The sequence below is a fragment of the Lepidochelys kempii genome, chromosome 1, assembly GCF_965140265.1.
Source record: "Lepidochelys kempii isolate rLepKem1 chromosome 1, rLepKem1.hap2, whole genome shotgun sequence".
NCBI classification, from domain to species: domain Eukaryota; kingdom Metazoa; phylum Chordata; order Testudines; family Cheloniidae; genus Lepidochelys; species Lepidochelys kempii.
Window position 1 is genome coordinate 122252126 of NC_133256.1, and position 72089 is coordinate 122324214.

Genomic DNA, 72089 nt, shown 5'->3' on the forward strand with positions numbered 1-72089 from the left:
GCCAGAGACTGGGGCTATTAGAGGGGGGCAGGGCCATAAGGATCAGGGATGCCTTGACACAGCAATTTGAAGCTGAAAACCACTAATATTTGTTGCTATGCTCAGGAGAGCAGTGTTTGTAATGCTAGGAGGTGATTGGTGCAGACGATGCAATATGAAGGTTTAACATAATTGTCTGTTGCTTTGCAGGGCTCTGTTTGCTTTCAATTAATAGAATAAAGACTGCTTTCAAAGCAACACAATTCTTTTATTAAAAGAACAACCACTGGAGGAGAGAGTCAAACAAAAAAGACCCATCAGCAGTGAGGGCGATGAGGGAAGGGAAGGTCTCAGGAGGAGGTGGGATCCCAGGACGGCTAAAGATTTGTGTATGTCCAGGATCATATCCAACCTTCTCCTTTGGAGTACAATACAGTGAGTACTGTACTTCAGCAGGGCCAAACTGCAGAGGGATGGGTGTTGAGCGTAGTGGGAGTCTGCAGTGCTGGACCATGATGGGGGAGGAGTGGAATGCCGTGGGTATAGACTGGAGCCAGGATGTTGATAACAGTGTGTTGGTGGTGTCTAGGGGAAGCATGGAAAAGAGTTTTGTGACAGTGGCTGCAGGGGAGGGTGGGCATGGAGCTGCTCGGTTTGCAGAGCTAGTATCACCTGTAGCATGTCTGCTTGGCGCTCCATAATGTTTAAGAGCCACTACGTGGCTTCATGCTGGCACGCCATGTTCTCCTTTCGATCCCTCTTCTTGCTGTCCCTCCACTCTTTCAATTCCTGCTTCTTGGCCGCGGAGTGCATCATAATATCACACAGAAAGTCCTCCTTAGTTCTTCTTGACCACTTGCTAATTCTGAGCAGCCATTCACCCACCAATAACAAAGAGGGAGGCTGGGCTCCCAAGGTCATCCCTGTGAAGTTTAAACACAACATTTTACAGAAGCAGCATTGTTTACAACACACAGAACACCGATTCAGTGATTTAAAACACCGCCAGTACTCAGTAAGCCAGTACTGTCACTAACTGGCTGACCCCAGGCAAGCACACGAGCCACAAGACCCCCAAAATGGTGAGTAGCCGCGGGGCAGGGTAAATCACTCTTCCTGGACCCTGCTGTACACCGGGCACCTGGCTCTTGGGGAAAGCCAGCACTATTGTGGGGACCTGATAATCATTCCTGTCCTCACACTTTCCACAGGAGGTGATCATTATGGAAGATATCTCGCTGCTGAGGGTGAGAAGGGAATCAAGGGAGGGTCTTCTCCAAGACTGTGGCTTCTGCCCTGGCCCCTATGTGGTTCGCCTGTGTGCAGCAATGGTCTCTCCCCGCCCACCCAGTGATAGCACAGTGGCACGGGCAAGAAACAAAGCAGCTCTGCCAAAGAACCTGCGGCAGCTGATTGCCCAGTATCTCCACGAGAATTTCCTGGAGATCTCTGAGGCAGATTCCCATGAAGTGAGGGAGTCAATCAACAGCCTGTTCCGCTGCTCAGACTAGGCGTGCGGTGGGAGACAAGCCGGCTTTCTGCAACCCTCCTGCCCCCAACAACTCGCTTCAGCAATTCCCAAAACCAGATCTACTTACCAGGGGCTTCCTCTCCTGTTTGTGCTTCGCCAAGATCTGACAGCTGTGACTAGATAGCATCCTCCAGGGTAGAAAAGAGCTCATGGCTGCATGCATTTCTGACCTCCGAGTCATCCTCTGCCTCTGGGTCTCCCTCCCCCTCCACATCCTCATTTAAGATTTCCTCCTCCTGGCTTAGTCCACTCTCGACTGGCACACAAGCCAACGAAGTATCCACAGTGGTCTTCTCAGTGGAGGTGGGGTCACTGCCGAGTATTGCATCCAGCTCTTTGTAGATCCAGCAGTTCATGGGCGCAACACCAGAGTGGCGGTTTGCCTCCCACACCTTGAGGTAGGCGTTCCGCAGCTCCTTCACTTTGACCCTGCACTGCAGTGCGTCCCGGTCATGGCCCCTTTCTGTCATGCATCATGATATCTGTCCATAGGTATCATAGTTCCTACGGCTGGAGCACAACTGAGACTGGACAGCCTCCTCTCCCCAAATGCTGATGAGGTCCAGCAGCTCAGCATTGCTCCGAGCGGGGGGGATTGTCTGGTGCGTGGAGCAGGCATGGCCACCTGGAAAGATGCGCTGAGACCACTGCATGCGTCACCGAGCAAACGGGAAGGGGACTTTCAAAATTCCAAAGGAACGTATGGGGTGGGGATGATGGTTGGTCACCTAAGGGCAGGGCAATATTGTTCAAACTGATGACCAGAGAGGCGAGAACAGGCATTGTGGGACACCTCCTGGAGGCCAATTACAGCATTGTAATCAACCACGGTGTCTACACTGGCACAGCAGCGCTGTAGCCCCGGAGCAGAAAGCTCTATGCCTCACATTGGGGTGGTTTTTTTTTTTTTTTACAGCACTGCAACAGTGCAGTTTCTGCACACTAAGTGGCTTGGCAGTGTGTACACCTTGGGAATTACAGGGGGGGGGGGGAATGTGTTGATGAGGAGCACAAGGCTCAGGACTTAGGGGCAGGGATTGTGCCACCTTCTAGGTTTGGAAAGTGATTAGAACACTATTATTGAAATAATAAATTGTGCCAGAACAAATAATCATAATAAAAAATTCTGGTTAGAACCTCAATATGGGGTCATTTAGGAGTTACATTCCTGGCCCAACATGCAGGCTCTTTCCTCACTAATGCAACTTCGCTCTTGCTTCATACCAAATATATATAGCCTAAATAATATAGTGGCATTGTCCAGGGAAGCTCTCTCTCCACTGATGCATCTGTTTCCATCTCTAAGGACTTGTCTACACTACAGAAATTTGAGGTGCTACCCGCTGTGCTGTCAAATTATTCATACACTTAAAGTTAAGTACATACAGTAGAACCCCGTTTATCCGAGCCTCCATTATTCAGCTCTCCGTATTAACCGAACCACCAGTGCACGCACAGGAATGTGAGAAACTGACGCTTCAGACCCAGGCAACGGGCTGTCAACCCGTTCTCCTGATTATCCAGATTTTTGATTAGGTGATCTGGCCCTGGTCCCAATTAGATTGGATAAACAGGGTTCCACTGCACTTAAGGGCTTTGCTGGATCAGGAGCTAAAATAACATGAAATCCCATTCTATTTTTCTGTATTGTGTATAAATTCTAACAATATGTCTTTACATTTCTAGTCCAAGAAGAAAATGACCCCCCCGAACGGACTCAGGCTGGATATACCTCTTTGGGGACTGCAAACTGGTAGTCACTATTGAAAGGCAGGACAAGAATCTTGAAAAACTCATGGAAAGGCACAAAGGGGCACTTGCCTTAAATCGCTGGACATTCCCCTTGCATAGAGGAATACCATGATTTGTGGGGGAGAAAAGGGTGTGGTTAAAGCATGCTATGCACCAGGGCTCTGGGCAATTGCAAGCAGATCCTACTGGCACCAAGACCAGAAATGTAAAAAAAGGGCACCTTATCCCTTCCCTACACACATGTAAAGCTAGACTAGAATCAAGGATCTGGGCTAGTATCTTTAAAGAATCATACTTTTAAAAAAAACATTTAATATGCATTGCCTCTAGGTGGTGCTAATATGTGTCTTTTTGAACTATCACTGGTTTCAGAATTCAGAGTAACAGCCGTGTTAGTCTGTATTCGCAAAAAGAAAAGGAGTACTTGTGGCACCTTAGAGACTAACCAATTTATTTGAGCATGAGCTTTCGTGAGCTACAGCTCACTTCATCGGATGCATACCGTGGAAACTGCAGCAGACTTTATATACACACAGAGAATATGAAACAATACCTCCTCCCACCCCACTGTCCTGCTGGTAATAGCTTATCTAAAGTGATCATCAAGTTGGGCCATTTCCAGCACAAATCCAAGTTTTCTCACCCTCCACCCCCCACACACAAATTCACTCTCCTGCTGGTGATAGCCCATCCAAAGTGACAACTCTCTACACAATGTGCATGATAATCAAGTTGGGCCATTTCCTGCACAAATCCAGGTTCTCTCACCCCCTCACCCCCGTCCCAAAAACCACACACACAAACTCACTATCCTGCTGGTAATAGCTCATCCAAGTGACCACTCTCCCTACAATGTGCATGATAATCAAGGTGGGCCATTTAGCAGCCATGTTAGTCTGTATCAGTAACAAGAACAGGAGGACTTGTGGCACCTTAGAGACTAAACAAATTTATTAGCGCATAAGCTTTCATGAGCTACAGCTCACTTCATCGGATGCACTATCAATGATTCTTAGGAAGGTATAAAAGTAAGTTCTGTATTCAATGTATGTTGGGAACCACTGATATTAAATATTTTATTTTTCTAAAAATCCAATATACCCACACAAATACACTCTCCTGTTCATTTTAAAATGCTCTGATAATTAACCTTCTTGACAATCCTTTTTTCCTATTTTGAGTGTTTATAATGAAGCTCAAAACTCAACTAGTGAACTAAGTTATGCAATATTGTAACATGAAGAGAAAGTACTCTCTTTGTTAATAAGCCTATTTTGACTGATTTTTATCCACCATTGATCAGATGCTTTAATTGACCCATACACAATATCCACATATTTTCCCTCAGAAGTTACAATTAATTCAGAACCCATCAGGAGTATACACAATTTTTAAATTGTTCCTTCCAATGCATACTGTTATGCACTGGACTATGTAAAGCATAATCTGAGATTTTATCTGCTTCTACAAAAACAACAAGGAGTTCGGTGGTACCTTAAAGACTTAACGGATTTATTTGGGCATAAGCTTTTGTGAGTAAAAAACCCACTTCTTCAGATGCATGGAATGAAAATTACAGATACAGGCATTAATATACTGGCATATGAAGAGAAGGGAGTTACCTTACAAGTGGAGAACCAGTGTTGACAAGGCTAATTCAGTCAGGGCAGATGTGGTCCACTCCCAATAACTGATGAGGTGTCAATACCAAGAGAGGGAAAATTGCTTTTGTAGCAAGCCAGCCACTCCCCGTCCCTATTCAAGCCCAAATTAATGGTGTTAAATTTGCAAATGAAGTGTAGCTCTGCAGTTTCTCTTTGAAGTCTGTTTTTTTGTTGAAGGATGGCTACTTTTAAATGTTATTATACAGGCTAACACGGCTAGCCCTCTGATATCTGCTTCCAGTCATCCTCCTGGTCTGATGAGCCAGCAATTTTTAACATCTCTAGTTCCTAAGGCACCATGCTACTAACCTCTTTTGCTGAGAACTGACCATTTATTCATATTCTAGACCAAGATTTTTCTGAGTTTTTTTCCCCAACCAGATTTCCACTCTTCTAAATTTTCTTAAATATCTCTTCTGTGAAAGACTATAAAAAGCCTTTGGAAAGTCAGAGTAAATCATCTATATCAACCAATTCTCCTTATTCTCAAATATTTCATTAATGAGGTCAAAGATGTCTAACAGTTTAAAGAGACATATCTCCTTTCAGAAACCATGCTCTTTTGTCATTATATTATAGGCATATCTATATACTTCTAAACTGTTTTTCTGGTGCTGAAATAAGATTTACAGGTCCACAATCTGTCAGGGACTGCCTCAGAAGAGAACTTTTTTCCTAAGAAGCTACCAATATGGAAGTCTTTATAAGGCAGTTGCTGAGGTAAAGACGACTTGGATCTTGTTTTTCTTGAGGGCTTTTGCACAATCTCTACACAGACTTACAGGAAAAGAGAAGCACTGGAAAGTTTGTTTTATTGTGAACCTCAGCTATTGAGAATGATTGGCGTGAACAAGATAGGGAAATAAAAAATTAGATCCAGAAAAGAAAGAAAATCAACTGTTTTTATTGCTGCTAACACCACACTGATGTTACTTCATTTTGAATTTCTTTTATAGGTCACAACCAATTATTCTCTCATTTCAGGTTTATTATGGATCTTGGACATCCTGGCTTCATTTACACTGAAATGCAGATATATTTTTATTTATGATCTACTACCGCAACTCTCTGGTCCACCTGAATCTGACTTGGATGTAAGATCTAGATAATAGCTGTTTTTTCTGGATATTAAAATACTGGAAATGTAACCGGGGGGGATTACAGGCATTTTTGAAAATTCTATACATTAGCCTCTATTTTTCTCTACTTTTCTATCATTTTCACAAGTTGACCACCATTTCCCTAATCTCTTGAATTACTTCTTCAATGTCTTACTTCCTATTTCCACTTCTCGCTCCTTTTACTTTGGTCAGTGTCCCACAGGGTTCCATCTTGGGGCCCTCCTGTCTTTCTACATCTTATCCCTGAGTGGCCTCATCCACTTTTCTGTCTTCAGTTATCTCTGTGCTGACCTCTTCCCCTCTGTTCAATCGAGGGTGACGAGATGTCCCGATTTTATAGGGACCGTCCCGATATTTGGGACTTTTTCTTATATAGGTGCCTATTCCCCCCGCCCCCTGTCCCAATTTTTCACACTTTCTATCTGGTCACCCTAGTTCAATCTCACATTACTTAAGCTCAAGCTTAAACCCTTGTCTATCCAAAATCTGTCTGCCACCCCAGTCACAGCAGTCCTCCTTTACAAGACCCTTTACTGCTGCACGTCTCCTTAAACATCAGTTTCCAATACTTTGTCCTCATTTTCCAGGCCCCAGATAGTCCTACTTGTGCATCCATCTTATTTCGGGGTGCCTGTCATTCTATTTTGATCCTATACTCAGCCAGTTCCCTCCCTATAATTCCTTTCCCTCCCAATGCTCAGAATGACCTCTCTGGACCTATAAACCTCCTTCTCCTCCTCAAGTTACATTTTCTCAGTCATTTACACCATGAGCCTTTTACTGTAAAGTATATGTAGTTTATAAAATTAACTGTTCTTCTGGAGGTTATCTTTTTAGAGTGGAAACTTTTCAGGAGGCAGATGTCTTTTTTCATATTTTTAAAACATTGACCAAGGAACTATTAAAACAATAGCCTTGGACTACTCCTGAGAGGATTAACTGATCTGTAATAGCGAGTTCAGGAAATCTGAAATCCTTCCATCTAGTGGCATTTCCTGGAACAGACAAGAGTTTCAAATCAGACGTCACCTTTTGAAAGTTTGGAGTGTTCTGCAAAGAGTCTCTTTTTGAAACTTTCCCTTCTCTAAACCAGACCTTTTATCAGATGGGATGTGTCATAATAATTAGGCCTATGCATTTATCCCACTTGTGAGATTAACAGTGGGAAACTAGATAGAAGTTTACAAAGTGTTTCAATAACTTATTAAAACAATAATTGTTGGTGGGAAAAGGTGCAAGAGAGACTAATTTAAATAAGATGACTACTGATGTAACTCAAGAACTGCATTAAGCTCATGCCTGGTAAACAAGAGAAGTGCAAGACTGGAAATCAATGAACCAAAACTGGTGTGTCACTAACTACTTATTCGTGGACAAAATAATGAGGGAATGAGCTCATTATTGGAGTTTTTATAAAGAAGACAACTTTTGGTGCAAAAATTAAAAGAAGCTGTCTGCCAGCAACTGCTGCAGTAACCTTCATGGCTGCCTGCCACCCACCCCCTCTTATGACCCCAGGATCCACTGTGACACCAATGGGACTTCATCAGCTGGATGGAAAAAGGTGTCCTGAACAGATTGGTCCAAAAAAAGGGACCTACCTGACATCACCATCTCCACTGGCTCTGGCTGAAAGCCAACAACCTGGGATGTGAGTCTGTCACATCTCCCTCCCTTTGTGTATCTTTTTCCTATCCCTCTCCTTTTGCCTTCTGTCTAGTAACAGTCTGGCTTAGCTGGCCAAGACTATATATTTTGCAACAGTGCCATGAGCCTGTAAGTAAAGAGGTAGTTAATAGCAAGGTTCTAAACACACCAATGCTGGTACAAATTTGCCAGGTCTCAGAGTGGCTGATAAAATGGTGCATTGTGCCTTTGTTTCTCCAGAAGTGAGGCTGCACGTCAGAGTCAACAGCAGAGATAGAAGCAGCACTTTCTATCTTTACTGATTTTTTTCCTCTCGCCTCTTATACATGTTTGTCTTCTTGGAAACAGGACTGAACTTTAACAGCAGTAATCACCAGTGCTCCAGCCCATCTCAACTAACTTATTTGGGAAAAAGAGAAAGAACAGTTAACACCCTCTTTAATACTAAGAGACCATCGGACAGTAGGGTTTCATTCTAAAAACTCTATAGCAAAGGGAAAGGGGAAAAGAGTTATGGTTATAATGAAAGCCTTACTTAACTTGCATTTCAAATGCTTTAACTTTTTTCCTTCTTTTCTGTATCTTTAATAACAGATTACAGAGAGTTTTAATAGCGTTTGGGCCCTGGTACTACGCTGAGGTCTCTGTATACCAAACCTGAACCTTTTTTAAAACGTTAGTGTTGGACAATAAAAGGGTTATGTAAATAGCTGACTCTGGGCCCATATATTCCAACTACATTAATACAACAGAAGCCAGCCTGAGCCAAATCTCTTTTCATTATCAGAGACAGAGCACGAATGCACATACGCATGCACAGTTTCTCTTCCCCTTAAAAAATAATCAGCTCTAGTTTTTCCATGACTAGAGCTGTCCAATCTGAAATCCTATTTGAAGGGGGAATGGAGGAACCCAACATAACAAAAGGCCCTCATCGTGAAAGGGGAAAGGGCCACAGAGACAATGAATCAACTAAAGCAGGGGGTAACAAATGATGGCAGTGGGGGTTACAAGTGTAAATCAAGGGAACCAGATAGGGACACTAAGCAGAAAACCCAGCACAACACCCACTGCTCTGCGAAGGAGTCGAGATTTTGGAGGGGTTAAGGTCCCACAAAGCAGCCACTCTCCACCATGTAGTCCTAGGCTGCTCCCACAGATTTTCCAAGTGAAGTTATTGCTGACAGTAGCTGCTGTGGAGGGGACTCACAAGAAGTTAATGCTGCATCAAATGTGGCAGGTATTTTGGTTTTGTTCAGCCACTTAGCTAAATGTAACACCTAAAGCAGGTTGAGAGAAAAGAAAGTTAATATTTGGGTGGAGCTAGGAGTAACCAATGTATATAAAAAACCACCAACAATCTTATCAGTCACGTTTTTAAAGTTCAGAAAACAAAGTATACAACTACTTGTTATATGGCCAAACAGCATATGAATATACCAGAACCAGTGCAAGCAACTCCTGGACCTCAGCGCCCAAGTACAGCATGCTAAGGCTACTGTTGTTAAACTGGACAAGCAGCAAGTATTTATGGATATATCAAATACAGGTACACTACAGAGCATGGTATATCATGATGGGAAGAGACCAAGGTGGAATGAAGGTACAAATTACCTTTGATGACACCCCGCCCTTCAAAGGAGGTCCCTCCAGAAGTCTGAGTGATAGCAGTAAAAGAGAAGCTGTGCTAATATGGTATAGGTTTTGCTTAGATAACATCCTATAATAAGCTACAGACTGACATGGAACATACTAGAAGGCACCAGCAGTTTCCCTGTCTATGACACACCAGTGCTGCCAGCTTTCTCATGATTTGGTGCTGCTCTTAAAGGCCCTGCTCCTGGAGTCATGTGATTACACTAAAATCTCAACTTTTATTTAAAAAAAAAAATACTGAGTTTCTAGTCCCCGTGGTTGCAGAGGGAAGCTCGGAAATATGAAGCCTAAAGGCTTAGGGTTGGCAGACTTGACCTGAGCTCAGACAGCCAAAAAACTTTTAAAACTTACAAATTCATGACTGTATTTCAGCAGAAGTACAGATGCAAAAGTAGCATTTCAATCAATCTACAGGCTCTTTTTATTATTTATTTAAAACAGGTGACAGGACAAGGCTGCTATTCCCAGGATTAGAGACTGTTTCTTTGCAGGTGGTAAGAAGGAATTGAGTGGGTTGAATATACTCCATCTTTTCTGCCCCTGAGAGGGGGGTAGCACAAGGATATGCAGGGCATGTGTGTGACCCCAAAGAACACTGCTGGTTAAAAGATTCTGATTTGTTGAGCAAGAGGCACATGCACACCAGGAGTGAGATCCACATTTACAGACGCTTGAAGAACTACCAATATCGGAGGCTGGGTTGCAAGAGACCAGGAAGCTGGAGAAGGGACAGATCACCTGTGGAAAGGCCTGGAAGAACAAGGGAAGGGTAAGGAGCTGAGAACAAGTATTCTTGTACTCCTCATTCTCACAGTTATAGTATATTCTACATATGTGCTTTTGATCCTAGTTAAAAATGGCAAGTATTTAACATTTATTGCAAAATTAACGGAAACTATTTTAAAGACTTAATCAGCAAATATTCTATTTTACAAAATAGTGAACAATTCCTTCTTCACAAGAAGAAACATTTCATGTATTTTCAAATCAGCTACTTTTACAAGACAGCATGAATCTGATGTTATAGCATACTAACACGCAGGAAAAAAATACAACCACAACCAATACTCATTAAATATTGTACATAACCATTTACAGTTTCAAACAGTCAATGAAAGGAAATTATATCAACTGCCATTTATCTACCTATACATGTATTTCAGTATAAAATGCTAATTTTGAATAAATAATGTTGCAGATGAATGCTGCAGGAGTTCAGTTCTTGAGCAGTTCAATGCACTTTGGTCTTTTGTTAACTTTGTTCCATGCCAGCCATGAGTGACAAAGCTAAAGACTCCACTGTGAATCAAAACAGATAAAAAAATTAAAACATTTTAAACATTCTTGTTTATATCACTCTGCCAAGGTTTACTGAAATTGTCAGTTTTATAGCTTATGAGGCAGATATCTTTTATTATTCAAATGACAAATAACACCTGAGGATTTAAGTCCCTACATCAGGCATTTTCAATGTTATCAATTTCATTATCTGAAATAATGAGGGGTCAATTGAGGAGAGTTAATTTCCTTTCAGATGTTGGTGTGGAACCTTATCCTTAGCAAAAGGTGCAAAACTGAACAAATGTATCTTTATCCTTTATAATGTATCCTTTAAACGTATCCTTTATCCTGTACTGTAAATAAACAGTATTAAAACATCTACACTGACAATAAACCCCACCAGCCAAAAGATCCAACAACACAGGACAAAATTCTGCTTTAATTTACATCAGTGCAAATACAGAGTAAATTCACTTGAAACAGTGGACATAATCTAAGTTCTGCTCTGCTCTCATATTTATGCTCTTGAAATTACAAAAAGTGCCCATGGTTGTATTCTCTGTCACTGTTAGAAGCCAGTATAATTTAAAATAAAGAAATTGGTGTTATTCTTGAACCACTACCCACATCATCGCATGTTTATTCATCCAAAGAAGCACCTGTTACTTAGGAAAATATTTTATTGCTAACTTTAGAAATATTTAGTGGGTGCAACATTTACACTAAAAAAGTCTGAGAGTTGTAGTTAAAGGTCTGTGACACTGCTGCACAGAGACGATGTTCTCGCTATCAGTTGAAGGGTTTAAGAATAGTGAGGTTCTACCAATGTTTGTGACATGTTAAAATTGTCAGGGACAATATAAAATGGAACTTTTGACTCCTAACGTATGTAACCATTAAAATGTAAATTACTCAGGCAGGCACTGCCTTCATTTGCCTGTTAAGCACCATACAAGATGATAATGATACATAAAACATAACAAACCACCACTAAAAACTATTGAATTGTTAAAATAGAGCATGGCATCTTATGGCATCCATTTTAGGCTGTCCATTACGATGTCATAAAACAATAAAATAGGTATCAGTTCTGCTTGGCCTATACCAGGCAATACAAAATCTGAATCTAGTACAACAATATGCAATCTATGTTTAACAGTGATTAGCTCTGACTGCAAATCATCTTTTGGTCATTAATTCAACATCAGCCATCTTAAGAGATGTGTAGTCAAATAACTGATCACCAAATACTTTATTTTAAGTGGCATGTGAATTCCTTTGGCAAAGTTAGGATTTATGATATATGCCAATCATCATTTGCATGTCCCTCCTTAGGGCATTAGGCAAAATGAAGGAAGTTTTGCTGTTCATAAACAAAGTGAGGCACAAATGCTCTAAAAATTTTGTTAAATTGTTGTATTAAAAGGGAATAGAAAATGCTTTGCCAATCTCTATGTTCTTGCACACAATAAAATTCAATTTAAAACATACTAAACATTAAAACAGCCTCACTCCTACAAACCCAGAAAAGCCTACTTTCTGAAAGAAGCTTATAAATTAGAAGTGTCAATAAAGGAAAAGCCTATTTTAAAATTGTTCTGTATACTCACAATGAGGAAAAGAGCCTCTACAGACTGCTTTGTTTAGAACTGTTACGAGAAACATGTGACAATTTTTAAAATCTGATTCCATCTTCTCTATGGATTCCATCCTAAGAAAGAAGTGCAGTTTAATTTAAACAAATATAAAACGGATAAATAACTACATAGATAGTCCTATATAAAATGACATATCCTTTCTTTCTAATAATGAATAAAAATAAGGTGGAGATCATCTTTCAGTTGTGTGTGTACAAAGTGCCTAGCACAACAGAGCTCCAATCCTTGACTGGGCTTTCCAGGCATTATCACAACACAAATAATTAATAATGAGCTAACTCTACCCTCTGGTATGCATCTAACAACTCTGAGGAAGAACTACTGATCCTGTGTGGAGTAAATCTACTGTTCTTGTCTAGGAAACCTCTCTTATGTGATGAGCTCTCGAGCTCCACATTGCTTCAAAGCCTAGAGCTAGGGAGCTACCTGATGACTTGCTCCTCTTTTTCCCCTGACATGGGGGATGGGTTCCACAGGCAAAATCAGAAACACTTGCCCAGGAGAGGGATGCCTAGAGCAGGATAACTGACTCAGATAAACAGCAGGACCTAAAACAAACAAACAGTCTTGAAAGTTAGGGGGTGGATTGTGATTTCAATAGGAACAGTTAGGCCAGCACTGAGCACTCCTGAAAATCCTGCCTTAGAGAAATTTCTCATCTTGTGCCTAAGAATACGCAGGAGGTATAAAGGGAAAAAAAAAACAATAGAATACAATAATTTTAGATTATCCTCATATAACGCAAGTACCCTGCTTAGAAGTTTATCAGACTTAATATTTTTGAAACAATGTGAGTCCTGAACTTTCTGGGTGAAACCCTGGCTCCACTGAACTCAAAGGCAAAACTTGCACTGACTTTAACAGAACGAGGATTTCACCTTCTGAGACCTAAGACAAGGTTACTATCACTAGCAGTCTACATCAAAAAGGAAGATTTACCGAGGAGGAAATAACAAAGGAAGTTTAACTTTTCCTTTTTATCAGACCAGAATGAGTCCTTATTGGTTATGCCCACAGTTCTCATAAACCAAGCAAATGAATGTTAGTTTCCAGTGCCTGTGAGTTTAAGCTAAGTCTCAGAAGAAAGATGCAAGTACGAGCATGACCATTGAGCCTTTCATTTTATTAGTTTATAAAAACACATGATGAGAAAAAAAAAGTACTTCCATTTGTTGTACACTATAGTCTTACAATTTTTTTTTTTTTAATTTTTTTTTACTGGCCACCTTTTTCACTGAGAAACACATTCTGATTATACAACCAACAGGTGCCTGCAGCTGATAAGCTTCAGCTCCATTGAATTTTATCCTTGTTAACAAAAGGTCACATTAGTCTCCCATTAAACATGCAAAGCAAAAAGATATATACATCAAATACAACACTGGAGCTGTGAAATGATCACATTATAAAACATTATGACATATTACTTACCTCCAAGCTCCCAAACCAGCCTGCCAACGATCTGCAAACATCAGCACTAAATTTAGCACTTTCATTATAGCTTCTTTCACAAAACTAACCTAAGATAATAATGGGGAAAAAATACAAGTAGTCTAATCAGGAATTTATTTTTAAATTCAATAAGAACTTTGGCAGGCCATGAGATGACAACACTCCATGATGTTTAAATTAAGATTTCAATTAAAACAACCTTGAGGATACACTCTAATTTCCCAGCTACAATATGTTCTTTGTTTAGTGGATTAACTGTTCAATTAATTCTGAGGTTGACTATTTTGACAATACTGAATGTACCTAGTATTTGGGACAAAGTACTACAGCGCAATTCCATGTACCAAGTGTATCACCTCTGAAGTGCCAAAGTTTCGAACAAATGTTGACATTTAAAACATCTCACAAATTGCAGATGATGCAATATTTGTTGTCCCTATTTATATTTTGTATAAATCAGTGCATCACCCTAGTTGCTTTCCCAGCACTGTAGGAACTTTTAATTCAGATTAACGTAGATGATACAATCTGGCATATTTTATCACTTCATTTAAACCTGAAATTACTATTCAAAATACACTACTGATATTAGCTAAAGCTACTGCAAACAGGTACAGCATATGTTGCCTCTACAACAGCAGTTTTCAACCTTTTTTTCATTTGTTGACCCCTAAAAAATTTCAAATGGAGGTGTGGACCCCTTTGGAAATCTTAGACATAGTCTGCAGACCCCTATGGGTCTGCAGGCCACAAGTTGAAAATCACTGCTCTAAAATACAACAATTCAACAATGTGGCAAAACTCTATAATGGGTGGCACCTTCCTTTACCCCCCACTTCAAGCTACCCCAGTAGAAATAATCTTGAATATATTTTTAGACACATCTCAAACAGCTTGTTTGAATCCCCTAAAATTTGGGCAAAACAAAAAACCAAAAAAACCCCAATAAATGGTTACTCACCCTGTGTAGTAACTGTGGGTCTTTGAGATGTGTCTCCCTATGGGTGCTCCACTCAAGGTGTACTTACATCCTCTGCGCCTATGACTGGAGATTTCTCATAGCAGCGTCTGTTCAGCCTGCGCATGCGTGTTGCTCCCTGCCGTTATATATCAGCACACAGGTAAACCGCCCTTAGTTTCTTTTCTGCTGTGTAGCAGAGAACTCCAAAGCAGAGGAGAAGGACAGCAGATAGTGGAGAACCCATAGGGACCCACATCTTGAAGAATTACAGTTACTGCACAGGTTGAGTGACCATGTCGTCTTCTAGTACTGTCCCTCTGGGTGCTCCACTCTAGGTGACTACTGAGCAGTTCCCTTTAAGGAGGAAGGGTCTTCAGAGCAGAGGCCAGTATTCAAGGAAGTACAGCTGAGCCACATACAGCATCAGAAGCCAAGTCATGAGTTATTGCATGAGTTACTTAGCAAAGGTACGTACAGAGGTTGAAGTCACAGCTCAACTTATTTCACTGATGGGAACATTTTTGCAAAAGGCTGTAGAAGTGGAAACTGATCTTGTAGAGCGAGTTCGTATGCCCGCGTGTGCTTGGAGATTACAAGATTGGTAGCAACAGTTAACGCAATCAGATATTCACTTGGGAAGCCTTCGTTAAGAGACTGCAGACCCTTTTGATGTATCTGATCGAGACAAATAATTTGGGAGTCTTTCTAAACAGTTTAGTCCTGTCAAGATAGAAGGTCGGGGCTCTCCTGACGTCACGTGTGTGTAACAACATGTCCTCTTTGTCTAGCTGAGGATTAAGGTGGAAGATCGGGAGATGAATGGGTTAGTTAATATGGAACTCGGAAGATACTTTTGGTAAAAACTTGGGGTGTGGTCATAATGTGAACTTGTCTTTGAAAAAGTAACGTGAAAGGAGGGTATGCCAGAAGGGCCCCTATATTCCTAACTCTTCGTGCTGATGTGATGGCTACCAGAAATGACGTTTTCAATCGATAAATGGAGGAGTGAGCAGGTAGTCATTGGTTCAAACAGAGAATCCTGTAAGACATTTAAGAACCAGGTTGAGGTCCCAAACCAGAATAGACTGACTGGTGGAAATAGACTTCCGAGACCCCTCAGGATCCTCATCGTCACTGGCTGGGCAAATACAGAAAAACATTCTACTGAAGAATGGAAAGAAATGGTTACTTATGACAACTGTGGTTCTTTGAGATATGAGAGAGACATGTATTCTACTTAGGTGTGTACACACACAGCACACCAGAGCCAGAGAATTTTGCCTAGCAGTACTCACAGAGGGGTGGCAATAGCACCTAATGACCAGCCCCTCCCTCTGGCAACATGAAGCAGAGTCTCCCTGACCCCCCACCCCCTCAGTTCCTTTACACAGAATACCCAGAGACTAGACTCCGATACAGGGGATGGAGGGTGGGTCATGGAATACAAATCTGCATCTCATCTCAAAGAACCACAGTTGAAGAAGAAGAAGAAATGGTTACTCCCTGTAAGTAAATGCAGCCATGTATTCCACTTAGGTGACTCACAAGCAGTACCCACCCCATGAGGTGGGGCTCAGAGTCTACCTAAACAAGGATTGCAGGACCGCCTACCAAAACTTGCATCCGCTCTAGAAGATGCGGTAAAGGCATAATGGTTCATAAATATATGTATGGATGTCCATGTAGCAGCCCTGCAAATCTTCAATTTTGAGATGTCACTGAGGAACACTACTGACATTTTTCAGAGTAACAGCCGTGTTAGTCTGTATTCGCAAAAAGAAAAGGAGGACTTGTGGCACCTTAGAGACTAACCAATTTATTAGAGCATAAGCTTTCGTGAGCTACAGCTCACTTCTTCAGATTGCTTGCACTCACAGAATGACCTTGCACCTGATGAGGAGGCACAGACTAGGCGATTTCATATGCAGTCTCGATACAGGATGCTATCCATTTAGAAATCATCTGTGAAGAGACTACTTTCCCCTTCACATGATTTGCATGTGACAAACGGGCGAGGCAAAGCACAAAACAGTTTAGTCCTGTCCAGACAGAAGGCTAGACATCCCCCGACATCTAATGGCTGGAGATGCTGCTCCTCCGGAGATGAACGCAACTTAGGAAAGAACACAGACAAATATACCACCTGGTTCAAACAGAACTGAGAAACCACTTTAGTCAAAAATTCGGTGTATGGTTGTAAATTCACTTTGCCCTTAGAGAATTGTATATAAAGGAGACTCTGCCATTAGAGCATGCAACTCTCATTCTCTTCTTGCACATGTTATCTGCTACGAGGAATGCAGTTCTCTGACACAAAAGTGGAAAGGTACAAGATGCCAGTGGCTTGAATGGAGACCCCATTAAAACTGCTAGGACCGCAGTAAGGTCCCAAAGAGGAACGAGCTCTTGGACCAGAGGACAGAGATGAAGAAGCCCTTTTAAGAATTTTGCTACCACAGTAATGGAGAAGACTGATCTTCCCTTCATGGGGGATGAAATGCCGATGTCACTGCCAGATGCACTCTCAATGAGCTAAGTGCAATTCCCAACAACTGAAGGTGCGGCAAGTACTCCAAGATGTCCTGGATGGAAGCCAGTGTTGATTGAATTCCGTGGGCCAACCACCACACCAAAAATCGCTTCCATTTTGCTGAAGAGGCCATTCTGTTAGAGGGTTTTCTACTGTTGACTAGGACCTGTGGAACAGCTGCTGAACACTGCTCTTCCTCCTCATTTAGCCAAGCAGCAGCCATGCCATGAGATGCAGGGAACTGAGTGTGGGATGCAAGGTGTGCTCGTGATGCTCTGCAACTAGGCTGGGTTGAAGAGGAAAGAGGTATGAAAGGCTGAATTGACAATGTGAGAAGGCTGGAGAACCAGCATTGCCTTGGCCACACTGCAGCAATGAGAATAACCTGTGGGATGATCAGGATCAGGAGGAAAGTGTACAGGAAAGCAGACTACCAGCTGAGATGGAAACCATTGGATAGGGATCCCGGACTGAGGCTCCCTCTAGAGCAGAACAGATAGACATTTCCTGTTTCCTCATGGCAAACAGGTCAATTGTGGAACGCCCCAAACTCCAAAAATGACCCAGAGGACAATTTGCTTTCAAAGACCACTCATGGTTCAGGGAAAAATTCCTGTTGAGAATAGTCTGTGAGATGATTCTAGATTCTGGGCACATGATTGGCTATCAGAGTGATACTCTCCTCAGTGCAGAACTGCCACAACCTGATGGCCTTTTGTTCTCCTCCTTGCCTGTTCACATAATACACTGTGGTGATATTGTTGGTAAATATGTGACTATATTGGACCATATATCTAATATGGTCCAAAAAAGCGGGATATACATTGTAGATGGTCCAAAACTCCAGCACTTCGATATGCAGTGAGGACTGCAGCTCTGATCACAGACCTTGAACTTTCAGCAACTCCAGATGGGCTCCCCAGCCCATCTTGGAGGCATCAGAGACAGACCTGGATGGATGAAGGGAGTGCCCTCACAAACGTTCTCCAGGAGCATCCACCCCAGCAAGGAGTCCTGGACCAGTGGAGGGAGATGGACCAATCTCTTCAAGGAGTGAAGAGTCAGATTGTAAACTGTCCTGAGCCACATCTGATGGAGGCAAAGACACAACCTTGCAAACTGGACCACCTGCATGCCAGCAGACATGTAGCCCAAGAGCCTGAGATACATTCAACACATTGGGGAAAGCTGAGATTGCAGACTAAAGAAAAGGTGGTGAATGACTGAAAATGGTCAATCAGCAGAAATGCTCTCAAACTCGGAGAGTCTATTAGGGCCCCAATGAAGTCTATTTTTTGAGTGGGAACCAAAATTCACATACTAATTTTCCCCTACTGTTACTCACACCTTCTTGTCAACTGTTTGAAATGGGCCACTCTCATTACCACTACAAAAGTGATTTTTCCTCCCTTGGTATTCAATACTGTTAACTGAACTGTCTTGTTAAACTGACCCCCCATTTGGTAAGGCAACTCCCATCTTTTAATGTACTACGTATATACACCTGCTACTGTATTTTCCACTCCATGCATCTGATGAAGTGGGTTCTAGCCCACAAAAGCTTATGCCCAAATGAATTTGTTAGTCTCTAAGATGCCACAAGGACTCCTCATTCTTTTTGCTGATACAGACTAACACAGCTACCACTCTGAAACCTGACTTTTCAGTGTTTAGAATGAAACCCAGACGGTTGAGCAGGCACAATGTAATGTTGACGTCCTCTCTAGACTTGCCTCTCAGTATAGCCAGTCTTCCAGATATAGGAAGATGTGGATTCCTTTCTTCCTGAGGTATGCTGTAACCATGACCATGCATTTGGTAAAAACCCAAGGGGCAGAAGAGAGGCTGAAGGGCAACACCATATACTGAAGATGGAGCTCTGCTATGACGTATCAAAGGAACTTTCTGTGGCCCAATAGGTGTCCTGAAGGTCCAGGGCAGCAAACGAGTCATTCTGAGACAACGTAGGGAGGATAGTTGATAGAGTGACCATTTGGAACCTCTTGTATCGGATATATTTGTTAAGGCCTCAGAGGTCGAGAATGGGTCTTACCCTCTCTTGGATTTGGGAACAGAAGCCGTGACCTCGGTGTTCCAGCAAAACCTCCTCCACCACTCCCAAAGCCAGTAGAGAGTGAACCTGCTCAAGGAGCAGTATCTGGTGAGAGGGGTTCCTGAAGAGGGATGGGGAGGGATGGACAGGAACTTCAAGTCAAAGTTTCAGAAGCTATCATAAGCCTGCATCCCAAGAAAGGGGAAAAAATTTCATAGGCAGGAGTTGTAGACCAAGCTGAATGAGCACGCATCTCAGAGAGGTGATTAAGAAAAAGCAGAAAGCATACAAGGAGTGGAAGATGGGAGGGATCAGCAAGGAAAGCTACCTTATTGAGGTCAGAACATGTAGAGATAAAGTGAGAAAGGCTAAAAGTCATGTAGAGTTGAACCTTGCAAAGGGAATTAAAACCAACAGTAAAAGGTTCTATAGCCATATAAATAAGAAGAAAACAAAGAAAGAGGTGGGACCACTAAACACTGAGGATGGAGTGGAGGTTAAGGATAACCTAGGCATGGCCCAATATCTAAACAAATACTTTGCCTCAGTCTTTAATGAGGCTAAAGAGGATCTTAGGGATAATGGTAGCATGACAAATGGGAATGAGGATGTGGAGGTAGATATTACCATATCTGAGGTAGAAGCCAAACTCGAACAGCTTAATGGGACTAAATCGGGGGGCCCAGATAATCTTCATCTGAGAATATTAAAGGAACTGGCACATGAAATTGCAAGCCCATTAGCAAGAATTTTTAATGAATCTGCAAACTCAGAGGTTCTACTGTATGACTGGAGAATTGCTAAATAGTTCCTATTTTTAAGAAAGGGAAAAAAAGTGATCTGGGTAACTACAGGCCTGTTAGTTTGACACCTGTAGTATGCAAGGTCTTGGAAAAAATTTTGAAGGAAAAAGTAGTTAAGGACATTGAGGTCAATGGTAATACAAAATACAACATGGTTTTACAAAAGGTAGATCATGCCAAACCAACCTGATCTCCTTCTTTGAGAAAGTAACAGATATTTTAGACAAAGGAAACGCAGTGGATCTAATTTACCTCAATTTTAGTAAGGCATTTGATATGGTGCCACAAGGGGAATTATTAGTTAAATTGGAAAAGATGGGAATCAATATGAAAACTGAAAGGTGGATAAGGAACTGGTTAACAGGGAGACTACAGTGGATGACCTTGTAAACTGGAGTAATAGGATGAAATGTAATAGTGAGAAGTGTAAGGTCATGCATTTAGGGATTAATAACAAGAATTTTAGTTACAAGCTGGGGATGTATCAATTGGAAGTAACAGAGGAGGAGAAGGACCTTGGAGTATTAGTTGACCACAGGATGATTATGAGCCGCCAATGTGATATGGCTGTGAAAAAAGCTAATGCCGTCTTGGGATGCATCAGGCGAGGTATTTCCCGTAAAGATAAGGAAATGTTAGTACCGTTATACGAGGCACTGGTGAGACCTCATCTGGAATACTGTGTGTAGTTCCGGTCTCCCACGTTTAAGAAGGATGAATTCAAACTGGAACAGGTACAGAAAAGGGCTACTAGGGTGATCCGAGGAATGGAAAACCTGTTTTATGAAAGGAGACTCAAGGAGCTTGGCTTGTTTAGCCTAACCAAAAGAAGGTTGAGGGGAGATATGATTTCTCTCTATAAATATATCAGAGGGATAAATACCAGGGAGAGAGAGGAATTATTTATGCTCAGTACCAATATGGACACAAGAACAAATGGATATAAACTGGCCATCAGGAAGTTTAGACTTGAAATTAGACAAAGGTTTCTAACCATCAGAGGAGCGAAGTTCTGGAACAGCCTTCCAAGGGAAGCGGTGAGGGCAAAAGACCTACCTCGCTTCAAGATTAAGCTCGATAAGTTTATGGAGGAGATGGTATGATGGGATAACATGATTTTGGCAATTAATTGATCTTTGACTATTAGTGGTAAATAGGCCCAATGGCCTGTGATGGGATGTTAGATGGGGTGGGATCTGAGTTACTACAGAGAATTCTTTCCTGGGTATCTGGCCAGTGAGTCTTGCCCACATGCTCAGAGTTCAGCTGATCGCCATATCTGGGGTCGGGAAGGAATTTTCCTCCAGGGCATATTGGCAGAGGCCCTGGGGGTTTTCGCCTTCCCCTGCAGCTTGGGGCACAGGTCACTTGCTGGAGGATTCTCTGCACCCTGAAGTCTTTAAACCACGATTTGAGGACCTCAATAGCTCAGACATAGGTAAGAGGTTTATTGCAGGAGTGGGTGGGTGAGATTCTGTGGCCTGCGTTGTGCAGGAGGTCAGACTAGATGATCATAATGGTCCCTTCTGACCTTAAAGTCTATGAGATCTGACAGTGCCTAAGACCCAGCTGTCAGTGGTGATCAAAACCTATGCATTGTAAAATAAGGCCGTCCTGTCCCCAAATTGAAGGGACAGGGAGAAAGGAATGATGACTGGAACACTGCTATGGACCAAGGAGTCAAAATGGGTGCTTAACGGGTGCCAAGGGAGGGCACATGGACTGGCCAAACCCCAGACAGGACTGCTTCTTTCTATGGGATCTATGCCCCTTTCTGCCATAGTCCTGCTGTCTTGGGGGAGGGAACGGCTGCCCAAATGTGCGCTGCGGACGCTACTGCTGCTGTTGACCACCACAGTGGTGCCTCTGCACTGTTGGCGTATATACTCCCAAGGACTGTTGGGTAGCCCTAGAGTGCTTGAAGAAGTGCAAAGTCTCATCTGTCCTATCCAAAAATGGCATTTGGCCATCAAAGGGAAAATCCTCTATGGCCTGCTGCACATTGGGAGCAATGCCCAAATTCTGCAGCCAGGAAGCTCCTCTCGTGGTCATGCCTGAGGCCATCACTCTGGCTGAAGATTCCAGCACAGACTGCAACAAAGTCTTAGTTACCAAGCAGCCGTCGGTGACAAATGCCCAAAATTCCTCTCTCGAGGCTTATGGCAGCTGGTCTGCAAACTTAGACGTAGCCATCCAGTTCACAAAGTCATACTTGAACAGCAATGCTTGCTGGTTAACAATCTGCATCTGCAAGGAAGAGGAGGTATAAATCTTCCTGCCCATCAGCTCCATTCATTTAGAGTCCTTATCCTTGAGAATGGACTTGAACGTGCCCTGATAGGCTCTATCATTCACCACAGTTACGACCAGGGAACGTGGGGCCTGATGGGAATAAAAACTCTCACATCCCTCCACCAGAATGAAGTAGCGTTTTTCCTTGTGCTTCAGGCAGTACCAAAGCCAGCATGTTCTAGAGGACCTTTGCAAGCTCAAGGAGTGCACCATTAATAGGGAGGGACTGACTATGATGGATAGAGCCATGAATCCGTGCATTGAGAGGTAGGCTCTTGCCCCTATTGAATCGAAATGAATTCATATTCTAACTTTTGCACAGGGGTTAAGGCAGATTTTTGAATATTTAATTGCAGGCGGAATTGGAGAAAGAGGACTATGGCTTTGCAAGTTGCATTCTGATCTTTCAGAAGCCAACTGTCTAGGTAAGGGAACATTACAATAACCTTTCTGCGGAGATGTCCTGCTACTACTGACACGACCTTTCGGGTGGGGGAGGGAAGGGGTAAGAGTCCTTCAACGTTTGTAGAGATTGTGCTTTCAGCAAACAGTTTGGTGCCATCAAAAGGAAGGTCTTGACCGTATTCTGGACCTCCTTGGGAAATCCTGAGAGCAGAAGCCAGAAGGCCCTTAATAACTTCAGCCACAGAAATCAAATGAGTGGCAGTATCACCAGAGCTGAGAGAGGCCTACAGGATATGTTCGGGTGAGCAGTTGGCCTACTGCATTAATTGCCTAGAATTGCTCTCTATGTTCTGCTGGTAGATACTCAATAAAAGGAGTTCAGCTGTTATACTTCACCATTAACGCCTGGTAGTTGGCGATTCTCAACTGTAAAGTCGCTGACAAATATCCTTTTCTACCAAACAGGTTGAGGCATTTATGATCTGTATCACAGAGCGTACATATAGCACGGTGCTGACTTCCACATTTATTAACGCTCTTAACCACTAAGGAGTTAGGAAAGGGATGGGAAAATACAAATAGAGTCCTTAGAGGGGACAAGATATTTTTGTCTGCACTCTTACATGTGGGCAGAATGGACGCTGGGGTATGCCAAATTGCAGGATCGTTAACAACCAGGGTAATGCAGGCAGATGAAACTCTATGAAGGATGCCAAGTAGCTTATGATGTGGTTCTTTAACCTCCTCAGGATAGATCTGCAAAGAATCCACAACCTTCTTGATAAGGTCCTGCCACTTTACAATTCAGAATTGCCAACTCTCAAGCGTTAAATTATACCAAGCTGAACTCCTTTATTGAGTATGTACCAGCAGAACTTTATAGTCTTTAGTTTAAACCATATTTTGAGTACCTGAGGAACCAGCAGCCTCATGGGTACCGGGCTGGAGAGAAGTAGGGGTGGAAGTCACTGAAGTCATCAGAGACTGACTTCTTTGAGGTAGGTACCCTACCTGGAAAACTCCAGGGATAGTCTCTGGGAATCTTATAAAAGGAATCGTGCTCTCAAGGAGTACGATTCGGAGACAGCGAAGGCAGCGGACTTACTCAGAGACCAACATACAGAGGAGGTCCCTTCACCAGTGTCAGAGGCTGGGCATAGTGAGCTCTCCATTGTGAGGAGTCAGTTAGAGCTCCCTGTTAGCTCTAGATTTTAGTGCCAGACAAAAGTTGCACTTTTAGAAAATATGAGACTCCCTGAGGCAACAGGTGCATGAGGAGTGTCAGTCACCGGGAATCCCCGCTAGCACAACAGGCAGCATCTGAAACCAGGAGAACGTAGCATGCTCTCCCAGTAAAGTAAAAATTCCCAGAAGAGGAGACATTATCGATCTAAAAGCCATATATATAATTAAAAATCTTTCCAAAAAAGACAAAAACAACAGCTAAAACTACAACCAAATACTAACTACTAACTATAATAAACTAACTACTAAAAGAACTAAGGCGACACAGCTGGGGTAAAACAATGCAGACAACTGATAAGGCTTTGTCTCAGGCCAATGCAGGTAAGAAGGAACTGAGGGTGGTTTGCTCATGCAGTGCTATAGAACAGCACAGAGCACGAGACTGAATAACACGCTCGCGCGGGCCAAATGAACACTGCTCTGAGAAATCTCCAATCACAGGTACAGTGGGCACAAGAGCCCCTGGAGTGGAGCACCTATAGGGACAGTACTCAAAGAATCACCATAAATTCCCATATCTTCTAGCCACAGGTGACCCATGTACAATTTGAAGTAGAACTGAACTGTATAATTAAGGAAACTATTCTGAGTGGGAAGCAAATGCAGGTTTACAAGGAAAATGAGTCTCAATTGTAACTCTGGAAAGTTATATGGATGGATATAGCCATATAGCCTCTCCACAATATCTATAATTACCATATGTAAAAATCCAACATATACTGTATGATTTGTAATGACAAACATTTTCTCCCTTGTTAGGCTGAAAATACCACGTATTCAGTTTTACTTAACACATACCTTTTCTCTCAGCAGGCAGCGATCATGGATTGTAGACAAATATCTATAATGAATTTTAATCAGTTGATCTAAGTCTTTGGCTTCTTCTACTTGGTGCTGAAACTCCAAACCTGTACTGTGAAGAATCTTTAGAAGAAAAAGCAGGGAGGATTAACATGAATACTACCTCTATGACTGGAATCCCCATAGTTCTTTTCTCTACAATTCTCTGGGGAGGTCTTTTTAGAGTCTGAACCTCAATTATTCCCTCACTCTTCCCCTCTTCCATCACTACCTTTGAGGTTCAGTCTGATGGCCACCATCCATATAACCAAAAACTGAACTCCCTTCAACATGTCAATTATATTCTTTAATTCAATAGAGCAGCGGTTCTCCAACTTCATTGCACTGCGACCCCCTTCTGACAACAAAAATTACTACATGACCCTGGGCGAGGGCTGGAGCCCAAGTCCCGCTGCCCCAAGGCTGAAGCCCTCGGACTTCAGCTTCAGCCCTGGGCAGCAGGGCTCAGGCTTTGGCTTCAGCCCCGAGCCCTAGCAAATGGAACGCTGGCCTTGGTGACCCCATTAAAATGGGGTCACAAGTCACTTTGGGGGTCAAAACCCACAGTTTGAGAACTGCTGCGATAGAGAGGGCTGCTGTTGTACCATGGACTGAATATGCCACTTCTGTAGGTGTTGATTCAGGGCATGCTACCACCATTAGAAATCCCAGTTCCTGAAGGCCTAGGAATCAAGAGACTGGGACTGGAAATAGAACTCAGAACCTCTTGCATAACACAGAGCATCATCATCAAGAAAGTGGGCCAGCTTCCATCTGTTCTCCTTTCAAAAAGAATGTATTAACACAGAATTGCAATACATATACAGTAGTAGGGTAAGTGTGGATCTACACAGGTTCCTGCTTCATTTAAGAGAATATAAACTTTTGGAAATGGATATTAGTTAACTCCCAGAGACACCCATGTAAAGACACAACTTTTGCAGTAATGCTATTAGGAGTGCAGAATAACAGCAGCTTACTGAAATCTATTGTTTCTCTTGACATTAACGTCCTTTCTTTGTAAACCTTTGGGGTGAAAAGTTAGACTGAAGAAAAGTGTTACTAATATCAAAGAATTGTCCACATTAAAAACTCCTGAAGTCTATTTAATATTTACTAATTTAAAATGTCTGTCTTAAAATTCAAACAAACAATCAGCATGAATATTTTCAATATACATTCCTTTTTAGTTCAGGACTTAAAACTGAACAAAATACACATTAAGTGAAGACGTTACTTATTTACACATGCTTACTCAGAAGTTGTTTTGCATTATTAGCCGTTATGACTACAGTTAGAAATTCCTACAATATGTCAGATTATTGTAAAAGGACGAACCCTGGTCATGATGTAGTTGTGTAAGCTGTTAACAAAATGCATGAGTTTCACTCGTAAGAGGAACATACGGTGAATTTGTTGTTTTATAAGTTCGGTTTGTGATCCAAACTGAGGAACTGTCTCTTGTTCTAATTGAGGTCCTTCCTTAAACTGTGGTTTTTCAGTAGCATTTACTAGCTCTAAAAATGGAAAGGAAAAAGTTTGGGTGAATATTTATAAAATAAATAGGTATTAACTGCATTTAAATATTAATTAAAACTAAAAATGTATCTTTTTTTAAAAGTTATCAGAACATAATATACTGAAATAGCTTTTGTCCTTTAATTCAGATACTTTATCAGTAGCTACATAACAATCATATATTAAAATCGTAACTGGGAGGAGATATTGTGATGCAATTAATTAATGTCTGCTACGTATTAAAGATAGAAAGTGTTATGTAAGTGCCAAGATTTATAAATTACAATATTAAAAAAAATTACATGAACATAAACTGTTATCTCCACAAAATAGAGAACACTTCCAAGCCCAGTCACACCCTTACAAATTAAAACTCATTTTAGCAAATTAGAAAGTACAGTTCTCAATACCTTCAGTGACAATGATCCAATAGGGTTATGAAAGTCTTTAGGTGAAACCTGAGCCCAACCACTCAAACTCTCTGGATGACATAGTTATTTATTTTCAAAGGTTAAGCAGAGTGGACTACCTAATATAAAACTCTTAATAGTATGAACACCAAAAGGCTACTGAAGTGGAATACTGGAAAAATCCCTGACCCTTCTCCCCAGCACTCCCACACACCCTTCTGATCTTGACCACACAATTAAAGAGCCCATAGACATTCTGCCAGCACAGGAAAATTAAACTCCCAAGTACACATTCTGACCTACATAATTTTACTTTGTAGTTTATAAAGGGTAAATAACTATTTTCACAACCACTTAGGACAGGAAGTGATGTTACTGGTAAAATCATGGCTGTATTTGCATTAGGATATGATGCACAGGACTTCCTTCAGTGGCTATGGCTGAAGAATAACTGAGCAACAAATCTCACAGATTTGAAAAACAAACAAAAAAAACTATCGCTGAATTAAGGGATGGTAGGGGTCCTTTGCAGACAAAGTAGGACTGACCAATTCTGTATTTGGTGCCTAGATACCATAGCACAGTGATGGTTGCAAAAGAAATGCCCCAATAAATATAGCCAGCTATATTTAATAGGTGTGTTAAATGAGACACAGCTATGATGAACTCTGTAAAGCCATCAAGGATCCAACTAGTTTATAATCTCTTATCCTGGATGCTCATACATCCATTACCACAAATGAGAGAAATCTGCCATCAAGATGGATGGACATTGCCCCTAGCAATGTCAATTTTACTTCAAAACTTGACTTCCAAAATCATTTAACTGCTTACATAATCAGGAAAGGATTCTCACCGTGGGCCTTATTCGAACACCAATGAAGTCAATGGAAAGACTCCCATTCATTTCAGTGGGTTTAGATGAGGTCCAATGTGACTTTCACACTGCTCTGCTGAGCAAAATTAATTTAGCAACTATCTTTCCCAGTGCCTTGTAAATGCTACATACAGGGGCTATTATGCTGCAATGCTGACTTTTCAAAGAGGCTACTGTAATACTGGATGTATTCAAACAATTGTCAATAGCATGGATACCAATATGCCATAAAACAAGACCTTATATTTTCAGTGATACAGATTTAAGATTAACAAGAACTATTTCAAGAAATTTCTTACCATCAAATCGTAAAACATCTAAGCTATACTTGGCCCACTTTATTTGTAATAAGAGAAGAAACACTTGATTGTAAATTTTTTGACATTCTAAACTTATAACTATATCCACAGGCCAAGGGACCTAAAGAGGAAAAAACACAAAAAAAACCCCTTAATTTGATGGAGCGATTTGCGGTTACACTTCAAATGTATTTTAAAATTAAAGCAAAAAAAATCATTATATTTTACCTTGTAGCTCAGTGTTAAGCCATCTAAGGTATGGACAGGGAGTTTCTTCTTTGCTGTATCAACACTTTCAAAAGATATAGACAGCCTACAAAAAGAAACAAAAACTCTAGTTGCCAATTGTTTGCATGAAACTCATGGTTATCTTAAAATATTTTGTTTTAATCTGTCATTACTAAATATTAGTGATCAGATTTAACCTGGTAGGAAAAGATTTGTAAAGATACCTCTGCTCCAAGCTTTGTAAAAAGATTGTTTGACAGAATTACTAATGAAGACACTATTGCAAGTGAATATATAAGGGAACTTATTGTGGAGGAAAACAAAAACAAATCTCTACAGGTAAAACGTAGTTCTAGTGCACAGATTAATTAATGCTCTGATATTTTAAGTAGATAATCATATGCTTACTTCCACCATACTGCACTTTGAATACTCTATCAATCCACACAATAGTTTCTAACTCAAAACGCAGGGACAGAATGACCCAAAGTGGTTGAACTTACACCTATACCGATGACTAAGAACACAATAGAGCCTAATATTTATGTATTTCATAAACCTATCATTTCAACAGGAAGGGAAAAGGAAATTGACTTTTTCTTTCACTGTTACTTTAAACTTAATCCAATGCGTTTTACCTTGAACTGTCCTCTGGGTAACGTTGTCCAACTGCTTCCTGGAGCTGGACATTTAGAAATGATACATTCTGCCAAGTTTCCTTTTCTCTTATTTTATCAAAAATAGATGTGTAGAAATCATACATAGTATCCCCAGCTTCAAGCAAGAAAAAGTTTCGCATTGCCTGCAAGTACTCTACCAGTCTAAACAGAGAATACAAATACACAAACATCTCTTCAATGTGCATTATAAATCTTCCTTTAACATAAAATGTTACATTATGTAATGCAAACCTTTAAAAGTCTCATCACAACAAGAACTCCCAATTGAATCCCATACTCCAATGAAGTTTATTATACATTATTTTTTCACATAAACGTCACTTAAGCTCAGATGTAGCAAAATACTTAACCACGTGCGTAGCTCAAAGCATTGAAAGCAGTGCCACTGACTTCAGTAGGACTAGTCATGTACTCAAGCACTTTTCTGGATCAGGCCCTCAATTCAAGAACAGCTTTATGGGAGAAATATTGCAGCTCTCTAACTGCAGAGCCTGAAAAAATTCCAACGTCACTGGGAGTTTTGCCTAAGTAAGGGCTCCAATATCAGTTCCTCATCTGTTAAATAAGGGGAAGAAGGGGTAGTAGTACTTCCCTATTTCACAGAGGTGCGGTGAGGATGGATACATTTAAAGACTGTAAGGCACTTAGATACTATGGTGATGGGGGCCACATCCATACCTTAAATGGAAAGATGGTGACCTAGGACTAGCTCAGAGGTCATGAGATCAGGCCACTTTACTCACAGCATGACAATATCACATAATTAGTGGTAGTGTAATGGCCAAATTCCAATTTAGATAATCATACTCTGTCTTCCTAAAATTTCTCCTATATTTTCAGCTGAATGTGTGAAAGCCTGGTTCCACTGAATTCAATGATAGCTTTGACATTGACTTAATTAGAGCCAGGATTTTACCCATTGTTCTTTCTGGGAATATTTACATTTGTCAATTTTTAACTCAGTTTTAATACTTCTCTACCCAGAAGTACTTAATACCATAATCTAGTGTCTCAATTAAGAAGTTTGTTTACCTTTAAACATTATTTAATTAAAGCAAACGTATTAAAATACTATGTTTTTCTCAAGCTACTAACACTTTACTTTTTCTTTATCATTATTATTTGTATTACAATAGTGCTTAGAGACCCAATCAGAGACTGGACACCCACCATGCTTCATGCTGTACAGATACTAAGAAATGGTTCCTTAAAAAATGACCTTACAAACTAAGGGCATGTCTACATTTAAAAAGCTACAGCGGCACTGTAGTGCAGCTGCACTTCAGTATAGACGCTATTTACATCGACTGGAGGGATTCACCCATCAGTGCATGTAATCCACTTCTCCGAAAAACAATAGCTAGGTCTTCCATTAACCTAGCGCTGCCTACCTGGGGACTTATATCAACTTAACTATGCCACTCAGGGATATGAATTTTTAATGCCCGAATGATGCAGTTATGCCCACATAATTTTCTAGTGTAGACTAGGCTTAAGTAGGCAATACAGAAAAAAGGGATAGAACACAAAAGAACAATGAATAGAGTGACAGTTGGAAAATATTATGTTAATTCCATGTTTTATTAGTGCTTTTGTTATTGTTTATCACAGCAGAATTAGAAGAGAAGATTAAACAGTTTGTAAAAGATTTCAACTACAAATCAATTTTCTCAAAATAATTGATGCTTTTACAGTATGGTATACCAATGATAATGGAATATGCTTTTTAAGTAGAATCTAATTTCATTTCTTACCTGTAATCCTTCTTTAAAGTTTGCATTAGGTTGCCACAGCATTCCAGATATTGCTTATCTATGTGAGGATAAAGGCAAGACCTCAATGTCAGTTCAAATGTCTGGCACGTCACTGATTCAGAGGATCTATCCACGCAAACATCACCACCAGTAAATTTTTCATGAAAGTCACTTTGCTCCAAATACAACCTTCAAAATAAAAAAAACCACTGTTTAGCTGGAAAGGAACTGATCCATATAATACCTAACAGAATGTGTCATACATTTAAAACTTTGTGGTCTCATTTAGCTTTCTGCTTAAAAAAAAAGGCATTGAAAAAGTAGTAAAAATTTCATTCCAGTACTGGTAACTCAATGGATATTAATGCCTTAACTCAGACAAACCCATTATTTCGAGTGACTATTCATACAACAAGGCATAAGAGTACTAGTTTGGATGATGTGCTGTAACCACCTAGTCACTCACTGTGTTTATGCCAGTTCTTGTTGTAGTTCTGAAAAGCAATACCAGTACAAATACTGTAGACCTCAATAAATAAGAAAAATATTTGTTTTATATGGTCTTTTAGGGCTACGCTGTCATATAAGGCCTAAACAAGGGGTTATTGGTTTTCATATATTCCAAGCCAGAAAGGACCACCGTCGTGGTCTAGTTCGTCCTCCTGTATAACACGTCACAGAATTTCCCAAAAATAATTTCTAGAGAATATATTTAAAAAAAAAAAAAATCAACCTTGATTTAAAAATTGCCAGTAATGGAGAATCCACTCTGACCCTTAGTAAATTGTTCCAGTGGTTAGTTACCATCACTTAAATATTTACACCTTATTTCCAGTCTAAATTTATCTAGCTTCAACTTTCAGCCATTGGATGCAGCTATACATTTCTCCGCTAGACTGAAGAGTCCATTGTCGAGTACTTGTTCCCCAGGTAGATACTCAGATGGTAATCAAGTCATCCCTTAACACTCTCTTTGTTAAGCTAAATAGATTGAGCTTCCTGAGTCTATCATTACTAAGGCATGTTTTCTAATCCTTTAATCATTCTTGCGGCTCTTTTCTGAACACTCTTCAATTTATCAAAATCCTTTCTGAATTGTGAACACAGAACTGGACATAGTATTCCAGTAGCAGTCGCAAAAGTGGCAAATATAGATTTGGGTAGCCTGCGTACTGGTGTAAGAGGGGGATATTACTTCAATGCACAGACACATAAATCATAATCTCTCTCTTAATGGGATAAGACAAACCTTGGAAGTTAGGAGAACTCCAGCCCTAGGCAGGGGTGGAAATATGCTGCTGGAGCCAGCTATCGGGTCTCTAGAAGACAGGTAACAACATGTGATGGGGGGAAAAAAACCACAGTCACTCTCCCTTCCAACCCTCACCAGAAGGTGGGTGTTTCCATATAGTGTCCTCCAGTGGAGGACATGGGTCACTGGGACGACCTGGGAGAAGGGGGAGCCCAATATGTCTTTCTTCTCTTCCCTTTCCCTCTACCCTGCTACAGCAGCTCTAGCAGCAACCTGGTGTTCCTAATGAACCACATGCTACTGCCTGCTGTCGTGGCAGCAACGGCAGCTTGGCCTTAAAATTTTCCTGTCCAATTATTATTTTGGCACATTGTCAACAACATTTGCCAGAGAAACAAGTGAGAGAAGGTAAATGGCAATTTGTAACAGTATATATCTCAGCAAAAGCTGGACAGAATTTAATCAGACAAAGAAAAGTGCTCCGGTAGCCTCAGGGCTTTCCCCCACTAAATACCCAAGGCCAACTGGTATAATATTATACCATTAGAAAATCTCTGAGTCAGACATTTAACACGTAGGGTATGTTTATATGTACAGTGCTGTAGTGGCTTAGCTGTACCGATAAACCTGTGCGCTGCAGCACATCTGGTGAAGACACTCTATGCTGACAGGAGAGAGCTCTCCCGTCGGCATAAAAAAACCCACCTCTGCAAGCAGCATAAGCTCTCCCACAGACATAGTGCTGTGCACACGAACACTTATGTTGGTGAAACCTCTGTCACTCATGGGGGTAGAATATTCACATCCCTGCACAACATAAGTTTTGCAGACATAGGCTGTAGTGTAAACATAGCATTAGTAAGCCAAAGCCAATTAGTTTATCAGAGTAGGGTCAAAATCATCATTACAGTACAGCAAAAGCTATCAACGGGTAAAATCAGTGTAGTGCAAGTCCGGTTTCCATCACTTCAGAGCAGAGATCGTCTTGATCGACAAAAGGACTGAGTTAACCAGCCTATCAACTTTTAAGAGAATATTCTCATCCACTGAGAGAGATTATGTACATAGCTCAACTATTAATTACAGTATTCTTAGAATACATTGTACCCTGTTAAACTGTAAGGTTGTTAACTTCACAATGAAAGCTTTTAAATACAACCAAGAACTAAAGGCACCATTGTTACATTAGAACTCTTTTTGAAAAGCCAGAACACAGATCTACCTATTGGTACGTAACAGAAATAAATAGCTAACATTCTCACCACTAACTATTATGACCTATGTAAGACTGTTAAAATCAACGTATTGCTGCTCTGCTAGTTTCCTCACATTACCCTATCACAAAGGAACAATTATTTTTGTGGCCTTTTTCCTGAAAGGTTTGTTTTAAACTACTGTTAGTACCACAGTAGAATTTTGCAAGATACATCTTTGTGATGATAGGCCAAAAAGAAACATGTTGATTCAAATGAAAGACATTTTACATTATGTGCCATGCACACACATTAAAAATATTACATTTTTCTACAGCATTTGTTCTATCATAATTCGAGAAATGATATCTACTTTTTTGTAATAAAATTTGCCATGCTAGAGACAGTTCCCATTTTCACTAAAAACATTTAAGTCCTGCTAGATGTAGCAGGCATATATAGAACCGTTCTTGAATACTCATTTTAATAGTTTATATTCATAATGAACCTTTGGCCATTCATAAGATGCCTGAGACAATACTTAGCCGTGCTCCCCTTTAGGCTTGTTCCTGAGCTTGTTTGTTTTAAGCAGCAATAGCAAAAAGTTGATGCCTTGTGGCTTCTGACAACACAGTGGTGAGATCAGTTATCTTTCAGATGTTCAATTACCTAGCAAAGTTAATAGCCAGCAATGGATCATGAACATCATCCAGCTCTAAGTGTCTCTCTGCTATAGACTGCATCTTTATCAAACTCTGCTTTGTAGCTTGTTGTTCTGTAATAATATCTGGAACAGATTCTTCCCCATGCCGCAGACGGGACTGCACAGACTCCAGAAATAGTGTGTACAAACTCTTTCTTTCTGCATCTGAAATGGATAGTAAAATATATGGTAAATATTATTCTAAGAAACAATGTTGATTATACTAGAACAACTAAGTTAAGGAGATTAACACAAACCCAGTTTTGCTTGTTATATTTCCATATGCAGCATCAATAGAATCTAGGCTGTGATTCGCAAGGTACTTAAGCACACATCTAACTTTAAATATTGATATTAATAGGACTATTTATATGCTTAATGTTGGGTACATACTGAAATATCTTGCTCAACTGGAACCTAAAATATGAAATTAATATTTCTGAAAATATTAAACCCTTAAAGACTTTGGATATAAAGTAACTGTCAGCTATTAATACAAAACTTGTTTTCAATGACAGTTTACCCTCCCATGCCAAAAGGGATAACACAGATGTAAAAGAGGGTGCAAAACAGTTCAAAGTCACCTCACTCTACATTTAAATAGAAAGGGACTTGTATAACCTACAAATAGCAAATTTATATTGTCCCATGTGAAGACAATAGACATCACAGCTCCCACTACTGTCCTTTGTGTACCATCACTGATGATGGTTACTCCAAGTATTCAGCATGCCTACAGTTATATCAAGCTCTTTGGGCAGATCATCAACGGGCTTTCCTCAAATCAGGAATCCTATTTATTACCTATCATTCCTAAACCAATGAACTACTTAGTAATGGGAACCAATAGATTAATCACATAATAAGAAAATAGTTTTATGGTTTGAAGAAAGATCTTAAATAGTACAAAGTAACAAGAGAGAATTTAAAATAATGTTTAAGAGAAACTTAAAACTGAGAAAAGCAAAGAAATTCTGAATTAAGGTAAAAATTCAGTTCTCACATTGTCGTGTGTCAGGGGTTTTGGAACAGAACCAGTTGTTTCAAATCAGATGTGGGTTACAAACCACACAGTGCCAGCATAAGGAGAGTTATATACTCTAAAACAGGAGTTTTCAAACTGGGGGTTGGGACCCCTCAGGGGGTTGCGAGGTATTACATGGGGGGTCGCAAGCTGCCAGCCTCCACCCCCAACCCTGCTTCAACTCCAGCATTTATAATGATGTTAAATATATAAAAAAGTGTTTTTAATTTATAAGGGGGGGGGTCACAATCAGACAGTACAAAAGTTTGAGAACCACTGCTCTAAAAACAGTGGATTATTAAACAGTGGAAACACGAATACACCCTAAATACACAAATGTTGTTAGACACAGACAAGAATAATATTTTACACAATTTATTTTCACCTCTTGATGCAGCTTGCCATGGAGAATCATCTTTGGATTGAAGGTTCTTCAACAATTGCATGGACTTTCCAGCCATGATGATTTGTTTTAGTACTGGTTTCAGAAAGGAGACCATTGTGTGCTGCCTACTTGAGGGAGCCTGATCACTTCCAGAGCTGGCACTGGCATTATCACTCATTTTCTCTTCATTCTCCATCTTTTCCGACACACTATATAATGTGTAGGTAGCATACCAAAAATCCCTGTGATTAACTGGGACATTTTTGTTTCTGCAACGGAGAGAGAAAATCGTTACACTTTATCCTTTTAAAAAGATAAAGCTTCACTATTAAATAATAATATAAATCTTTCATTTATATTTCACCTTCTATTTGGAATGATCCCAAAGCACTATAGAAATGACAGAATCATAGAAATGTAGAACTGGAAGGGACCTCGAGAGGTCACCAAGCCTCGTCCCCTGCACCGAGGCAAGACCAAGTCTAGACCACCCCTGACAGGTGTTTGTCCAACCTGTTCTTTAAAACCTCCAATGATGGGGATTCCACAGACTCCCTTGCAAGCCTATTCTTGAGCTAAATTACCCTTATAATTAGAAAAGTTCTCCTAACAGCTAACCTAAATCTCCCTTGCCGCATATTAAGCCTATTACTTCTTGTCCTATCTTCTGCAGACATGAAGAACAACCGATAAGTTTTCTTTGTAACAGCCCTCAACGTATTTGAAGGCTTATCAGGTCCCCACTCAGTCTTCCATTATGGAAGGTTTAGAAAAACTGGCTTATCATTTTTGATATTCTCCTCTGGTCTCTCTCCAATTTGTCCACACCTTTCGTAAAGTATGACATCCAGAACTGAACACAGTACTCCACCTCACAAGCACCAAGTAGAGCAGGACAATTACCTTCTGTGTCTTACATACAACGCTCCTGTTCAGACACTCCAGAATGTCATTAGCTTTTTCCGCAACTGTGTCCTGTTGTTGACTCATTCAATTTGTGATGCACTATAATCCCCAAATCCTTTTCAGCAGTACTACCACCAATTATTCCCCATTCTGTATTTGGGTATTTGATTTTTCCTTTCTAAGTGAAGAACTTTGCAACTATCTTTATTGAATAACTCACACAAAGTAATCACTTCACCTGTGATTGACACACAGTCATCTCTAGAATGATGGTAACTTTAACATTGCACAATAGATTATTAGAACAAGAAACAAGAGACTACTTGTGATGGGGTGGACTAGTGTCCTGCCACACCCATCCCAAGAAAGGAGCAGAACAGTAGTCCTCCAAGCAGCCTAGAGTAGCTGCAGGGGAAGCAGACAGATAGGCTTCAGGGAGCAGCCAATCAGGGCCCAGGAGGGCCATATAAATGGAGTAGCAGAGCCAGAGACAGTCAGTTCCTTGCTGGAGCTGGAGGAGTACATATAGTGCTCCTGGCTGGCCAAAGGGAACTGCAGCACCATGGACTACTCAGTGCTGGCTCCTGAACCTGAACTTAGATGAGCCCTGAGGTAAGGGTGAAGCTTTGGTGAAGATGGGACCATGGGGAAGTGGCCCTTGGAATTGAAGGCAGTTTTGCTAAAGGGACATGGTGGCACGTGGCTGCTATTCTTAGCGTTCCTGGACTGAGACCCAGAGTAGTGGGTGGGCCTGGATCCCCCGCATAGGCCATGGAGAACTGGTCTACAACCAGACACTGCTAAACCCCCAGAAGGGGAACTGAACTACTTAGTAGCCCAACTGGAGATCTTAGACCAGGATAGACCCAGAGGGCAAAACTATTGCCTTCAGAGAGAAAACCCTGGTGGTATAGCCCAATACCAGGGCTTGAACTATTTAAAGATCACAGACACACCTGCCCAGAAGGGGTGCTCCTGTGAGACGGGTGCCATGCCATTACACTAATACATACAACTGAAATCCAGGAGAAATGTAAGTAACCAGACCAAATGCTCAAACTGGAATTTATTCAGGAAGTTAATTATTCTAAGTGCCATGGATCTTTAATTACAAATGACTGATGCTTTTAGGTTTAATAAATAAAATAGAAAGACAGATTTAAAAAAGTAGGATTTAAAAAAAAATCAGATCATTTCTAGCTGTTTTATCAAATGAAATTATTGTCATGCCACCATCCAGTTTGTCTCTTCAACAGTTATAATGTTTATGTAGGCCACAATGTTTTGATCCGTTCAATATCATCATCCATACCTCTGAATGATAAATTCCTTAGCAGGATCAAACAAGTTACCGTGGACAATCCACTCATCCACTGTCTGCAAATAAGGCCTTACTGTTTCAACCCAGAGAGAAAAGAGGAGGGATACCTGAAATGAAGAGTAAACACCAGCTGCTGTGCGATTTTATAAATGTCGGGCAAAATTACACATACTATTTCAAATAAAATAGCTACTATACACTGCAGAGAAGCCAATCTAAAGAACTGTGCAAATATATATTTATGGTATGCGTGTGTACATACTATTTTTTAAAAAACTTGACCAAACATAATGTTGAACTAAAAGCAATGCCGTGCAGTCAGTTAAATGTAAGCAGACACCCTGCAACCTTCTCCACACTTCTTTCTCAATGCCCTTCAGTCCTAACCAGAAACCTTCATTATTTCCAGTCCTAAGTCTCTTTTGAGCACAAAGTGCCAGCCACAGCAGATTGTGTGGTTTATACTGTAGATAACTGGAGAATAGGATGAGACCAAGACATGTACTTCATTTGTGACCTAACAGACTTATAAATCAATTCTTCAGTGGTAAACTTCACATAAAAACTTGTTAAACAATATTCTAGTTACTGTGTGTCATAATAAAATAAAAAGATAGATCTGACATACTGTTTGCTCAGATGCTTCTCCAACGTTGTCATATTCAAGAATAGCTTTGTAGAGTGTATTAAGCAAATGAGATGCTCTTAAAACATTTCGAGTGTCAGGTGGTACTTCTGCTACCCCTGTGCTGAAAACTTTGTGAAGTACCTTAAGCTGTGCCAGTCGAGGTGACAACTTATCTACTACTATTGAAAGAGTGACCGTTTTGTCTGCAAAACCAAAAATATACAAAGATAACCATTTTTAGCAAGTTTATATAATTTTTAAATATTGTATAGCATTTTATACAACTATTTTGTATCAACTGTATCAGCAACTGTATCAGCAACTGGTGTTTACTCTTCATTTCAGGTATCCCTCCTCTTTTCTCTCTGGGTTGAAACAGTTGTATTTGTATAAGTAGGGGCATAGCGAGCAGATCGAGGGACGTGATCATTCCCCTCTATTCGACATTGGTGAGGCCTCATCTGGAGTACTGTGTCCAGTTTTGGGCCCCACACTTCAAGAAGGATGTGGATAAATTGGAGAGAGTCCAGCGAAGGGCAACAAAAATGATTAGGGGACTGGAACACATGAGTTATGAGGAGAGGCTGAGGGAGCTGGGATTGTTTAGCCTGCAGAAGAGAAGAATGAGGGGGGATTTGATAGCTGCTTTCAACTACCTGAAAGGGGGTTCCAAAGAGGATGGCTCTAGACTGTTCTCAATGGTAGCAGATGACAGAACGAGGAGTAATGGTCTCAAGTTGCAGTGGGGGAGGTTTAGATTGGATATTAGGAAAAACTTTTTCACTAAGAGGGTGGTGAAACACTGGAATGCGTTACCTAGGGAGGTGGTGGAATCTCCTTCCTTAGAGGTTTTTAAGGTCAGGCTTGACAAAGCCCTGGCTGGGATGATTTAACTGGGAATTGGCCCTGCTTCGAGCAGGGGGTTGGACTAGATGACCTTCTGGGGTCCCTTCCAACCCTGATATTCTAGGATTCTATGATTTTCATAGTTTAATCTTATTTGTACAACATTCTCACATTTTCCTATTATAAATTAAATATCCCCTATACTGTACCTTTGTTGATTATGCATTTCTCAATTTCAGTAAGTTCTTCTTTGAAACTAATGAAGTACTTGTACAAGGCCCACATAAAAGCTTGGTAGGTTCTAAATGGGGGTTCTGTAGTTTTCTTGGGAGTGGAAATGGTTCCAGGTATTACATTTTCTGAGCTGTGCCCCATCACTTCATCAATGAACTTCTGCAGCCTAAACACAACTTGTCCATATGCTGCTATCTGCTCCAACACTGATCTTAAGCAGTTCTACAAAATAAGGTTTTTCAGAATTATCTAATGAATATTAATCCTTTTTCAAGACCAGAAATCCCAAGAGATATAAAAGGTAAAATGACTGCTGAATTTAAGAGATAGTGAAATTATGTTTATCACTGAATTATCATCTTTTATGGCATCCGCCCACTCAGTTTTGTTTTATTAAATCCAAATGTGTGTTGCTTAAGTTAAAAACAGGTGTGGAAACACTGCTATTTTTCCACAGGAAGTTTAGTTTCCTATCCCCCAAATATTCAAGCCCTCTGAAGACAGGTATATTAAATTATGATTTGAATAAAATCAACCCAGGTTGATCAAATAACTTACATGGGTCAAATGAGTTACAATAATGTCATTTCTCACAGTCACCTTTCCCTCATTCAGCTGAAATATAAAGAGCTTTTTCACCCCTGAAAGAAGCCTGGAAAGCAAGAAAAGATGAGCATTCTTAAAAACAAATTCATCATAATTATATGGATTAGAAAATATAAATCAAATCCTTAAGAGGAAAATTTAGTCTTGCTTACCTGAAAATTTCCTTTCTTAAGGTAGGTCTACACTTTGAGCTGGATGTGTGATTCCGAGCTCCAGTAGACAAACGCATGTTAGCTCTGATCAAATTAGTGTGCTAAAAACAGAATATAGCCACAGTGGTACGAGCAGCCCCGAGTCCATGCCTAAAATCTTGAATGGGATTATCCTAAAGGCAGCTAACCCTTCCCGCTCCTCATACCAGTGTGGCTACACACTATTTTTAATGTGATAGTTCAGTCAGAGCTAGCATGGGTATGTCTCGTCAAGCTGGGAATCATCCCCCACTCAAAATGTGGACATACCCTTAAAGTCAGAGTTTAAGGCACGAGGGGACCACCAGATCATCCAGAATTAACTCCTGTAAAATCACAGGCCACTAAATACCACCCAGCCCCTGCCATGCCAAGCCCAACAACCAGAATTAGATCAAAGTACTACAGTCCTCAAGAAACTCAACAACTGAGTGCCACAAGTAGAGAACAAAATGGACCAAGGTGCACCAATAACTGAGGCCCTTGCACTGGCAAGGAACTGATGTGGTGGTATAAATTCAGATGATCCTAGCAAGTGACCCATGTTGCAAAGGAAGGTGAAAACCCTCCCTGCAGTGTCCCTCCCCTATCTACTCTGGGGGGGAAATCCCTTTCTGATCCCACATATGGTGATCAGTTAGACCCTGAGCACGTGAGCAACACCCACCAGCCAAGCACCTAAGAAAGAGAATTCCCCATACAACCTCAGGTCATCAGTCCCCCCAGTCTAGTGTTCCATCTCCAGCAATGGCCATTTTTTCTTCAAAGTAATAAGATCCACAGATTCATTACAATGGTACTTCAGCCTGCTTGCAGTCTGGGAACGGAACTAGACCTGTCAGTCACTGGCAGCAGTATACTTTGAAGAAAAAACAAAACATTTTAAATTCCACATAATGAAAACAAACCCAAATCCTTGGATGACAATTTCCATCTCTAATCTGGATGATCCATTTGTCTCCATGGTCAGCCAGATCTGTGAATCATATTACTCAAAAAAAGATCTTTTCAGCTAAGCAAGGGTAAATTTTCCTGTTCTTCATGCTAAAATCCACAGATATGTTAGTGGGATTTTCATAGCAGTGTTCCTCCAGAATGTGAAGTAGAATCATCCTTTAAATATGGACCTCCAAAACTAGGTAGATAATACATAAATATCTCCTCCGCCTTCTGCTGGGCACTAGGGCATATTGAAGAATTAACCAAAAGGAAATAAATTGCACTGGCCAATATTCAATTACCAATATGCAGACTTTGGTGAACTAATGGCTGCCCAACAGATCTCAATGCAGGAGATGTAACTACTCTGCCTTGAGATTGCTAATGCTCCTAAAGACAGGACTTTGATGCTCAACCAGAGGAGGAATATTTCTTGAACTTACTTAGGGAATGACAGTTTGGGGACTAACTGGCTACATTAAAAGTACAATACTGTTCTCATTAGAGAAAGCTCCTAACTTCAAATAAAATAAACCCTCATCTGATTGGAGACTGTAACCTGAAACCAGGTTAAATTTTGATTGGGGAAAACTGAGGAACCTTCTGGTATCATAAAATGACTGGCAAATCAGGTTCTGCCCCCAAACTGCAAGACGGCTGAAGCACCATTGTAACAAATTTGTGGACCTTATCACAAAGAATGGGACATCAGGTTAAATTTTTGTCCTAAAAAGCCTTATGTTGGGAATTACTTTCTGTAAATTCTAAAAATTCATTTAAGATAATTTACATTATTATACATAAATATTTATAAATTGGATTTCCAGCCTGACAACTGAATCCCTAACAACAATTATCACAACAACAACAAAATTTTGAATTAAAAATCATTAAAACATCCTCAAATCCTGTCAGTGGCAAACCTATAGGATAAGAAAAAACCTGGACACAAAAGTCTTAAACTTCTCTGAAGCTCAACTAACCCATGTCTGGTAGATTGTTAAAGGAAGAAAGTTTCAAAGATGTGGGCCCTCCAGTGCACATCACAATGTCAGCCATATCTTAAGCATTTAACATCAAGAACTGATGGACTGTTACTGCTGTGTTAAGACACAGCATAAGAGAGGCAAACCCTCAGCTGGCCATATAAGGTTTACTAAATTGTAACCTACATTGTAAATTGCATTTGGAAGCCAAAAAAGTTCTGAAGCAGCAACTTGTCATACTTAAGAGATGCCAGCATTTTTTACAAGCTGAAACTTCCAGGTACCTTTCCAAGGTGGCTCTAAGTAGAGTATAATATAGAAATCTAGCACTGATACTGAAAAGGAGCAGATCACTGTGACAATGTAAAAATCAGAGAAAAATGGTTGCAACCATTAGGCCAGCTTGGAATAAATAGAGGGCATAGTAGCATGATTATGTGGCACTATTGTCACCTGCGAATCAGAGCAATAATGGGTCCATTGTGACCCAGAGAATGTAAACGATATTGCTGAAGATCAGAAATACATCTCCAACAGAACATACGGTCATGGTCTCAGCTCTTTCTTTTAGAGGTTTCCTCCTAACCCTCACTTGAATTGAGCTTTAAAGTATTTTTATAGTCAGAAAAATAAAATGACATCTTTTTACTCAACAAATCTACACTCTGTTTGTGCATTCAGTTCTTTCAATGTAAATGACAAAAATAAGTTTTTTTGTACTGCACAGTCAATACAGTTATGAAAGAGTGAGCTGGCTTATTTTCTGGCTTGTGCATTAAAACTATTAAGAAAATTGCAATTACAGAATCTTTACTACTGGTGATGGTGCACACATTAGAAAGAAAGCACACAGCAATATTTCTTTTCTGACACTGAAAGCCAACTGCAAATCTGTCTCCTAGGAAAAACACTATGATGCAAGATTTTTTTTTTATCATTTTAATATGAAATAAATTTCATATGCAAGTATTTCAGGGATTCCTGCTTACCAGAGAGTTTCCCGGATAACCTGTGTTTCAGTTACAAGAGTTCTTTCTTCTGGCATATATAAGGGATCACTGCTGTACAAGTGTTGGTCCCTAAAAGAAGAAAATGTACTATAATTAAAAAAAATGAAATCCCAGCTGAAGTGTTTACAAATAAGAATCAAGCAGTAATCTTAAGGCTCATTTTTCCTCTAATTTACACCTCTGACTTCAAAGACTTCAATGAAGTTGTGTGGGCTGTAAACAAGAGCAGAGTTTGACTCTAAACCTTTCTAGAGGCAAAAAAATATGAAAAGCCACCAAAATATTATCCAGTCATAGCCCAACAACCATTAACTAGCAAATATTTGAAGTATTAAATTAATTTTAATATTCCAACTCAAATGTTTAATTACTTAATATCCAATACCATACATAGTAATGTGATGAATACATTTTTTGACTCAATGATTATCAAATAGAACATGTAGCTGTTTTAAATATATTAAAGTCACAAGTAACCATAAAATTGGATCACAAATAACCCACAAATCCCACCTCCACCTCAAAGTAACACATGCTATCTCAAAAACTTGCAAAGGGAATGGAAATTCCTTCACCTCTAAATATGAATACAGGATCATAGGGAAAAGTTCTACAATTATTCATAGACCTTCCATGATTTCTTTACCGGTAGATAGATTAAAAGATTTTAGTGTAATATGTTAGGATTATTGAAGTTTTTAGTATTTTAATTCATTTTTATCACTGATAAGACTAGTTATTTATACAATTTCTTAGCTCAAAATTCAACGAAGCCAAACACGTTCACTGGCAGTGAATGTGTGCACAAACCAAATCACAATCTGGTATTGCCCTACACATGCTAAATTTGTCCAAACTGAGATTTGGAATTTGTGATAGACACAACAGCACTTGCTTTGTTTTAAATTCTGACATTGGGAAGGACAGTAACACACAAGACATTTTATGCATTTTTACTGGGGTGGGAGAACTATGACTGTTCAGCACAATAAGCAAAAGCTAAAATTATACTGGCTCATTTTGTTCAATTTGCACTTACTTAGTTTTCAATACATAAATATATTTTAAACTAAATTAGTAACGAATGTTAACTCCATATTTTGGAAGAGTACACACATTTTACATTTTAACAGTACCACAGCTTAATGAAAATCATTATTCATTCATTAAACCATTATCTGGCTTTATTTAATATCAGCGGTGAACATGTAAGTGTTCTTTTTTTCTTACCAGACAGCAGCTAAATTGGAATGTAGGTGCAAACTGTGAGAAAAACGAGGAGCTCTTCCTGTCCAATATTGAGGAACCACATGTTGTTCCAGCCAGCTGCGCGCATCAGGCTCACCCACTGGTAAGACATTTGATAGTCAGTGAAGGATTTTCATTTACATAAGGAGGGCTTATAAAAGACAAAAAAGTCTCACCAGTAAGCAACCAAACAATGAATTGGCTTCAGGATACAGCTGCATTCAATTAAAGGGCTAATTACTTCTGTTTGCACTTTATTACATGTACAATCATGGTAATTGCAATTATAAGTTAGTTTACACACACAGGTGCCTGACCTTTTGAAAATCAGGCCCTAAAAATGAGGTATTTTAATATTTATATATTTTTCCATCTTAAGGCAATGTACTTTATTTTAGACAATTGTTGAAACAATATATACAAAACCTATATTAAAGGTAACAAAGTAAGGTGCCAAATACCAGTAAGCTCACCCAATAGTCAGTGTGCCCCTAATACTAGGCACTCAGTACATTACCTACAAATTATTTTTCCTAGTTCCAACCCCCATGACACTGAGCCTCACAGATAACCAGCTTCTATTCTAGGTGCAATATCCTATTGTGCGCTTTCCTATAATTTCACAGCTGTCATGGAAACCGACTGAAACCAATCTGAAGGGGAGCCATTAGTGTCCTATTTATTACAAGCATTTTCATTCATTGAATTATACTATACCCAAGCACACAACAAATGTTTTTCTTAATATCTGCTTTTATTTCAGTGTTAACATTTAATAACACAAGCTTTGTATTATGTCTAGATATATTTAAGTTGTGTTTATCTGATGTGCATTTATCCCTACTGCAGCCTTGGTGTGCATACTCCCATAGGAATAAATGAAAGTCTTTCCATTGACTTTAATGGAAATTGGATCAAACCTTCATTACACACAAATGAGGCATTACCATTTTACTCTGATAAGAGTAACTATAATACATAACCAAACTCAAAACCTTAACTATAGTGACAATACCAGAGCACTTTAATATAGAACTATGGAAGAATTAGGTAGCTACATATGAGTGAGAATCATTTATTTGGAATTCATTTTTTATGAGATCCCTCTATGAAGAGAATTTTGAACAACAAACCTTTCCATGTGACCTGAGACACTGTTTTCTTGTTTTGGTCTTGTTCTTCTTGTGGTGTCCTGTCTACTTGAATGCCAGAGTCTTCCCTGCTCAGAGGTTGTTGAGCATCCTCCTCCTCTTCACTTTCTTCAGACCAATCCTGTCAAGTATGACAAGACCAAGTATATTTTTAGTGTAATGTGCCTGAGGAAAGGAAGTATACTTAGTCCTTCTTGGCAGGGAAAGTCAATGTAACATGTCTACTTTCTGTCTTCCACTAAAAAAAAAAAAAAAAAAAAGGCAAGAGGGAAACTAAAAGGAACCCTGAAAATCATTTGATTTTTTTCCCCAAAATTTATTTTATAACATGAGCCAAACTGTTAAGTTACAGACATCATCAAAATAGTAAGCTTTTCCGAGCAGTGACCTTGTATTTCTACATATCTTACTCCTACGGGAATTCTGCACCACTGGTCGTGCGCAGAATTCATGTCCACGGCAGATTTCTTTCCTTCCCCTCAGAAAAATGTTTTTCTGACAGGGAAGCAAAGGGAAGCTACAAGAGTGACTACAAAGGGAAGCTACCTACAGGGCAGGTGCATCGTTTCGGGTGCCTGAAGCAGCCCCAGAGAGGTAAATCACTGCAGGACAGGGTGGTAGGGGGACAGGGTGGTGCTGGGGACGCCTCGGCCAGTGCCAGGTCAGACCCACCCCCCCATCCACCCAACTCCCATGCATCCGGACCCCCTCATACACAAACCCCAACCTCCCAAACCTCGTCCCCCGCACCCAGACACCCCCCTGCACCCAGCATGTCCCAGCCAGTAGCTCCTACCCTGTATCAGGCTCACCTGCTAGTCCCAGCTGAGCTGGGGAGGAGCACACTTCCCCTGCTTGGAGCAGCCAGGGCCGGGTCAGACGCACCCCACCCCAGAAACCTCCCCTGGCCCCACAACCTCACTTCCCCCGCTCTTCCTGTCTCCATTGCTCCTCAGCCACAGGGGAAGGGGTCACTGTAGGGGGAGCAGCCTCCCCATCCACCCAATTCCTGTGCATTCAGACCCCCATACCCAGACCCTCCGCTGAGCCTCACCACCCCCATGAACCCTCTGCACACATACCCTCTCACCAAGCCCCAACCTCTATGCACCTGGACCACCCCGATGAGCCCCCAGCATCCAGACCCCCAACCAACTGCACCTGGACCCCTGTCCCACTCCCCCAGCACCCAGACCGCCCCCCCCTGCACTGAGCCCCAACCACCTTCACCTGGATCCCCCTCCCCCCAAAGAGTCTCATTGCCCATGCATGCGGACCCCCCCACTGAGCTGCCCACATCCAGATTGCCCCACACAGAACCCTCTTGCCCCACACCTGGATCCCCCGCACACTAAATCCCTCCACATTTGGATCCTGCTGGGCTAAGCGTGCCTGCACACACCTGGTGCAGAGCCCTGGGGTGTTTCTGGGGCAGGACTAGCCCTTGCACTGTGTCAGGGTTGGGTGCAGCATGGATACACTAACTAGGATACATTATCTATACACATTTACTGAAGCAATTATATAACGTAACTTACATTTATTTAGATGCTTAATTTTTACTTATGTTCAAAAATGGCGAAGGATGCATTTTAATGGCTATTAGCCAGGATGGGCAGGGATGGTGTCCCTAGCCTCTGTTTGCCATGGGGGCAGGGGATGGATCACTTGATGATTTCCTGTTCTGTTCATTCCCTCTGAAGCACCTGGCATTGGCCACTCTTGCCAGACAGGCTACTGGGCTAGATGGACCTTTGGTTTGACCCAGTATCGCCATTCTTGGATTCTTTATGTTCTTATTTACTGTTTAATTTTTTTTTTACATGTGATTTGTGTTAAGCTCTATTTGGATGGAAATTCAATCAAAATGCACAAACATTTTTCATTAAATAAAAACTCAAACCTGCTGGATAGATAAGACAAAAAGTTGATCAAAGTTTATAAAAATACATTTTGAATTTCAAAATGACTGATTTATCTAAACAAAGAAAATATTGTCTGTAGTTAGTGAATTGAATTAATTGTTTCCGATCATCATGTCCTTCAAATCTTAGAAATAGCAGATCTCATCCTCTAACACCTGATTTTTATTTAGACTGGAAGAGACAAACAAACTTTCCGGCTTTTTCCAACTCCCAATTAGCTTAACCTTGGATTTACTTGTCATTGATCTGAAATGAACAAAATAGGCTTCTGCACCTGCAGAAGAAGCTAATGCAGTAAAAAGCTGGTTTAACACTTCAACTAACTCTGGTTCCAAGTGCTTACGGAGTGACTTTCACCAGTTCAGTGGTCTGACCCTATTTAAAACATCAGCAGCAAGCATGTACTGCTTAATACAATAATTTAAATAGAAAAAATTCTAACAGATTAGAGTAAATTTAGGCCTTAACAGATTAAAAATTAAATTAGAATTTGACATTTTAAAAAAAATAAACCTGTAATAAAAAAACTGATAAAAAAAATCTAAACAATTGTTTTTGTCCACCATGATACAGCCTCCCTCCTTTCTGTGATCTAAAACATTAGTTGATTTCCTGACTCTCCACTGCTCTAGAAAGAATGTGCCCTGCCATAGCTATAGCTCCCTACATCAACAAGCCATAAATTATTTGCTTTTGTGAACGTCTATAATCCTAAATATCATATATACTGTCTGTAAGAACATAGTCACTTTTAAGATATTACTTACTGGTGTGTCTATGTCAGGACCAAAATCAATTTCTTCACCTTCCATCAAGTACTTTCCCCAGTCAAATTCTTCTTCCTTTTCTAAAAGGAGTACAAGTGAGACTCAATATTTTTGTGCTTATTTCCAACTTCCTCTATAACAAGACTTGGAAATTTTTCTAAAGGTGCAGACTGACAAGAGATACACCAAATGACCTGGGCTTTGTGACTCAGTGCCATGGGTTTTTCTTCGTGGTGTAGATTTAAAAAAAGTAACAAATGGACAAGTCTTTGCAGGATCAGGGAACCAGATTGTAAATTACTTAGGGCAGGTAACTTGTCTTTCCTTCTGTGTAAAAGAATATGTACAACCATAGTGCTATAGATAAATATTTTTAAAATAAAATAATAATCACACAAACCATATAACATAATATACTTTAATCCAATAGGAAGGTTACTCACTTGTAACTGGAATTTTCTTAGATGACCTCTGCATGTTCACACTCTTGGGATGTGCTGACAATGCAGTCCAAGCTGCATCACCAGTGCGTTCCAAGAGTGGAAAGGTGCAGAGGCCACTCTAAAAAGAATTTTAAGATACGTGGCTTCTCCCCCCCCCCCCCCCCCCCCCCGCCCAGTTTCTAGACTAAAATGTTGTTTCAAACCATTTTTTTTAAATGGCTATTTTTCAGCATTGCAAATGAATACCACAAGGATGTGTGGTATCCCAAACACATTTTTCTCATGTGTTCCATTCTTCTCATCCTTTTATTCTTGATCCACTGGGGCTAGTAAATTTACCACCTTTTGTTTATAGTCAGAAACACAGGGAAATCGTACAACATTACTACAAAACCGGGAGACTACATAAAATTAACTCTTGGTAAGTTAAAGTGGATAACTAGATGTTGCCAAGTTTAAAATTGGTTAGAACAGAAAAGCAGTATTTTTAACTTAAAATGAAAAGATTACGGAAATAACCAAACTGTATTATGTCAAGTTACTGCATAACTATCCTATGTGAAATTACATACAAAGTTACTAGTTTTAGATAGATTTTATTTTTGGCTCAGTTCAGTGTAATGAAATGGTCAGGACAGACACTGTTGGAAAGTGAAGTCCTTTATTTACTCACACAGCAGATACAGCAGTAATGAAAGCTTCCTCCAGGCTCACCAATATGCATCAAACATCACAGAGAGGTTCCACAAGTGACAGAATATTTCACTCACTGGCCCCTCTGCTGAGAGGGTATTAACTGTGATAGTCATTTCCCACTTGTGGGAACAGAAGAGAGATCACAGGCTCATTTAAAAACAACACACCAAATGGCCCTCAGATAGCAACCAACGGGGATGGATTTGAATGAGCAACCCAGATGAGAAAGTCACAACATTAACCTTTTCCCCCACCCCCAAGCCTTCTAGTTTCCAGTGTGTCTTAGATGTACAGGTAAATTAGATACAAGATTAAAAACCCACAAAAGATAACCAGTAGAGGATCTCGAAATGAATTAAGACATGATGTTATAAGACTGTAAAGGGGAAAAAAAGTCCTATCAGATTGTCACTTGTCTATATGTTTTTCATTTCAAATATAAAGATCTTGTAACCTACCCACTTCTTTATCTCTTGGCTTTTCCACATAGCTGGTGTTGGAAGGAGAATCAGACAAGCACAGTAAGAGAGATAGTATGGCGTAATGAGCATCTGTCTTTAAAAACACACAAGAAAAAAAAATCAATAAATGGAATAAAATGGTTTAAAAGACTTTAGGAAACGAACAGACTAGAATGTTGGTATGCCACAGTGTGTAGTATTAGCCCTCACAGCTCATCTCAAATTAATGGATATCCTAATTTACTTATTTTGTTCCAATACAAACTGAAAATCTAGTCACCTAAAATTCTTGTTTAAATTATGCTAAACATGACAAATTAAAGCACCTCAACTAAAAGTCTACATGAGGTTTAAGGACTCCTCATCCATTTACTCTAAATGACTTCTGTAAACTTATTTCTTCTATACAGCCAATGATTACACAGGACTATTAGCAGCCACTCACCCTTTGTGAATGGAACCATTTAATGATTCTGACATCTACATATTTTGACCTTTTTTTATTTAAAAAATACCTTTTAAAAGCTGTTTCTGGGCTAAGAGGAAATCATGCACTTCTATTAAAGTAAAAGTTTATGGCCAGAAGATACCACCAGACCATTTAGTTTGATCTCCTATGCATTACAGACCACCAGCAGCACCCAGTTATCTGCACCATAAACCCAACAACTAAAATTAGACCAAAGTACTACTACCCTCAGGAGACTAAACTATTGTGTGCCACAGGCAAAGAATAGGAGGGAAAAAATAGCATAAATCAAATTAGTAGAAAAGCAGCCTGGTAAGCACCAGGCTGTATTACAATATCACAGTCCTTTTTAAGGCTAACACCATTCTCCTTACAAGAATCTGCCAAAGTACTTTATTTACAAAATCATCTTTGAGACACCCAAGTTCACTCATCAACAAGAGCAACTGCTAAAGGTCACCGCAATTACCTTATACAACACTGCTGAGTGCTAAATACAACCTGACATTTCTGAGCATGTAGACTGGATCACACTTTAATCACTAAAAACAACATAAATAAAAGTACATATACATTGAAAATCTCCAGAGGGGAAGTATAGCAATTCAGGGTGCATTTACATTGCTACTGTATAGTAGTTCCTTTTTCCAACATTGAGAAATCTAAACCAGTCCAAAGAAAGGTCACAGTTCAGTTAAATTAGAAATTAAGTTAAGGGTCTAAGCACAGGCATTAGGAAACACACAGCCCTACTAAATAGTATGACATCATAGAGCGTGTCTCTAGCCAGCTCAGGGGCCTGCATTTCACAACAGCAGCAGCTTTCAGTCTTCAAAGGTCAACTAGAACAGGTTCAAAACAACCACACTGGAACCAGAGTGACATGGTCCAAGTGAGAGCACACAGTTTTAATCCAGCAGAAGCCATAAACTGATCTGGGACTCAACACAGTTTTTCAACTGAAAACTATGAAATCCTGTTTATTTAAGATGACCGACTAGATTCCCCCTCTGTCCTATCAAAAATGTTCATGCAACTCAGAATGGAGCTCTATGCCTCTTATCTGCAATGTTAATGATAAAATTTAAGCCATGAAAAGTGCACCCAGACACATGGTAATAGATGCCCAATAAATACATATTTTAGTAATAGGGAGAGGGTAGGTTATAATTTTAAAAATCAGCTCACAGAGTAGCAATCATATAGCTTAGTAGTAATGTAACTCATTTGTACTTTCTGGTCTAAAACTGTTACAAAGTGACCAGCATCAGGATAAATGCAAAGAAATTAGAACAAAGAAGAAAAAGTTACACACCTTTGTTTCTTCAGTGCTCAGAAGTGGTGAGTTCAGAAACTTTTCTATTAGTCTTTTCCAGCTTGCAGCTTTACTGAGGTCTGAATGAACAATCAGCTTTTCATGAATTCTGATTTAAAAATAAATAAATCCTATCAATGAATGCTTCAAATGAACAGAATTAATCAACATAGTAAAAATAAGACAAACGTACCCCTCTATTGTCCTCTCTACTTTGTGACTGCTTACATCAAGAAATCGATGAAATCTAGATAAGAAATTAAAACAGAATACAGTTTTTGCATTGTGCAAGGAAATGTTTGGGGGAAAAAACCTATAGGTTAACAAGTGAAGCACCTCATTTGTCAAGTCATATATAAACACCATAATCAGTTGAACAAATTTTCTTTGTTAAATATTCAAAACATGATTAATTCAAAGATAATATTGCTCTCTATATGAGTTTTAAAAAAACAAGAGAAATATTTACCAAACATTTACTTTATATTTCACTGTTCATGAGAAAAACATCTATAATTAATGCCTAGGATGGCAAAATGTGGTGAAACTTACATTTAGCCATCATATATAAATGACTGGATCCACATGGATAAGTCTGATTTTATGGGAACGGGGGGGAGGCAGGCATTCAGTAAAATTAATAATAGGCTACTCTGTACTTCTGCTAAGTTTGCCCAGAACTTGAAACATAGTCTCACCTACCTCTTGGCCAGTGGTGAGCACAAAGCTTTCCTTGATGAGCGTGACAACCTAAATCATCGATTTGTGCAGAATTTAAACAACCATTTGTTTAAAAAAGGTTCTATCTTGATAGTTATGAAGATAGCCTTCCAACTGGGAATTTGTGCAGTGCTGTCTTTAAGTCTAAGACTGAGTCTAACATGGAACAGTTCACTTTCTGTCACTTAAGATAATATCTTTGAACAGCAAAGTAAAATGTAAAAGTTTATGATTGGTTTTAAAACAGCTATTCATTCTGCTAACCCTGCGAGCAACAGAAAGTGACACAAATCACTCTTATTGCTTGGGAAATCTATAAGAAACAGAACAGCAAAGAATTGGACATATTAATATTGGAGGAGGACTCAAAAACAGAGGCACAGGATAGTAGACTGGCAGAGACGACACCAGCAATAGTCAAGAGGCTGGAGGAAAGACAGAGTGGCACCCATCCCTACTATTCACATTACACAAGCTAAACAGGAGGCTCTGAGGTGGGCATGGAGCAAGAGAAAGCAGAGATCCACAAACGGAATCAAGGAACAGTATCCTATTAAGAATACCAGCACCCTTCCCAGCAGCTGGTGATGGGCTGGGCTTCTTACCCGGGCATTGTACCTAAACCATGTTGATGCACCCTTCTGTCACACTGTGTTTTATTTTTGCCTCTGACTAGTAGATGCTTGATAACTATTTGAAGAGCATTATTATTTAAGCAGATAAACAAGTACTGTGCTTGCAATCTGGATCTGCAATGCGCTGCTAATGTTCGCTTAAAAGTATTAGATTTACACAAACAGTAAGAAGCCTCACTTGTAAACACCTACACTACACAGCAGTTGCTACATGCCAAACATTCTGGCAGGTATCATCTCATTTGATGTCATATATTGAATAATGGTAACTGTTAACTTTTAAATAAGCCTGTTAAATTGTTTCTCACATCATTACCACCAAAAACATCATCACAATAACAGCCTATCAGTTTGGTAATGAACATATTGTAAGAAGTTCATATGTAAGATAAAAAGTTAACTTCAGTACACTCCTGAAAAAAGCTGAACAAATTTTAGGTTTCAATCCATAGTTATGCATGATTACTATGGTTTTCACCCTTAAAACAAATATCTACTTCATTAGATGGACAGTAGACTCATAATAATGTTCCTAGCAACTCTGAAATTTTATTTTTTTAGAAGTCTACTCCCCATTGATGTTTTAGGTTCTTTTCAACAAGGGAGAAACTGACATGCTACAATTCTACAAGGATTTAGGCATGTGCTTAACTTTATGCACTGTATGTACTCCCCCTGACTTCAAATGGAGCTACTCAGAGTGCATTAAGTACATGCATAAATCTTTGCAGAAGCAGGGACTAGTTGACAACAGGTGGGAAAGAGTGAAACTGACTACATAAAAGTGCTGTCAATTGGGGGGTGGGAGAATTCCCTCTTAAGATCACAATAATTTGAAGAGGCTACATGCCATTTGTAACAATTCATAAAACAATTCAGATGGAAGAGTGATTAAATTGACTATGCCTTTATAATTTTTTAAGATTACAGATTAATAAAGGCTATGTTGAACTCATTTCACATGCCTTAAGGTCAAAAGCATGTCTGTTTTTTGGAGAGAAAAGTGCACTTATCAAGGCAGACCTTGACTGGTTGTGTTTTATCTGACAAAGCTCAGTTTGAAATATTTGCTCATTTCAATAGGTGTTATTCCCTCTCTTCCCTAACCTGATGCCTTGAACGTCATGTTGATAGTTTCTGTCCGAAATCACTAAAAAAAGCAGCTTATTTTATGCCAACAGACTAATACTGTAACACAGTGGCCAGCAAGAGATTGAGAGCTGCCTCAAGGGCAGCCACTGCTCCTCTGACAAGCCGGGGTAACTCGGTCCCGCCTGATGAAGCTGAGCCCGGATCTCTTTGAGGGAGAACAGGCGGGTGCGCTCCCGGGGCCTGTGCCACGGGCGCAGCAGACAGCGGTGACTGATGGGGGCTGCCAGGAGAGCGCCTGGCCGGGTACGCGGCTGGCAGGCGGCAGCGCAGGCAGGCCTGACACGTGCCAGAGCGTGAAGGCGGCAGCGCAGAAACGTTGGAACCGCCCGCGCGACGGCGGCAGCCTGAGCGAGCCGGGGAGGGGGAGGGGGAGGGGGAGGGTGGAGGCCCCGTCCGTCCCCCCCCCGCCCGCCCGCCCGCAGACAGGGCGGGCCCCACACACCGAGCACTGAGGGAGCCGCCCCGCCCCTGGCTCCCCGGGGGGGCAGCGAGACCCGGAGCGCGCGGCCCCTGACCTGAAGTTGGACCAGGCGAAGCTCAGCGCCGTCTGGAAGCGGCCGCCGGGCTCCTCCCCGCCCTGCGCCTCGCGGAGGCCGGTCAGGCGGCGGATCAGCGCCCGCACGTCCCGGTCCTGCTCCTGCTCGAGGGGGCTCCAGCGCGCGGGCTGAGCGGCCATCGCGCGCACGCGCGCGCGCCTGGTGGAAAGGGGGGAGAAGGGGGAGAGGCGGCGGCGCGTGTGAACCGCCGTACTTTGTTTCTGTCACCGCCGCGCCGTCCCGCAGCACGTCTCGCGGCACTTTCCCTTCTAGTCTCACGAGATTTCCCACAGCAGTAAAATTAGCCCACCAGAGTCTGAAGGGCGGGCTGCGGCGCGGGAACTGTGCGCATGCGCGAGTCGGAGGCGTTCTATAAGTAAAAAGTAGCCTGCTATTGTGGGTGGAGCTAAACATCATGTGACCCCCCCCGCAGCCCTGATTGGCCGTAGTGCTTGGCTCAGGGCTCTGTCTCTACCTTATCCCAGCCCATGGGAGTGGGGACAGAGAGAGCGGGCCTGGGAATTGCGTGACCCAGCTTCTGGCTCCATTGCAAGTGCTCACTGCAGGGTGTGGCCTTGAGCATGTTCCTTAGCCTTTCTCTGTCTCCCCAGCCACCTTTCCAATGGGGCAGTGGCAGGGAGCTGGCCTTGAGCGTCTCTGGTGGAAGACGCTGGACTGGATCAGTGCAAAGTATTGTTATTATGAATGACAAACCTAAATAAGAGCTGGGTGGCAGCGTGCTCCATTTTGTGTGAAGCAAATGGCCTGTGTTTCAAGTTTCTGTTAGCTTGTAAGGCCCCAATCCTACAATGCATTGTATGTGGGCCGGCCCCTGTGCTGGAATGGCGGCGCTCTCTTGACTTCAGCAGGCTCCATGCAGCCCAGGGCTCAGCCTATGCACAACACGTTGCAGGATTGGGGCCTATGTTGGGGGCAGGTCTATCTCTGTTTATGCATTGGATGGACCCAAGCATATGGTACATGCTAAAATAACACCAAGTAATAAGTAGAAACTGCTGTGAGGAAAAATTAAAGGTAAAAAACAAACATCAATAAGCTTTTATAAGCACTACTAACTGATTTAAGCTTCCTGGGGGTTTGGGTTTTTTTTGCAGAAGCAAGAAAAGTGGTTAAAAGACAAAGGAATCTCAGTTTACACTTCCTTTGCACACATCTTGAGTTTCAATTTAGGCCTTAACCTTAGTGCAGTGGTCCCCTCCCCAAACTGGTCCATGCCCACCCCACCCCAGAGCCAGGGGTAGGAGCTAAGCCACGGTTCGGGGGGAAATGCAGACAGGGTAAGGGGACCGAGAGTGGGGCTACAGCTGGGACAGGGCCAGGAGCTGGGAGCGGAACCCCGGGCATGGTGAGCAGCTGGGGCTCCGGGCAGACCTGGGTGGCGCTCCCTCTCTGCCCCCCCGGGGGGCTGGACCAGGCCCCAGCCATCCCCCCCACTGAATGTTCCTCTGTGTACCCCTATGGGGTGTGCCCCACAGTTTGGGGACCTCTGCCTTAGTGTGATAGGGTCCACTCACTGCTGGTGGCACCTCCTCCTGGCCATCCTTAGCTCCGTCAGGCGTTGCACCCTCTGGCCATGTCCTCTCCCATCCTGTCTTGCCCTGCAGCCCCTCTCACTTCAGGAACTGCAGCCTCCTCTTTGTGACAGCCCTCCAGCTGCATCACCATACATATTCCCCTTCCAGGGGTGGGGAAATGAAGTCTTTCAAGGGCAAACTGTTCCAGGCAGTCTGCTGTGCTCTGCCTGGCCTGTGCCATAGCCTCAGTGGCTCATTGAGGAATCTGAGTCCGCCCTCCGGGTTCCAGGTCAGGGACCCTCTGGTCAGCAGCTAAAGCTTGCACTGTCCAACCTTGCTGCTTTTCCCCTGAGCCTTTTTATACCTTCCTGGCTTCCCCAGCCTCCCAACTCCCTCCTCTCAGGGAGTAACCATGGACTACCCTCTCAGAGGTTCTCAATCTGGGGAGCATGAGAAGCTTTAGGGAAAAAAAAAATGTGCACATTCAAAACTGGGCTGCTGGAGAGTGGCAGCTGCTGGCCTGGTGCCCAGCTCTGAAGGCAGCACCGTTGACAGCAGCAGCACAGAAGTAAGGGCGTCATAGTATGGCATTGCCACCCTTACTGCTGCTGGTGGTTACACTGCCTTCAGAGCTGGGTACCTGGCCACCAGCCGCCACTCCCTGTTCTGCCTTCAGAGCTGGGCAGAGGAGAGCACAGACACAAAGAAGGAGGGCATGATCAAATAAATTTGAGAACCACTGCTGTAGCCCCTTAGGTATCTCTCTTCTCCCATGGGGTGCTGCAGCCCCTCTCTGCTCCTGGGATTTTACAGGCCCCTCCTGTTCCAGCCTAGCTGAACTTCATTTAATCAACCTCTGCTCCCTGGCTCCTCCTCCAGGTGCAACCGAGGGAGTTAACTGGCCTACCTGGACACCTTAACCCGTTCCAGTCCTGTGTGCTGTGGACACCCCATCACACATAGGAACAAGATCAACCCTAAGCATAACCAAGATGAACAATTGCCTGATGCCGAGGTCTTTAATAACTTTAGTAACTCATTTCCTAATAAACCCCATCCATCACTTGAACCAGAGGACAAGGAATGCAAACTACAATTTCTCCCTGAATTGTTAAGTCCAACCAGTACAGACATGGAATCATCTTAAATATGCCCCATTTCAATGACTCCTAAATAAATGCTTATAGCTTTTACATACATTTACTGTTTTTCTTACAGTTCACATCAGTTCAAAACTTCATTGCAGAAGCACAGCTGTATCAATGTTTGGAAAAGTTCAAATTTCAAAGTTCAAAAAGTTCATTTCAAATTTCTGCAGTTGTTTCATTTTTAGTTCAGGAAAGAAACAAATTGGGTCTATGTGCAGTACATGGAAATAATATTTTAAGAGTGTTTTAATAGCAGTTAATGTTATGTGATAAAGTAAAACAAACGTGTGGCCTACGTGCAATAGTAACTGAGTGTGTTTGGTATTAAATGTGTATGAGGAGCTAGACTGATTAGAGTTATGGGTTGTCTGTGTAAAGGTTAGTAATCACACAAGCAGCCATGTCAGCAAAAGCAACAGGATGATCATAACAGGAAGGAGATCATGTGATAACATTCTATTACAGTAACTTTTGCAGCACATCGTTTTGCTGTCTGAGGAGTGACCTTTTTTTACTCTTAGAGGTTGATCTGGCAGCTATTGGGAGTCTGATGGTGGTGTTTCAGCAATGAAGACATTATGGGACAGTTTCAAAATGGGTGCAATTACTTCTTTTTTTGTGCCTGGCATTTGCAATCATTTTCACTTACTGCTAGCTGATTGTCTAAATCAGTGGCTCTCCACCTTTCTAGACTACTGTACCCCTTTCAGGAATCTGATTTGTCTTATGAACCCCACCTCACTTAAAAACTACTTGCTTACAAAATCAGACATAAAAAATAAAAAAGTGTCACAGCACACTATTACTGAAAAATTGCTTACTTTCTCATTTTTAAATATTGTACTTACATTTGAGTGTATAGAATATAGAGCAATATAAACAAGTCATTGTCGGTATGAAATTTTAGTTTGCACTGACTTTGCTAGTGCTTTTTTACGTAGTCTGTTGTAAACGAGGCAAATATCTAGATGAGCTGATGTACCCCGTGGAAGACCTCTGCATACCCCCAGGGGTACATGTACTCCTGATTGAGAACCACTGGTCTAAATAACCATTTGGGGGCACTAATTAGTGATTCAGTAAATGCAGGTCCAATGGAACTGTGATAGGTTCCCCACGGAGTGCAACTTGGAACTGGGGTACCACTGAGCCCACCTGACCCAGTGTTCTGGTCGAAAACTGGACACCTGGCAACCCTAGACAGCCCTGTGTTGTTGTTGTTTTTTGCTGTGTAGACATACCCCAGTGGTCTGGGACCTGGAGTCTTGCAGAGAGGGTGGGGCAAGGCTCCCCGCTCACCCAGCCAGATTGCTCCCAACCTTTCCTCTGCCACAGCCCAACTGGATATCTTAACTTATTTTGAGGCATCCCACCAAATTGTCTCCAAATGATCTCATGAATGTTCATGAGCCAATCCAGAACAGGGCTAGTAGGGTCAAAATCAAAACAACCATGGCAGCTAACATTAGATTGCGATCTGTCTTTTGTGCCAGAATTAACATTTTCAGCAGTGGAAACTAACAAACACTAAAGCTAAATATAAGAACTCTGGACAAAAGCATGCTCAGTGGAGAAAGCGACACGCACTTGAGAATAATATTTTCGGATGACAAGCACTTAATAATTAATAATTTCTTCTCATTCCCAAAATAGTCTTCCCAAGTGTGTGTAATTTTCTCCACTGTTTTTAAATGCAATATAATTAATTAAGTCACACTCAGAACGCTGCCAGCCTCAAGAGATCAAAAAATAAATGAGTCAGACCCCAACAAGTCAGGGGATTGTCCTCCAAAACATGTGGTTATTTACAAAGAGATTATATTGTTTTCTTCATTCTAATGCTTGGTGAACTGCCCCTGCTCATCCCCAGAGAGAGAGTGTTAGTGATGCCCATGCGCCCAGATGTATTGACTATGAGGATTTTGGCCCCTGCTGCAGGAATTCTCACCCCCACATCTTTCCATCCCTGTCCCGCAATGAATTCTGCCCCCCAACCTCCAAATCAATCTTGTGCCCCAGCCCTCATCAGTTCTGTCCTCACCCTCCACCAGTCCAGCCCCCACCTCAGGCAATTCTGCTCCACGCAGGCCCCACCAGTTCTGACCCCTGCCCCCCCGCTCCCCAACCCCCACCAGTTCTGCCCCCATCCCCACCCAGCTCCCACATCACACCAGTTCTGCCCCCCCGCTTCCCACCCCTCACCTCTGCTTCTCCAGGGGTTCTTTCCCCTTCCCTACCCTGCGGGGCTGCAGTAGAATCCCCACTCCCCTTCGAGGCTTGGGGGTGGCTCCAGGGGCTTACATTTTAGCATAGGAGAGTGGGAACAGAGCCAACCTGTTGCTCACAGGAGGGGAGTGGGGGAGGAGAGGGAGATTGAGCTTTGGTTGGCTGTTCTGCCCCTGGAGGAGGCAGGGCAGTGAGGCAGATGGCCAATCAGAAGGCAGCTTTCCCCCCTTTCTTCACCCTCCCCTGCCTTTACTCAGCGACTGAAATTTGCTATCTTAACCTCACTTTGGGGAATGGAATGTGACATATGCATAATATTTGAGAGGGGCCTCGTCCCGGAGTGCAAAAGTACAGAATGCAATCCGGCTCCGACACTCATTAAAATGCAAGGGACTGTTTCTTTGTTCTCAAGTGTAGCTTTTCAAAAAAATCTGCTGCACACCGATTGGGAAACACTGCAGTAAGGAATGAGTAGAGAGAAGGGAGGGGCCAGCATGCTGGTCTCCTCCTACACAGTGGGTCAGATGCCTGCAGATATTGTAAGGCATAAGAAAGCTCATGCAGTGTGCAGTCCCTGACTTAGCAAGGAGGAGACACCAGTAGGAGAAGGCAGCTGAATCCTCTGAGCCTAAGGAGTAAGTGGGGCCAGCAGAGAGAAATAAATTGCAACCCAGCCCCAGGAAAAGAGCTGGAGACTCCTGATAAGGAGGTGGATAATTAATTGTTTGAATTATCTACCACCAGGAGAAGACCTGGGCCTACTGCCATACGGAGAAGATACACAGAGAGAAATTGCCACCCAACTTCAGGAAGCAAGATACGTGATAATAATTGTTTGCGCTGCCCAGATCCAGGAGGAGAACTGGGGCTCCTGCCATGAGGAGAGATTTAAAGACTGAGAGAAAATGAGGGGACTGGGCACAGAGTGTAAAGGGCATGCTTCAAAGTAACCCTGAGAGCTAGAAGTACCTTTTATTTATTTGGGACTTTTTGCAGGATTTTGTAGGATTTTTGTAATAACCAAGTCATAAGGAGAGTATTATTGAATCAAGTATGCCTGAAATGGAATTATTGGCTCCCGGATAAAGGAAACTGAGGCAGGGAGTACTGCAACATCATCCTAATCCAGCAGGAGGAATTACAGTCAGGTGTGCCCTACAATAGTGGGATAGGTGCAACGGTCCACAGCAGTTGCAGGAATTGCTGCATGAGAACATGGTGCACCTGAAATATGCTGTCTAATGTGCACCATTGCAGCTTTCTACAGTGCAAATTGTACTTTGTATCCTTAGTGTAGACAAGTTTTAACTGATCTGTGGAAATTAAAGGAAAAAAATGACATTGCCCACTTCAGCTCCAGCAGATAGCACAAGTCTGACCATCTCCACTACCCCTAAACTGCAATGTCTTCTCTGCTTCTTAGTGAATGGATTTTGGAGCCAGAACTGAGATGCAACAGTTGTGTTCTACGTCCTCCTGGGTGTTCTCTTTCCTCTCTACACAGAAATAAGGAGGGTGGCAGAACATAGCCTGTTGTATATCAGCTCTATGTCACATGGGGACTCTCTTAATATTGGGGGAATACCCCAAGGGCTGGATTCACCAGGTTTATAGTACATTTGCTCTGGCGGAACCAGAATAAAGGGGCTGTAGCTTGACCATAAATCATGTCTTCCAAGGTAGAAAAGACTTAAACTATTAATCTAAAAAATAAGACGAACCCAACTCCACCACACACATATACATTCTGTTTTGGGGGAGGGGGAAGGCCTTCACAAATCATAAATTAACAAAAAGGGGAACAAACACATTTCCCCCCTCTTTGTAGATTGCCTATAAGTGAGAGCTAGGAAGTAGATGTAATTATTGGGGGGGTTGCTCAGTACTGGAGTATAACAAACACTTACAGTGCCAGTTCTACTGTGACTCAGAGGCAAGCTCTGAAGGTGCTTCAGTAGCTAGGCCTTGGTAAGCACTAGCCCTTGTGGGCCCTAATAACCACTCAGACACCTGGCTAAGGGAAAGGGTATTATACTAGGTCTTGCAAAAAAAGTTGCAGATAGTCTCGTGTGATGATTTCTTGGGGTGCCCAGGACTGTGAGTCACCTTGTTATCCACCAGTCTCCAAGGAGAGAGAGAGAGGCTTGCTGGTGCTTAACTAGGTGTCAACTCCATGATACCTCCGGTCTCTTAGCCACCCAAACAATGTCCTCTGATCTCTTACTTTGCTTTGCAGGTTAACAATAGGTGTACCCTAGTCCTTGAGTCCCTTTGAAGCATTCTCCTGTGATATCCAGCCCATCACTGGATACCACAGTTTTGCTATCTCCAAGAGGAAAGTGCACACGCCAGACTGTTTGATTCATCTGAGGATCAGTTCTTATATACCATCACAGCACTGAGATATATTTATAGTGAAAACAATCATACGTTTATTATCAACGTTTAAGATTTAAGAAATAGCGAGTAAGAATAATGGAAACAGAAAAATTACATAAAACAAAATCCATACACTCTTTCTGGAGACAAAACATAATTTTAATAGGCTAACCCAGCGGTTCTCAAACTGTGGGTTGGGACCCCAAAGTGGGTCGCAACCCCATTTTAATGGGGTCACTGGGGGTAGCATTAGACTTGCTGGGGTGGAAGCTTCAGCCCTGGGTAGTGGGGCTCAGGTTACACTCTCCCTCACCTGGGGCTGAAGCCCTTGAGCTTTGGCTTTGTCCCCCTGCCCAAGGTGGTGGGGCTTGGGCTTTGGCAAGCCTCAGGTGGGCTCTGGCTTTGGTTCCCCTTCCTGGGGTTGTGTAGTAATTTTTGTTGTCAGAAGAGGATCGCAGACCAATGAAGTTTGAGAACCCCTGGACTAACCATCCGTCTAAAGCAGTCTATTCTTACCCAAAGCCTTCTTGCAGTGTTTCCAACCAAGGCTGGTTGGGATCCCATTTTCACAAATGTAATCACACTGGCCACTTATTTCCTCAGATGCAGGGTAAAAAAGTGTCCTTTCACTTTCTTCATATATCCCCCAAAATCCATTGTTTGTCCCCAGAGTTAGCATGATCCCCTCACACTGCCACCCTGGGTTTATTCCCTGGTGTGCTGACTTCACCTGTAAACAGAGCTTCCATTGTATTGGCTTACAATGCTTAATTTACATGTATCATAGTATATCAGGGTTGGAAGGGATCTCAGGACCTCATCTAGTCCAACCCCCTGCTCAAAGCAGGACCAATCCGCAATTTTTGCCCCAGATCCTTAAATGGCCCCCTCAAGGATTGAGCTCACAACCCTGGGTTTAGCAGGCCCATGCTCAAACCACTGAGCTATTCCTCCCCCCATGTGAACTGAGGCACACAGGTGAATAGACATCCTTTGTCTGGCAACCCTGCCTTGATTCAGACTTTTTTAGGAACATGTTTATTTTTGCATATATTTCACAACAATCCTCGATGGGCCTGAGCTTTACAGATGCTAATCTGTATTCTCATTGCACATTCATTTATATTCTGCTTTTGCTTTCATCACTTTCTCCACATTTGTTTTAGAGCAAGGGCTGCCTCCTGCTCCAGCAAAAGCTTCCAAACCTTCTTAGGGCATTTCTACATGTACAGCACTGCAGTGATGCAGCTGCATCATTAAAGCGGCACCGCTGCAGTGGGTGTGGTGAAGACACTCTGTGCCAGGGGTGGGCAAACTTTTTGGCCTGAGGGCCACATTGGGGTTGCAAAACTGTATGGAGGGCCAGGTAGGGAAGGCTGTGTCTCCCCAAACAGCCTGGCCCCCTCCCACTTCTAGGCTCCTGACTGCCCCCTCAGAACCTACAACCCGTCCAAACCCCCCTGCTCCTTGTCCCCTGATTGCCCCCTCCTGGGATCCCCCACCCCTAACTGCCCCCTGGGACCCCACCCCCATCCAACCCCCCTGCTCCCAGTCCTCCAACCCCTATCCACACTCCGGCCCCCTGATAGGCCCCCCGACAGGCCCCCCTCTTCTATCCACCCCCCTCATTCCCCATCCCCTGACTTCCCCCCCCCGCAGAACCTCCGCCCCATCCAACCACCCCCTGCTCCCTGTCCCCTGACTGCCCCCTGGGACCCCCTCACCCCTTATCTGCCCAGCTGGAGTGAGACACGCTGCCACTCTGCTCGGCAGAAGCTCGCAGCCCCGCTGCCCAGAACGCTGGTGGTGCGGTGAGCTGAGGCTGCGGGGGAGGGGGGACAGCAGGGGAGGGTCCAGGGGCTAGTCTCCCCGGCCGGAAGCTATGGGGCTGGGCAGGATGGTCCCGCAGGCCAGGTGTGGCCAGCGGGCTGTAGTTTGCCCACCTGTGCTCTATGCCAACAAGAGAGAGCTCTCCTGTCAGCATGATAAAACCACTTCCACAAGCAGCAGAAGCTGTGTTGGCAGGAGACGCTCTCGCTGACATAGCTCTCACTCATGCACTTATGTTGGTGTAACTTATGTCACTGAGTGTTTTATTCACACCTCTGAGCAGCATAAATTATGTGGCAGAGTGACATAGCCTTAGGCAAATTTTAGCACATGTTGGGGATGGGTGAGTTGCTACAACTTATAGATGTCTTCCTTTTCCACTCAACCCTTTCTAGATTTTGGTCTTTAATAACTATCTAAAATATTCTGTTCATTGTAAACCCTCTGGCCGAAGCTCCTTCTTCTGGAAGCATTCTTTTTTCTGTTCCCTGTTCTTAGGATGACACAATTTGTGCAGTAATGTTTGGCTTTCCAGGCTGAAATAATGTGCAATGTATTTATTAACAGGAGATCTAAAGAAACCACTGTGGGCAGAGTATTTCCCTGAGTGACGCACCTCTTTCCCCTTCACAGAATAAAGTTTCCTATCTGAGGGTTGTTTCCTGCTGGGATTTCCAGACTATAAAAACACCATTTCTGTCCTCAGATTTAGAAAGAGACAAGGTGGGTGAGGTAATATCAAACTTATATTCTGGACTCCTCTATTTTACAAGTAGACCTGGACATCTAAGCTTCCTCTGTCAACTGACAGAGCAGCTCCTCTTAATGGGTATCAACTGATTAATTGTATATGTATACTGTTAGCCCTTGGACCAAATCAGTCAGCCCTGGAACTGTGTGTTGACCTCAGGAGGGGCTAAATTCAGGTTCTCAACCCCCACCCACATCTAGTCATCGGCCCATTTAGGTGGTGAGACAAGACATGACTGGTTGGTAAGGTGCAAGTAAGTGGGTTTATTAACTGAATACATGTGTACAAGTAAACAAGGACCCTCAACTTAACTAAAATAGTACAAAACAGGCTCGGTTGTCAATGGATGGAATATGGTATAAAGCCAGAACCCCAAAGGCCCTTACAGAAAAGAGGGATCCACAATAAGAGTAATGAGAGTAACCACACTACCATGTCTCGTTGACAGGAGAAGATAGGCAGACCCCAAGGAAAGCAGGAATCAAGCTGACAGGGCGCAGGATCAGGAACTTGGGAGACTCAGGAACCACGCAGGTGAACAGGTAAGTCGTTGGTCTTTCGCTGATCTTCTATCTTCTGTCTTCCACTCTTGACCCATGGTCATGTGTGTAGTATGCGAACCTACAGTTGATGATTACAGATGCATGTGTGTGTGAGGTCCAGATGGAATAAGTTCAAGTTCTGCAGACCTGGTCTGTCTTGGGGGTTTCTAGCAGCTGTGCTATTGTGTGGGCCACTGGACTGCTCCTCAGCTCAGAAGTAGAGGTCCCAATCAGGCTACTACCTCTGGCAGCCCTGAGGCAACAAGCAGCAAGTGGCGAGTAGCCCTGAAGGGTGGATGAATACCCTTTAAGTAACTTCATTGTTACTAGGCAGACTTTGAGTCACCTGACTCTCCCATTTTCCTGCACTTTTGGAAAAGGGCGCCAACTGTGGCATAAAGAAGGGTACCAAATAATGAGGCCAAGAACAACAAAGTAGAAACCAGTATGGCCAACATAAAACCGTAGCTGGAAATTCTTCCCCAACAGCACATTCATTTCTACTGGCATTGACAGATGGGATTCCATAGGCTCCCTGCATCCTACCAGATTTTACATTCATTACTGATAATGTAGCACTGTATATTAGAATATACATCTTAGCAGAAAATGCCTCGCTAGTCACAGGGGAGAAAAAGACCAAAGGGCAGATCCTCAGCTGGTGTAAATTGTCATAGCTCCACTGACTACAGTGAAACTATGATATTTTATGCCCGCTAAGGATCTGCACCCAAATCCCTTTCTGGCTGCTTCTGATAATATCATAGAACAATAAGAAATTAGGACATTGAGAAAGATTTTGGAATTGTCTGCACTAAAAGAAATCTTTAAAAAAAGAAGTAGTTAGGGCCTGATCCTCAAGTGTGTTGCTAAGCACTCACAATTCCTATTGAAACCAATGGGCAATGCTCAGGCGTAAGACCTAGGCCCTGATTCTCCACTACCTTATGCTTTTGGGTAGTCATTTACACCAATGCAAAGTGAGTGCAAAAGGAGCAAATACCATGATTTGAATGGTGCAGAATTAGGTGCATAAAGAGCAGAAAATAAAAGCTACACAGATATATTTAATTTTAAAAAATTCAAACTGGTACAAATAAATATTGAACTTCAAGTGAAGAAAACCAATTTAAAAGAGTAACAAACAGCTGTGGCCTCTTCATAATACCCAGCTGTTGTCTCCCACTGCATGACAATATCAGAAGTTTTCCGCACCGTTGTTTTCCCATGTGGTTCTGTTTGAAAGAATCCTTTTCATGGCTCACAGGAGAAGCCCAAATAGATTTGAACAAATTCCAAAGACCATGATCTACTGCCTGTATTACTGTCGCTTGTATGTGCAGGCAATCAGCAAATGTGAAGTCAATTCAGAAACTCTGCTGGCGTGAAAAATGTCTTGTCTATAGTTGTGGAGACATTTCTAATGTCGCATTGTGACAACAGAGAATAATATAGTAAAAGGTTTTTCTGTACCATAGAACTACAATGTCTAGCTGGGGCCCCAGTGTGTGTATTTTTTAAACTAATTTCCAGGCACAGAATGGGACACATATTGTCACTAGGGCTGTCAAGCGATTAAAAAAATGAATCACAATTAATCATGTGATTAATCGCACAGTTAAACAATAATAGAATCCCATATATTTAAATATTTTTGGATGTTTTCTACATTTTCAAATATATTGATTTCAATTACAACACAGAATACAAAGTGTATAGTGCTCACTTTATATTTACTTTTTATTATAAATATTTGCACAGTTAAAAAAAATAGTATTTTTCAATTCCCCCATGACAAGTACTGTAGTGCAATCTCTTTATAATGAAAGTTGAACGTATAAATTTAGAATTATCTGAAAAAAAAAACCTGCATTCAAAAATAAAACAATGTAAAACTTTAGCGCCTACACGTCCAATCAGTCCTACTTCAGCTAATCACTCAGACAAACAAGTTTGGTTACAATTTGCAGGAGATAATGCGGCCTGCTTCTTGTTTACAATGTCACCTGAAAGTGAGAACAGGCATTTCCATGGCACTGTTGTAGCCAGCGTCGCAAGATATTTACTTGCCAGATGCGCTAAAGATTCATATGTCCCTTCATGCTTCAACACAATTCCAGAGGACATATGCCCATGCTGATGATCAGTTCTACTCAATAACGATTCAAAGCAGAGTGGACCGACAGCATGTTCATTTTCATCATCTGAGTCAGATGCCACCAGCAGAAGGTTGATTTTTCTTTTTTGGTGTTTTAGGTTCTGTAGTTTCTGCATCTGAGTGTTGCTCTTTTAAGACTTCTGAAAGCATGCTCCACACCTCGTCCCTCTCAGATTTTGAATGGCACTTCAGATTCTTAAAACTTGGGTTGAGTGCTGTAGCTATTTTTAGAAATCTCACATTGGTACCTTCTTTGTGTTTTGTCAAATCTGCTGTGAAAGTGTTCTTAAAATGAACATGTGCTGGGTCATCATTCGAGACTGCTATAACATGAAATATATGCCAGAATGTTGGTAAAACAGAACAGGAGACATAAAATTCTCCCCCAAGGAGTTCAGTCACAAATTTAATGAACGCATTATTTTTTTAATGAGTGTCATCAACATGGAAGCATGTCCTCTGGAATGGTGGCCGAAGAATGAAGGGGCATATGAATGTTTAGCATATCTGGAACGTAAATACCTTGCAACGCTGGCTACAAAAGTGCCATGCAAATGCCTGTTCTCACTTTCAGGTGACATTGTAAATAAGAAGCAGGCAGCAGTACCTCCCATAAATGTAAACAAACTTGTTTGTCTTAGCGATTGGCTGAACAAGAAGTAGGACTGAGTGGAGTTGTAGGCTCTAAAGTTTTACATTGTTTTGTTTTTGAGTGCAGTAATGTAACAAAAGAAAAATCTACATTTGTAGGTTAAACTTTCACAATAAAGATATTGCACTACAGTACTTGTATGAGGTGAGTTGAAAAATACTATTTTAAAATAATTTTTACAGTGAAAATATTTGTAATAAAAATAATATAAAGTGAGTACTGTATACTGTATTCTGTGTTGTAATAGAAATCAATATATTTGAAAATGTAGAAAAACATCCAAAATATTTAATAAATTTCAATTGGTATTCTATTGTTTAACAGTGCGATTAATCGTGATTAATTTTTTTAATCGCGATTAATTTTTTGAGTTAATCACATGAGTTAACTGTGATTAATTGATAGCCCTAATTGTCAGGATATTAAATAATTACAATCAAGAACCAAAGAAGTATCAGAGATTAGTTTGAGTTTGTCAACATGATAACAATTGCTAATGAACCTCAAGCTAGTGACATAACTGGTGTGTAATAGGTTAAATTGTGTAACTATTTGGTTTATGAAATGTCTAATGTCTGATCTAATGTCATTCAGACATTGGGGCCAAATTCTACACCTACATTCTGAAAATCCCTTTTGAAATCAATGAGGATGAAGTCAATGGATTTACAAAGAATGCAGTTTAGCAAAGAATTTGGCCCCCAAACTATTATCAGAAGAAAATACTTACTCTTTGCATCTTATTTTTAAAGAAACATTTTAAATGTGTCATGACTGTCATTGCATTCCATTCTGCACAAACTGACATTTGTTTTCTAAAATGTGGTTGGCTTGCATATTTCATCCTGAATTTTTAATTTAATTACTAGGGGAGGGATCCTGCAAATACTGCCAAACATAGTGCTTACAACTGTAGCAGTTTCATTACCACTAGGGGGAGTATTCAGTAGTAAAGCACTATGTTGGAAGTATAACCATTTGAAAGTTTTTGCTAAAAGAGCAGGAACTTTTATTAATCTAAAACTGATTACTTATAGTTGAATTATAATGTCACTGATTGATAATGCCTCATGATGGCATCATTTATGTAATATATTAAGATATAAAATTCAAAATGTAACAAATTATAGTAAAAAAATTTACTGGCAAAGTAGAATACAAAGGTCTTGGCATACAGGGAAAAATGTCCAAAGGGAAATGTAAGTATTTCTTCTGCATTTAGTTATTCTGAAATCTGAGTTGATTAAGTAAATGGATTTTTTTTTCTTGTGATAGTGAAGATTTTATTGATCCAGTGTGATTTAATAGTGCTCAGTAATTACAGGCAGAATGTGAGCTATGTTACATCACATATCAATATTTCCACTTTAATCGTGTGGGTGAGCTGTCTGTATAAATTCTTTCTCTGACAGCAGCTCCATGTGTTTTGTACTGTACTTTACTATTTATATACAGTTTGGATTTAATCCTTCAAGGTGCTGAGCACTCTGACCCTGTTCCAGTAAAGCATTTCAACATGTGCTTAACTGAATTGGGTTCAGAGTGCTCATCCCCCTGTAGAATTGAGCCCCTTTCAAGGTCCTTTTCTGTTAACCTTCCTCACACCAGTAATCTTTACTTGCACAAAGAGTCCCTGTGATGTCAGTGGGAGCACTCCCGCACACGGGCAGCGGGTATAATAGGCTTGCAGCTGCTGCCGTGGGACACTAGGCTGGGGCTGCTTGGGCTGGGGCTCGGGTTGGTTGGCCAGCTGGGGCTGGCCTGGGGCTCCTCTGGCAGCGCGGGGGGTGGAGTGGCAGTCTGGGGTTCCAGCCGGCCCAGGCCTTCTCTGGCCACAAGAGGCAGATGGGTGGGGGGGCCTCAGAGCTTTGGCCACGTGGGGGTAGGGCCTCGTGCGGAAGGGACGGGGCTGCAGGACTAGCCTCCCGAAGGGGGAGATCCACCTGCCGCCCATGATCCCATGAAAAAGGATTGCTCACATGAGTAATACTTGCAGGATCAGGCATTATATTTTAAAACGTATAGGTGATTTCCCCATTGCATTTTAGGTATGGTCTTCATGATGTGTTCATGAAATAGTCAGGTTGTAGGTTTTCTGGGGATTTTACTATAGTTATCTAAAATATGTGTAACCCACTCAGTGTGTTGCTTTGTCCCCCTAGGGGCGACTGGGCCATGTATAGAGTGCCATACTGAGAATTATGGCTTATTTCAACAATCTCTAATGTACTAAGCCCCTCTTTTTGTCCTGTGACTGCAGAGGTGTTAATGGGCCACTCTACCTTGAATAGTCCCTTACAATGTGTGCTAACTACTTATGCTATATAATCTGTTCCACGCACATGTAAAGTCCTCAAAGCAGAAGTGGCAGATGGTCCCTAAAAGTGTGTGTGTGAGGGGGGCGGGGTGGAATGCAGACGGGTGCCTAAACTGTGGCCCTGCCCCCTGTGCTGCCCCTTCTCCCTGAGGCCCCATCCTTGTGTTTTCACAAGTTTATGAATGTCCATTTCTCATAATAAGGATTTCCTTGTTTGGACACAGTCTTGGAATACTTGTGGCAGTTCAGCCTGTGAAGGGCACTCGGGAAGGGTGCATTTAGTTTTCCCAGATTTCTAGGTGTGGGTTTAAGCCAGTTTAGTTGTTTGTGAAGAAGGATCCTAAAAATATTGAACCCAACTCTTTTTTCTGCTATTATCCTCCTGGCAGAAATGTTGCATAAGGACTGTAGGCCTCAAAAAAGTACACATCACCACTTGTTTCTAATTTTTCATTATGTACATCTAACTTGTTCTATTCCTTCTCTACAAGCTCACACAAGACACAAAAGTAGAAAATTCATCTGGAGAAAGGCCTACTTTGTCCTTCTCAGTGACACAGTACAGTCTTCATTTTGATCTCCCTTATACCTATGTAACTTCACCAGTTTCAGTGGGGTATTCCTGGTTTATAACAGTGAGATCAGAATCAAGCCCTAGATACGTTTTTAGAGGGGAATCTTCATCCTCTACCCTCATGTCCTCATACAGTCCCATACCCTTCTCTCAAGCTTGTCATCGTACTGCCTATTTAGTTTCCTTTTCGTAACCCCATTTCAGTGCCTTTTACGTCAACCTATTTGCCTAAAAGTCCCCTTCCCACACTAACCTATGAAAAATAGATTAGACAGAGGAATGCATGCCGTTCATATAGTTCCCTATGAGTCAGAGATCATCTGAGCTGACAAAACAAACACATATGGAGGAGTTAAAAAAAAAAACAACCTCTCATCTGCCCAAGATTATTGTTAGGATGCAACATATAATTGCTGAGAAATGTATGGCTACATAAATTGCTCTTCTAGAGGAAATGAGCATGCAGGCAACATGTATTTATTTTAGTGTTGTTCAGAGATTTAATGTGTGAGATTCAAGTTTGTTTGTTTTTTAAATGCAGCTGGCTAGGCTATCCCTGGGCACATGTGACCCTGTGACTGTAGGAGGACTATAATTCCCACCAGAAGAGGATCTTAAAGTGTTGTTTGTAGTTTTCATGGTCTTGTGAAAAAAGGAAGGGCATTTGTTTCAGTGTTTGCAGAGGACTCTTAATTACAGGCAAACCATTCAGGCAGTTGTTAATGCCAGTCATCTCGGGACTAACAGCTGAGCTGACAAAGCAACCATCAAATCTATTTCCATTATTTCTGTAAGGGAAACACTGAATTTGCGTGTGTGGGTGGGTGAAAGTCGAAGAGCTTTTTGGGCACTCAGGTTTTTAAAAAGTACAATATAACAACTGGACTTGATTCTGGAGGACCTTCACATGCACAATTCCTATTGACTTTAAGGCGTGATTCACTTGTGGACAGGTAGCAGGATTCCAAATCTCTTACATAGACTGTTGGGACTGAGAAAGGAAGAAAAGGGGAGTTTGTATTCCAGTGTTTCTTTGTACGCCTTTTAGTTCTGAGTGCTTTAAACCTTGAGAGATCTACAACGCCCGGTGCAAATATGTCAAGGAAATATCTCACTGGAAAAAAGTCAGTTTATTTTCTTGGTACCTCCACCTCTTCAAACACAGGTACAATAACCCTGTGTGTCTCTGTGCACTTTGGGGTATTCTTTTTCCCCATCAGTTCATCTGGTTGATGTAAATTTCCCTATCTTGGGGTTAGCATTTCTTTTAATTCATATTCTCTAAGTGCACATTCATTTTCAAATGAAAATCTTGTAATTAGTGCAACACCATTTCAAAGAGGAAATTGGAGGGGGAGGGTAGGTGGGAACTGCAAGACAGTGCGAACTTCCTGCTGTTTGTGATAAGTGCTCTGTAACCATAGTCTTTAGAGAAAGCAAGAGAAAGGTGACTGTGTGCAGCTTGACTCTTGTCAAATTTACGTTTAACCTCTTCTTTACTTTCCTGGCACATTCACGACAGGAGGGCATGGGCAGCAGGTGAACCAGCAGTTGGGGAAGGCTAGCTCTCTCCCCCTCCACCCAAAGCCCCTCTCCTCC

At 41.5% G+C, this 72089-nt stretch overlaps 1 protein-coding gene and 1 long non-coding RNA gene across 6 annotated transcripts in view; one reads left to right on the forward strand and one right to left on the reverse strand.

Annotated features, from left to right (window-relative positions):
• Window positions 1-5814: 5814 nt before the first annotated feature.
• On the reverse strand, window positions 5815-54609 carry TUBGCP5 (tubulin gamma complex component 5). 5 transcript variants are annotated; one of them, XM_073353282.1, is made up of 23 exons: window positions 54358-54609; window positions 51529-51582; window positions 51336-51444; window positions 49549-49645; window positions 47952-48031; window positions 45242-45380; window positions 44091-44208; window positions 42840-42929; window positions 39687-39780; window positions 39104-39350; window positions 38049-38251; window positions 37412-37527; window positions 35194-35462; window positions 33751-33949; window positions 30637-30825; window positions 28841-29023; window positions 28203-28287; window positions 27975-28095; window positions 26209-26387; window positions 24829-24954; window positions 13721-13809; window positions 12242-12342; window positions 5815-10649 (listed from the first exon to the last, which is right to left on the reverse strand). In XM_073353282.1, exons 1-23 carry the CDS (start codon window positions 54516-54518, stop codon window positions 10603-10605), a joined length of 3096 nt encoding a protein of 1031 aa, XP_073209383.1. In that variant the 5' UTR covers window positions 54519-54609; the 3' UTR covers window positions 5815-10602. The 5 variants fall into 5 exon arrangements, with proteins under 5 accessions (XP_073209383.1, XP_073209402.1, XP_073209392.1 ...); XM_073353301.1 differs by lacking the exon at window positions 28841-29023; XM_073353291.1 differs by lacking the exon at window positions 24829-24954.
• Window positions 54610-63548: 8939 nt separating this feature from the next.
• The window catches only part of LOC140905087 (uncharacterized), a 21156-nt gene continuing 12615 nt past the window's right edge, over window positions 63549-72089 (forward strand). Inside the window, exons 1-2 of the long non-coding RNA XR_012156739.1 lie at window positions 63549-64219; window positions 64696-64789. This is a non-coding gene — a long non-coding RNA (uncharacterized lncRNA). The remainder of the gene's footprint in view (window positions 64220-64695; window positions 64790-72089) is intronic.

Excerpts from the sequence above, each read along its gene's own strand:
- TUBGCP5 (XM_073353282.1), bottom strand. The coding sequence starts at position 54,518 with ATGGCCGCTCAGCCCGCGCGCTGGAGCCCCCTCGAGCAGGAGCAGGAC. Across the intron at positions 38,252-39,103 it reads GAAATGCATAATCAACAAAG|ACAAAACGGTCACTCTTTCA; the intron begins GTACAGTATAGG and ends TTGGTTTTGCAG. Across the intron at positions 37,528-38,048 it reads GAGAAGCATCTGAGCAAACA|GTATCCCTCCTCTTTTCTCT; the intron begins GTATGTCAGATC and ends TCTTCATTTCAG.